Source organism: Natator depressus, chromosome 13 (assembly GCF_965152275.1).
Source record: "Natator depressus isolate rNatDep1 chromosome 13, rNatDep2.hap1, whole genome shotgun sequence".
Lineage (NCBI taxonomy): Eukaryota > Metazoa > Chordata > Testudines > Cheloniidae > Natator > Natator depressus.
In genome coordinates, this window is record NC_134246.1 from 36,238,722 (window position 1) to 36,309,538 (window position 70,817).

Here is a 70,817-nt window from a genome sequence, read left to right on the forward strand (position 1 = left end):
CAGGGGAAACAAATTATGTGCTAAAAAATTTAAAATTCTGCAAAATTTTGCATATTTTATTTGTCAAAATAAAACAATGTAATCACGCCAGTTTAAATTAGTCTGGTCATTCAGAACATCGGTCGGCCAGTAGGTCTGTAACAATACAGACCAAAAAAGAAAAGAGTCAGGGAATATTGTTTTGGACAAATAGATTCCTTACTAGGCATAGTAATGCAGACCTGTTTCCCCTCACCGAACGCACGCTGCCCCCAAAGTGTTGCAGTTCCACCCTTTGACCACCAGAGGCTGCTGTGGTAACAGACCCGCCGCCTGCATTCATGCCGTGGGCTGTTCTGGCACCAAAGTGGCCTCTGGTGGGTGAAAGGAACTGCAGCACTTCTTGGGCAGAAATGTATTTTCTGCGGGGGAAAAAATTCCGTGGGACGCATGAATTCTGCCCGTCCACAGATGCGCAGAATTCCCCCAGGAGTAAATTCCCAATTAGTAGACACATTTTTCTGGTTAAACCCTTGCAGCTGATTTGGCTCAGAATTGTTTTCAGCTTTGTCAAAATGGCCCTCTAAAAGCACGGCACACTCATGTCACTGCTCTGGACTTTGATCTGATTGCACGTTATAAATGTGATCAAGCCGTGGTCATCCGTACCGCAGGTATCACTAATTTCTAGTTCTGCGATCAGTTCCTCTTTATCTGTCAAGTCAAGGCCCAACACAGACTTCCCCCATGGTGAATGCAACAACTTTCGAGTTAGGAAATCACTATCTATAATACTTATTAGTTCTGAGGATGTTTTAGTGCCGGCAGTATGAGCTCTCCAGAAAATGCACTCCGATTGAACAAAGAGTCTGGTGGCATCTGAAGAAGTGGGTTTTTACCCACGGAAGTTTGTGCCCAAATAAATCTGTTCGTCTTTAAGATGCCACCGGACTCCTGGTTGTTTCTGTGGATACTTCTATTGAAGTCGCCTAGGGTGACACAGTTTTTTAATACTCGTTATAGACAAATGCAGAAGCAGCCATTCATCCTCTCCCATGGTGTGATGTGGTTCTCTGTAGCAGACACCAACTAATATGCCCTCTTGTGCTTTATCTTCTAGGACATTGATCCATACGCATTAAGGGTCATTTTCCTCCATGGTACCTATGACTTGGAAACAGGTGGTGCCATTTTTAACATAGAGTGCCCCTCCCACCATCCTTTTGTCTACATGATCCTTCCTGAATAGGTTATAACCATTGATTTTGACCATCCAGTCATGGGAATCATCCCACCAGGTTCCAGTCATACCAACTAGCCCAACCTAATGCTCATAGATGAGCAGTTCCAATTCCTCATGTTTGTTCAACAGGTGTAGAGGCAAGTCAAGAATTTTTTCTCTTCAAGTCCTTGGGTTCCTTGATTAATTTTTTTCTTGATTTTGTGCTGGGAGCTCATTTCTTCCCTCTTTTTACCCTCCCCTTTGGCTATTTAGTTTAACCCCCTCTTGACTCGTTTAGCCAGCCTGTCCCCAGGGAGATTGGTCCCTGTCAAGGTTCCTTCCCCACTCTGAATTCTAGGGTACAGATGTGGGGACCTGCATGAAAACCTCCTAAGCTTACTCTTACCAGTTTAGGTTAAAACTTCCCAAAGGTACAAAATTATTTTACCCTTGGATTTCCACTGCCACCACCAAACTTTATCTGGGTTTACTGGGAAACGCGGTTTGGACACGTCTTTCCCCCCGAAATCCTCCCAACCCTTGCACCCCACATCCTGAAGAAGGTTTGGTAAAAATCCTCACCAATTTGCATAGGTGACCACAGACTCAAACCCTTGGATCTTAGAACAATGAAAAAGCATTTAGTTTTCTTACAAGAAGACTTTTAATAGAAGTAAAAAAGAATCATCTCTGTAAAATCAGGGTGGTAAATACCTTACAGGGTAATTAGATTCAAAACATAGAGAATCCCTCTAGGCAAAACCTTAAGTTACAAAAAGACACAAAAACAGGAATATCCATTCACTCCAGCACAGCTTATTTTCTCAGCCATTTAAACAAATCAGAATCTAACGCATCTCTAGCTATATTACTTACTAAGTTCTAAGACTCCATTCCTGTTCTGTCCCCGGCAAAAACATCATACAGACAGACACAGACCCTTTGTTTTTCTCCCTCCTCCCAGCTTTTGAAAATATCTTGTCTCCTCACTGGTCATTTTGGTCAGGTGCCAGCAAGGTTACCTTTAGCTTCTTAACCCTTTACAGGTGAGAGGATTTTTCCTCTGGCCAGGAGGGATTTTAAAGGGGTTTACCCTTCCCTTTATATTTATGACAGTCCCCCTTCTGTGCGGTGGAAGCCATCCAAACTCTATAGTCCCCTCTCCCCATAGACCTGGGAGACCTGGTCAATGACCTGGAAGACAACATAGAATCATAGAAGTGGAAGGGACCTCAAGAGGTCATCTAGTCCAGTCCCCTGCACTCATGGCAGGACTAAGTGTTGTCTACTCTAGACCATTCCTGACAGGTGATTGTCTAGCCTGCTCTTACAAATCTCCAATGATGGTGTCACGGAGTGTGGGGGAGTCAGGGCCCTGCACCCCCCACTTCCTGCGATTCACTGTGACTCTCAGCCAGCCAGTAAAACAGAAGGTTTATTAGATGACAGGAACACAGTCCAAAACAGAGCTTGTAGGTACAGAAAACAGGATCCCTCAGTCAGGTCCATCTTGGGGGGTAGGGAGCCCAGACCCCGATGCTGGGCCTCCCTCTGTTTCCCCAGCCACTTCCAAACTGAAGCCCTCTCCAGCAGTCTCCCCCCCAGCCACACCTCCCGGCTCCTCCTCCAGCCTTTGTCCAGTTTCCCTGGCAGAAGGTGTCACCAGGCCCCAATCCCCTCCTGTGCTCAGGTTACGTGCTTATGTATCATCCCTCAAGTGAAGTCACACCCTGATATCCCAGCACCATCTAGCACCAAATCAGACAGTAAACCAATAAAACTCCCATGCAACATGACCAGGTCAATACTCCCCACTCCCTACTCCGTCACATCTCTCCCACCTTCAAGACTGAACTGAGCAGGGTCACTCTAACCAGTGACCTGGGGAAGTTCAGGACCCCCTCTCCTGGACAATGCATCAGCTGTCATGCTGGCACTCCCCTTCACATGGACCACCTCCATATCATAATCCTGCAGGAGCAGGCTCCACCTCAGGAGCTTGGCATTGTCTCCTTTCATCTGGTGTAGCCAGGTCAGGGGGGAATGGTTAGTGTACACAGTGAAGTGTTGCCCAAATAGATAGCAGGCTCTAGTTTCTTAAGGGTCCATATCATAGCCAAACATTTTTTCTCTATGGCCACGTAGTTTTGCTCCCAAGGTAACAACTTCTTGCTCAAGTACACGATGGATCTCTCCCCCTTTTCATCAGCCTGCATTAACATCGCACCCAGCCCTGTGTCTATGGCGTCGGTGAACACCATAAAGGGCTTGTCAAAGTCTGGGGTTATCAGAACTGGCCCACTGACCAGAGCCTCCTTCAGCGCACAGAGAGCCTTCTGGCACTGCTTGGTCCAGACCACCTTGTCTGGCTTCCCCTTTTTGCATAGCTCAATGATGGGGCCAGCTATGGAGCTAAAGTGTGACACGAATCTTAGATAATACCCCACCATCCCAATAAAGGCTTGGACTTGCTTTTTGGTTTGGGGAGTGGGCCAGTCTCTGATCACCTCCACCGTAGCTGGTTCCGGTTTTAGGCAGCTGCTCCCCACCCACTGGCCCAGGTAAGATACTTCAGTCATCCCCACCTTGCACTTCTCAGCTTTTATGGTCAGCCCAGCCTCCTGGAGTTGGTCCAGCACTTGTTTAACCTGGGACACATGGTCCTCCCAGGTCTGGTTAAAGACACAGATGTCATCAATGTATGCCAAGGCAAAACTCTCCATCCCCCTCAGTAGCTGATCCACCATGCGCTGGAAGGTAGCCGGCACCCCCTTGAGGCCGAAAGGCAAGGTCAGGAACTCATAGAGCCCCAGAGGGGTGATAAAGGCCGATTTCAGCTGGGCATCTGCATCCAGCGGCACTTGCCAGCAGCCCTTTGTAAGATCCATGGTGGTAAGCTCCTCCCAGCTTGTCTAGGAGCTCGTCAGGCTTGGGCATGAGGTAGGCATCAGACACGGTGATGGCATTGAGCTTCAGACAGTCCATGCAGAACCGGATCGACCTGTCCTTTTTGGGGACCAGCACCACCGGCGAGGCCCAAGGGCTGGCAGATGGCTGGATTTCCCCCAAAGCCAGCATGTCACTGACCTCTCTTTCCAGGTCCTGAGCAGTTTTCCCTGTGACTCAGAAGGGGGACCATCTTATAGATGGGTGCGATCCTGTCTCCACCCAGTGGACAGTCAGATTAGTGAGTCCAGGCTGGTTGGAAAACAGCTGTCAGTACAAATGCGACACCCCTCTGATCTCAGTTTGCTGGGCAGAGGTTAGCTGATCAGAGAGGGGAATTGTTTCCAGGGAGGAGCCAGCTCCTGTTTCAGGGCATAGATCTACTAAAGAGTCATCTCCCTGCTCCTCCCAATGTCCACACACAGCTAACACCACATTCCTCCTGTCATAATATGGCTTCTTCCTAGGCAGTGTGATGGGGCAGAGTGGCCCCACACTGGTACCGCAGGGGTTAACCCTTCCTTCCTGGCAGAGGAAGCCCCGCCCCGGAAACCCTGCTGGGCATGCTCCACTGGAGTCGAGGTATAAAAGCCTGCAGAGCTGCTCAGTCTGGACTGACCGCCGGAGGAGAAGGAGACATGCCGCCAGCTCCTGAGGAGGGACAACCAACGCTCCAGGGGCCAGCCAAGCCAGGACGCACCTGGCTTCCCAGACGGAGGTCTCGACAGGAGGGGGTGGACCAGAGGACTTCCCCCCCGCCCGCCCCCCCGGAGTGGAAAACACGACGTTGAGGATAGGAAGTGACCCAGGGGAACTTTAGAGACAAGCAGCATTAAAGCTGCACTGATGCTCGGTGTGTTGCGGAAGGATCCCCGCAGAGCTAAGCGCGAGGGGGAACTCCGCCAATAGGTGAGCCCTGGGTCGGGACCTGGTGGAGAGGGTGTGCCCGGGTCCCCCTACCACTCCAGCCATTGGGATACACTTCCCTGCCTGAGAGGGGGAAGGCTATGGACTCTGGCCGTTGGGCCATGCTGCCCTGATACTCGGGGTGAGTTATAGGGACTCTGGCCGGTGGGCCATGCTGCCCTGATACTTGGGGCGTGACGCATGTCTTCTGACAGTTAGGACCCGCTACCCTGACCAAGGGGTGAGCATTGGGCCACATTGGGACGCCCTTAAAGGGACAGGTGTGAGAACTTTTAAGAGTGGCGAGGCCCCGACACCCCATCCACCTCTTCCACAAAGGGAGCCATCACAGCAGTCATTTCCCATTTTGTATGTGTGCAACTGATTGTTCTTTCTCAAATGGGGTACTTTACGTTTGTCCTTATTGAATTTCATCCTATTTACTTCAGTCCATTTCTCCAGCTTGTCCAGATCATTTTGAATTTTCATCCTATCCTCCAAAGTACTTGCAACTCCTCCCAGTGTGTTATCGTCCGCAAACTTTATAAGTGTACTCTCTAGGCCATTATCTAAATCACTGATGAAGATATTGAACAGAACCGGACCCAGAAGCGATCCCTGTGGGACCTCACTCGTTATGCCATTCCAGCATGACTGTGAACCACTGATAACTACTCTCTGGGAATGGTTTTACAACCAGTTTTGTGTCCACCTTATAGTAGTTCCATCTAGGTTGCATTTCCCTTGTTTGTTTATGAGAAGGTCATGAGAGACAGTATCCAAAGCTTTACTAAAGTCAAGATATACCATGTCTACTGCTTCCCCCCCCACCCACAAGGTTTGTCAGAGAAAGCTATCAGGTTGGTTTGACATGATTTCTTTTTGACAAATCCATGTCGACTGTTACTTATCACCTTATTACCTTCTAGATATTTGCAAATTGATTGCTTAATTATTTGCTCCATTATATTTCCAGGTACAGAAGTTAAGCTGACTGGTCTGTAATTTCCTGAGTTGTCCTTATTTCCCTTTTTATAGATGGTGTCAAGGTTCCTTCCTCACTCTGAACTCTAGGGTACAGATGTGGGGACCTGCATGAAAACCTCCTAAGCTTACTTTTACCAGCTTAGGTTAAAACTTCCCCAAGGTACAAACTATTTTACCTTTTGCCCTTGGACTTTCGCTGCCACCACCAAACGTCTAACCAGGATATAATTTAGAAAGAGTCCGTTTGGAAACGTCTTTCCCCCCCAAAATCCTCCCAAAACCTTGCACCCCACTTCCTGGGGAAGGTTTGATAAAAATCCTCACCAATTTGCATAGGTGAACACAGACCCAAACCCTTGGATCTTAAGAAAAATGAAAAAGCATTCAGTTTCTTAAAAGAAAAAATTTAATAGAAGAAAAAAAGTAAAAAGAATCACCTCTGTAAAATCAGGATGGTAAATACCTTACAGGGTAATTAGATTCAAAACATAGAGAATCCCTCTAGGCAAAACCTTAAGTTACAAAAAGACACAAAAACAGGAATATCCATTCAGCACAGCTTATTTTCTCAGCCATTTAAAGAAATCAGAATCTAACACATATCTAGCTAGATTACTTACTAAATTCTAAGACTTCATTCCTGTTCTGTCCCCGGCAAAAGCATCACACAGACAGAGAGAGAGGCTTTGTTTCTCCCTCCCCCAAGCTTCTGAAAGTATCTTGTCTCCTCATTGGTCATTGTGGTCAGGTGCCAGCGAGGTTATCCTAGCTTTTTAACCCTTTACAAGTGAAAGGCTTTTTCCTCTGGCCAGGAGGGATTTTAAAGGTGTTCACCCTTCCCTTTATATTTATGACAGATGGGCACTATATTTGCCCTTTTCCAGGCTTCTGGAATCCCTCCCATCTTCCATGACTTTTCAAAGATAATCGCTAATGGCTCAGATATCTCCTCAGTCAGCTCCTTGAGTATTCTAGGATGCATTTCATCAGGCCCTGGTGACTTGAAGACATTTAATTTGTCCAAGTAATTTTTAACTTGTTCGTTCCCTATTTTAGCCTCTTCTGATCCTACCCCATTTTCACTGGCATTCATTATGTTAGATGTCCAATTGCCACCAACCTTCTTGGTGAAAACAGAAACAAAGAAGTCATTAAGCACCTCTGCCATTTCCACATTTTCTGTTAATATTCCCCCCCCCCCGCATTGAGTAACGGTCCTACCCTGTCCTTGGTCTTCCTCTTGCTTCTAATGTATTTGTAGAATGTTTTCTTGTTACCCTTTATGCCTCTAGCTAATTTGATCTTGTTTTGTGCCTTGGCCTTTCTAATTTTGTCCCTACATACTTGTGTTATTTGTTTATATTCTTCCTTTTTAATTTGACCTAGTTTCCACTTTTTATAGGACTCTTTTTTGAGTTTTAGATCATTGAAGATCTCCTGGTTAAGCCAGGGTGGGCTCTTGCCATACTTCCTATCTTTCCTATGCAGTGGGATAGTTTGCTCTTGTGCCCTTAATAATGTCTCTTTGAAAAACTGCCATTGTCTTCTATTGTTTTTTCCCTTAGATTTGCTTCCCATGGGATCCTACCTACCAACTCCTGAGTTTGCTAAAGCCTGCCTTCTTGAAACCCATTATCTTTATTTTGCTGTTCTCCCGCCTACCATTCCTTAGAATCATGAACTCTGTCATTCATGATCACTTTCACCCAAGCTGCCATCCACTTTCAAATTCTCAACCAGTTCCTCTCTACCTGTCAAAATCAAATTTAGAACAGCTTCTCCACTAGTAGCTTTCTCCACCTTCTGAAATAAAAATGGTCTCCAATACATTCCAAGAACTTGTTGGATAATCTGTGCCCTGCTGTGTTATTTTCCCAACAGATGTCTGGGTAGTTGAAGTCCCCCATCACCACCATGTCCTGTGCTTTGTATGATTTTGTTAGAGGTAGATGAGGCTTTCTTTAAACAACTTCTTCCTGGTTAGGTGGTCTGTAGCAGACCCTACCAGGACATCACCCTTGTTTTTTACCCCTTTTATCCTTACCCAGAGACTTTCAACAAGTCTGTCTCCTATTTCCATCTCAACCTCAGTCCAAGTGTATACATTTTTAATATATAAGGCAACACCTCCTCCCTTTTTCCCCTGCCTGTTCTTCCTGAGCAAGCTGTACCCTTCTAGACCAATATTCCAGCCATGCATATTATCCCACCAAGTTTCTGTGATGCCAACTGTGTCATAAGTGTGTTTATTTACTAACATTTTGAGTTCTTCTTGCTTATTCCCCATATTTCTCTCATTAGTATACAGATATCTAAGATACTGATTTGATTCCCCCGCCTCCCCAGTTCTGTCTTGTCTCTCCTTTATCCCTGCTATAACAGCCCATACTCTCCCCAAATTCCAAATCTTCTCCCAGGTCTCCATGTTCTTGATTTACCTGTGGGCTTTGGTCACCTGCCCCCTTTGAAGCTAGTTTAAAGCCCTCCTCACTAGGTTAGGCAGTCTGTATCCAAATATGCTCTTTCCCTTCCTCAATAGGTGGACCCCATCTCTGCAGAGCAGTCCTGCTTCCTAGAACAGCATCCCATGGTCAAGGAAGCTGAAGCCCTTCTGGCAACACCATCTTCACAGCCAGACATTCACCTCCAGGATGCATCTGTCTCTGCCTGGGCCCCTACCCTTGACCAGAAGGATCAAAGAGAACATCACCTGCACCCCCAACTCCCTCACCCTTACTCCCAGAGCCCTGTAGTCACTTCTGATCTGCTGAGGGCCATACCTCACCGTATCATTAGTGCCCACATGAATGAGTGGCATGAGGTAGTAGTCAGAGGGCCGGATGATCCTCGACAATCCCTCCGTAACATCTTGGATACAGCCCCTGGCAGGCAGCATACCTCTCAGGAGGCCATGTCAGGGCGACAGATGGGTGCCTATGTCCCGCTCAGAAGAGTCACTGACCACCACTACCCTACGTTTCCTCCTGGGAGTGGTGGCTGCAATCCTCCCAGCCTTGGAGGTACATGGCTTCTCCTTCTCCTCCTTTGGGGGTGATTCCTCATCACTCGTTGCCAGAGCAGCATATTGGTTTTCCATCACCATGGTGGGTGGGTTGGGAGTAGGGGTGGAGCACTGCCTGCTGCCAGAAGTAACCAGCAGCCAGTGTCCTCCCTGTGACAGAGCCATGGCCTCCTCCCCCAGAGGTGTGACAGCAGTCCTCTGTAGCTGGATAGCTTCCTCAGCCTTGGATGTCTCCATATGAATACACTCAAGGAATTCCTCATGGTCACGGATGCTCCTCAGCCTAGCCACCTCCTCCTGTAGCTCACTCACCTGCTTCCTGAGAGATTCCACCAGCAGGCACCTCTCACACTGGATGCTCCCCCCAGCTTGGCTTTCTGAGAATGGGAAATGCAGGCCACAGTCTCTGCAAGTGCACATCAGGATCTGGGTAGAGGCATCCGTGGCCAGGTTCTCTGTCTGGATACAGGCGCAGGCGGAGACAGGCACAGCATTGGCTCTGGTGATATGGCCTTTCCTACTATAGTGGTTATATTACAACTGCCTCCTACAAACTCCCTGTTTGCGGTCCCCTGGTTGCTAGCTCCCCTTGGTCGTTTAGCCTCTGGCTTTTAAGGCCTTCTCCCCTAGGTCAGCCCTACCCCCTCATTAATCACACATAAAATCCTCTATGATAAAGTTTGCAGATGACACAAAAATTGGGGTAGTTGTAACTAATGAAGAGGACAGGCCACTGACCCAGAGACATCTTGATCCTTTGGTAAACTGGACACAAGCAAATAATGTGTTTAAATATGGCTAAATGTAAATGTATACATGTAGGAATAAAGATTTCAGGTCATTCTTACAGGATGGGGGATTCTATCCTGGGAATCAGTGACTTGGAAAAAGATTTTTGGGTCATGGTGACTATTCAGCTGAACATGAGCTCCCAGTGTGACGCTGTGGCCGAAAGGGCTAGTGCGATCTTGGGATGCATAAACGGGAACCTAGAGTAGGAGCAGCAAGGTTATTTTACCTCTCTGTCTTACTGGTGCAACTGATGCTCAGATACCGTGTCCAGTTCTGGTGCCCACAGGTTAAGTAGAATGTTGAAAAATTGGAGAGGTTTCAGAAAAGAGCCATGAGAATGATTAAATGATTAGAAAACCTGCCTTACAGTGATAGACTCAAGGAGCTCAGTCTAAAGTTTAAGAAAGAGACAAGCCCAGTGGCATTAGCCGTAGGTGTCAGGATAGAGGTATTATCCCTTAACTAGTAGCCGTGGGCACGTCTCACAGCGAGCATGAGGCTTGACAAGTTATCAGCTTTCAGTAGAGCCCTCGCACGCCACCCTTTAGGGGTAAATACCAGGGAAGCAGAGCCTTAGGTATAGTGAGTTTGTCAGGTCTGAGACTGGAGTGGCTTGTAAAGGACAGTGAAGACGTCACTGGTTGGCACTAACTATCCCTGCCTTTGGGAGGGCAGTGGGCTATAGTGGTTAGAGTGGGGGGGTCTGAGAGTCAGGCCTCCTTGGTTCTATCCCTGCCTCTGTGGTGGTGTTTCCCCTCTGCTGCTGCACAGTCATACCTCCCAGCTATATGGTATCCCACAGGCTGCCACATCACCTTCGCGTAGTCACACACTCAGGTCGGGGCTTCTCAGAAACCCTCCCGTCACAGTTGCTGTGATCGGGGCCGATGGCTGCTCTGCCCAGCCCCACCCTGCTCATGACTGGGCCACCCTGAGAAAGATCAAAGGGCTACGTTCCCACCCTCCCCACCGACATCAGTCGCTGTCATCCACAGTCTCCACCACAGAGACACGGGCAGGGAGCTGAACAAGGATGAGGCCAGGTGAGTAAGAGCCCCAGATGTGCACAGCTGTGAGCTGGCATCCAGATCAGTGCTGGATCCTGTGAGACATGTGTCCTCCAAGGTCGTCTCCATCCAGTGGTGCATCATCCATCCAGCTGTGCAGGGACCCAGCCATGCAGTATCCAGCCAGCTGTGTAGGATGTGTGGCTGACACACGGCCTGTCCTTCCCCCCAGCCCATGTGATTGGCTGTGGTTGGAAACTGAGACACCTGAGCCCTGCATTTAGACGAGTGTGTGGGTGACCCTGAGGTTTCCTGTCCTCCTGATCCCCACCCCCCACCCCAAACTGAGTTTATAAAGTCCCCACGTCTGAGGCAGATGTGCCATCCCTGTACTGACTGCAAACATAGAATCATAGAATCATAGAATATCAGGGTTGGAAGGGACCCCAGAAGGTCATCTAGTCCAACCCCCTGCTCGAAGCAGGACCAATTCCCAGTTAAATCATCCCAGCCAGGGCTTTGTCAAGCCTGACCTTAAAAACCTCTAAGGAAGGAGATTCTACCACCTCCCTAGGTAACACATTCCAGTGTTTCACCACCCTCTTAGTGAAAAAGTTTTTCCATGCAGTTACAGATCTTGCTCCTGCTCCCCACGGCCTTTCTCCTGCTCCCCCAGAACTTGGGCTGCTAAGTATGACTGGACTCGGGGACTCTTGGACTTTGAGGTAAAAGGGGGGTCTCAGGAATTGGGTTCAGTGGTTGGTATCTAGGGGCCTGTCACAGTCAGTCCTGTAAAAGGGGTGATCATGGGGTACAATGATTAAGTGGCCACTCTTTATCGGGAAAGGGGATATGGGTGAAAAACGTACATCTTCATCAACGAAGAGCTTGGGGTGCCTGTCTATGGAGTTTCTGTTTCCTCAGCCCCAGCTGGAGACGTTTATTGAAGAAGAGAAAGTACTATCAGAAGGGGGAGAAGCTGCCCCAAATGATCTCTCCCTTTCTCTCTACCCATGGCATTCACAACACCGGAAGTACAAAGGGAGCAGCATTGGACTGGGGGAAAGGATCCTGCCTGAAGGAAATTCAGCCAGTAAGATTGTCAGTGCCCATCTGGGGGCTACCTGGCCTAATCTGGGGTGACTTTGGCCCCCATTGCCATTACCTTAAGGCAGTGCGATTACTGACCCACTCCCGGTGCGTTTGGCACCGATTCTCCACACAGCCAGGTCAGAGTTTCAGATTTACCCTTCGGCCCCATGGGGTGTCCAGTCTGGGGGAGAGCTGAGGAGAGGGCAGAGTTCCAGGCCCAGGGATCCCCCAGGGAGAGCATCAGAGGGGGTGGGTTGAGGCTGTGGGGACTCCCCTTCGGGATGGGGAGCTCGGTCCCTGCTCGGCCCAGGGACACAATGGGGCTCTTTGTATGAAACTTGTCTCCCCCCGACCAGGTGAGATCATCGGGGAAAAGAAATTGAAGCCCCACTGCAGACCCTACATGGCCTATCTGGATATATGAGATGAAGATGAGAGTTACAGCTGCGGAGGGTTTCTGGTGACGGAGAACTTCATGCTGGCGGCCGCCCACTGCAATGGAGAGTAAGCGCCTCCGTGCTGGGAATGTCGGGGCAGGTCGGGTGTTACTGGGTGATGGAGTCGGGAGTCCTGGCACTGTCGTAGGTTGCAGGGTAGGAACAGTTAGTAGGACAGGCTGGGAGAGCAGAGCTCAGGGGTCCAATCTGCTCAGGGGGCATCGCCATGTCTCTAGGGGCCTCTGCAAACCATGGTCCAGCTTCAGCGCTGGGTAAATCAATGGAGCTACAGCCATTGGCACCAGCTGGGGTCTGGCCCATTGCCCAGATCAGGGCAAGGAGGGGCTCACAGCCCCAGGACAGCTCTGCAGGCCTCTGGGCTGCAGGGAGCTGGGCATAGACCCCCTGTGTGGATCTAGCTGGGGTGCAGGGCAGCTGAGATCCAGGGGCTGGGAGGACAATGGGGAGTGAAGGAACTCAGGGAAACAGCAGAAGGGGCTGGGAGAGACACAGGCTGGGACCCCAACACCACTGGGCAGGGACTTTGTGCCTCAAATGGTACCCTCTAGCGGGGAGAGGCCTCATGTGCTATTCCTCCTCCCTCCCTAAGTCAGCCAGTTTCCAGTCCTGGGGCTGGATCTCAGTGGGCAATGTATACGGTGGTCTTTACGTTTTTCCAGGCCAGCAGCTGAGTCTGGGATCATGGCCTAAGAGCCCCATGCTGCCGTGTCCCGTCCATATCACTGTTCATGTGACAGACTCACATGTGCCCATCCCCTGCCTCAAGTTCACTCGTGCCCCTGCTGCCTCATGGATTGTTCTTGGCTTTTACAGTGAGATTATTGTCAAGCTGGGAGCCCATAACATAAGACTAGGGGAATGGAAAAGACAAAAGATCCCCATGTGCCACCAGATACCTCACCCGCAGTACAACGAGGAGACGGATGACGATGACATCATGCTGCTGCAGGTACCGCCCCCATCCCATCACCCCCCCCCCCCACTGAGACCATGGTTATGGGTTTTGCTGGGTATTGGGGTGTGTCTCTGCGTCCTTGAGTGCGACCTTCACATTGATCTTCATAGGTCTTGTGTCTCAGCTGGCAAAGAGAGTGAAGTTGAATAGAGGAGTGAAAACCATTGCCCTGCCCCAAGCCAGCGAAAGAGTAAAGCCTGGGACTGTGTACAGCCTTGCTGGCTAGGACAGGACTAGGTCAAAGAGTGAATCGACTCTGGCCATGCTCCAGGAGGTGGATGTGGTGGTGATGAAGGATGCCGCATGTCCAAAGAAACGTAATGGGACATATGACTATAACGCCTCAACGATCATGTGCGGGGGATCCAAAGACTAACAAAAACTGTGCAAAGGTAAATGTGCTCCTGGCTTCAAGCATCCAATCATTATTATTAATGAGGCTGTTGGTATTGCAGTCGAGCCTACAAGTGGCTATTGGGGATCAGGCCCCACTGCACTAGGAGCTGTACAAATGAATGGGAAAATAACTGTGGCTTGTTTTATTTCACAGGGTGACTCTGGGGGTCCCCTGGTGTGTGGGAAACAGCCCAGGGCATCGTCTCTTGGGGAGCCCCCTGGGGTGTACACAAGTGTCTCCACCTTCATCCTCTGGATACAGGAGACGATGAAGAGGCTGCAGCCCTGAGCCGCTCCAGGAATCGCTGCACTGGCCAGAGCTGCACCGCTTCTGTCCTTTGGAGAGGCCCAGACATAGGGCCTGCTTTGCAGAAGGGCTGCAGCCCCCCAGGCTGAGTCTCCCCCAGCCATCGCTCCGCTCAGGCAGCGCCCATCCCATGAGCATCAATGCAGGGAGCCTAGGGGATTTAGGAACCAGGTTCAAGGCCTGCTCCTGTCAGTTCCCTTGGGAATCCCAACCCTTAGGCTGCCTCTTCACTAGGGAACCAGCTGGTTTATTTCCCCCAGGGTAACGGACACGGGCCAAACCCTGGAGCAGACCCGGCGGTTTGTAGCTCTCACCCATGTCACCCTGTCGAGTGACCGTGTATAGGAGATCCTCGTCATTACCTGACCTGCTAAGTCGTGTTAAAACTGCAGCCTGCCCTGTCCTCACTGGGCCTTTCCCGTGTGTTAGTTCCCCCTGGGGGGCCACTTCCCATTCCAAACACACCTGTTCCCAGTGTGGACAAGGCCAGTGGGAAGGGAACACAGTGAAGGCTACGCTGAACGGATTGCAGATCAATCCCCGGCGCTGATCGCCTCTTTCCCACCTTCCCTGCCCCACCCTGCCATGCGGCCTGCTGCGTTTCATTCAGTGCTACATTGCCAGCAATGAATAAAAAAAGTTTAAAAAAAAAAAAAGTGATTCTGGGAGTGAGCCATCAACATGAGCCTCGATATCCAGAGCAGCTGCTGCAGCTGCCAGGCCCAGGAGGGAATTTACCCCTATAGGGAAAGGTTGGGCTTGTGGTAAATGCACTGGGCTGGGACCTAGGACACTTGGGTTCAGAGATTTCACGCAGCATGTCATACCCCTGGGGGAATTCTGCATACAACATTTCGAAATTCTGGATATTTTCTTTGTCAAAATAACAAAATAGAATCACACCAGTTTCAATTATTTTGGTAATTGATTTCAAAATATGTGGCAGTAAGTATATCTGTAACAATACAGAGACACACAAATTGTCCCCCCGCAGTAGAGAGTTAAAGCAACCCCTACGACAACCCAGTTCCTGTTTCTCTGCCCCCTCCTGCCCAGAGCCCAGAGCGGGGTATCCCCCCAGCCCAGAAAACCGCACCCCCTCCTGCCAAAGCCCAGCTGCGTGGCACCCCCAGGTTCAGACTCCTGCACCCCCTACCCCTGGAGCCCAGCTGTGGGCCCCCCACCCCAAACGAGACCCCTCCTTTTCCCCCCAGAGATCCAGAGGGGGAGACAGCCTGATGCTGGGTACCGGGCTTCTATGGAGTTTCCTGCCTGCTGCTGCCTTCCTCCAGGGCGGGCTGAGAAGGGGAGCTGCCGGGAACCCCCCAGCTCCCTCCCCTCCCCCGGGAAGTGTCTTCTATGTGCAAGCTGAGCTCTGCGGGGTCCAGCGCCTCCTTGTGGAGGCCAGCAGCTGTGCAGCCCATTTCAGGGTGGGGCGGGGGTGGGGAGAAAATTCTGTGCAAATATAAGCGGGGGAATAGTCCCGCTCTTGTGGGGAACTTTCCTGGCTTCTGCACTACCCCGGTGAAATGGGCTAGCGAAAGAATCTGAGTCCTCGCTCCCACTTCCTTTACCCAGTGGCCTCCCTGCCCTTGAGGACTCCCCTTCCACTCTCCTGTCTGGCAGAGTCCTCGTAACCCCAACAAGGCTGGGCCCAGGATTCCTGGGGGGCTCGACCCCCAACCCTGCTGTTGTCACCTAGGAGAGGGGCTAGGGTGTCCCCACTCCGGGGTACTCTCTCTGCACTGGGCACTTCTCTGACCCACTGACCATTACATACAAGTTAAAGCAAATGCAAGATATTTAATCAACAATTAATTTTAAAAAGAATAAGGAAAAATGGTAAAGGTTAAAGGAAAGACATCACCCCACTCTGTGGCAGGGAACTTCACAAACAGTGTCTCTGGAGTGTCAGGGCGGTTCAGTCTGCTCCTTGTAGGTCCCAGGCCTCCTCCTCAGGCCCTGGCTGTGCTGCAGGGATGCTGTGGGTTGGACACTTGCTCTGGTGGTGGCCACACGCTCTCAGGCTCTAAGTGGCAGGACCCTTCTTCCCAGTGTCGCCCCCGCCCTGTCAGGGTTACGATCCAAGCCTGGCCTGCAGAGCCTCTTGGCTGAGGCGTCTCCCTGTGCTGGGCCTGCTGCCCAGGGTCCCCCTCGATCTCCCCAGCTGCTCACCGCACCCAGCTCCGGACTGCTCCAGCCCCGGCTGCACCACTCGGTCTCTGCACGGCTGCTGCTCTGCCTCCAGCTCCCTGGGCTGCTTCTCTGGCCCCTCTGGCTGCCGCAGCTCTGCTCCCAGGACAGGTCTGCTCTCTCTGGGCTGTGCCTCTGGCTTTGGGGCTGCAGCTCTGTCCCCCAGCTCAGCTTGGGCCCCTGCTTTCTCCTCAGCTCAACCCCACTCTGTCTGACCCAGGCAAATCCAGCTCACATGGAGGACGGGATCTCCCTGGCCTCCTGACTCCCTGATTAGCCTGCCCGCCCTGTCAGTCAGGCTGACCTGGAGCATTGGCCTCTCCCCATTGTTCCTGGGGGCTGTCAGTCTCAGGGTCCTGATTCCCCATCGACCCTTCCCCCTTTTTAGAAATGGGAGCTAGCCAACCAAAACACCCCCACTGAATGTTAGTAAGGGGGCAACACAAACACAAACAACATTAATTTCTGTGCAAATTCAGCATTGGATAGTGATACAGAATTCCCACAGGAGTAAGAATGAGGATCTGATGGGTGCCAGGAGGGAATTAACCCACTCAGGGCTGGACGAGACCCCGCCTGCTGGGACAGAGATGCAAAGTGTAAAAGCTGCCTAGGAATCAGCTGTCCTGACGCCAGAGGGTCAACTTCTGGGACAAAAGTGGGACAGGTTTGAAACTATTCTAGTGACAAAAAAATCAAGCTGCCTCTTGCCATCCTCATCCATCTATTATGACAAAGTTCCTCCTCTGCCTTGGTGGGTCCTGCGCTTATTGGGGGATTTGCTCGCCTCAGGGATTCACGGCAGCCCTCAGGTTGGCCACTTTTGCTAGTGGCTCAAACCTGCCGTTCACTCAGCTAACCTCATCACTGGCCAGCATGGGGAAAAGGAAGGAGAACAATCCCCACAGTCTCTGCTGGTCCACCCAGTGGGTTGGGGGATAGGCTAGAGACCTTCCCCTCTGGTGGGACTCACAGTCTAGGTCAACTCCTCCTGTATCCAATAGGGAGTTGAGGATGGGGGGAACCCGAGCCCACCCTCTACTCCGGGCTCCAGCCCAGGGTCCTGTGGATCACAGCTGTCTACAGGGTTTCGTGTAACACCTGTTTGACAGCTACAACTCCCTGGGCTACTTCCCCATGGCCTCCTCCCAACACCTTCTGTATCCTCACAGGACCTTCCTCCTGATGCCAGATAGCATTTGTACTCCTCAGTCCTCCATCAACACGCCCTCTCACTCTCAGCTCCTTGCACACCCCTCACTGACTGAAGTGAAGTCCTTTTTAAACCAGGTGCCCTGATTAGCCTGCCGGTCTTAATTGGTTCCAGCGAGTTCCTGTTTGTTCTGTTTGCCCCTGTTACCTTACCCAGGGAAAAGGAACCGGCTTAACCCGGGACTCCTGTCTCTCCCTTTGATCACTCTCCTGTAGCCGCCGTGGATATCAGTTGGCAACTCCTTCACGGGGCCGTGAGCACGGGCGTTTACTTCGCGCGTTTCACCCCTATCCCGGACACCTGCCCCTTTTGCGGCGTGAGGGAAACCCGGGTACACATATACCTGGAGTGCGCCAGGCTGCAGCCCCTATTCTGGCTCCTCTTAGACAGCTTGTTAAGATTTTGGTTGCACTTTTCCCCTCACCTTCTTATTTATGCACTCCCTATCCGTGGCCCCACAAAGTCACGGGATCTCCTGGTCAGCCTCCTCCTGGCCCTAGCTAAAATGGCCATCTATAAAACCAGAGTGAGGAGGTTGGCCGATGGAGTCTCCTGTGACTGTGGGGCCTATTTCCGATCCTCGGTCCATTCACGTATCTGGGCGGCGTCCACTGACTCCCTTGATGCCTTTGAGGAGCAGTGGGCACTGTCCGGGGTTCTCTGCTCGGTGCCCCTGTCCGGTTCCCTTCGTTTGACCCTTTGACCACACTCCTGTCCCTGTTACTTCATTAGTTGTCCCCCGGATTAATTTGGTGCCCAGGTCCTGTGGATCCCCCTCTTAGGCTGGGGGGGGATCCTTTAGCAGTGGGCGGGCTTTGCCCAGGAGGTGGTGGATAAGGGCCTGGCGGTGGAGGGCGTGTTTGTCCCCCTGGAGCAGCTGGAGGAGCTGGGCATCCGTTTGGTCCTGACCTCCGTCCCTCCCTTCCTCCCTAATGCTGCCCTATTACCCTCTACCCTGGGGAAACCCCTCCTCATCATCAGCCCTCTCCCACTGGGCTGAAAAGACCCCACCCTCCGTCACATCCTCTTGTTCCTACGGCAGGAGTGGTGACCCTGTTCTCCCCTCACCTATGGCCGGAGGTGCTGGGCCGCCTGCTGCACCTCCGGGTCCGCATGGAGTTTGCCCCTTGCTACCTGCCCCATTTGCCCCTTGCAGCCTTTCCCCCCCCTCCCTTTGCCTCAGCCCCTCACTAGCTTCAGTTTGTTTGTCTGCCCCACCCGTTTCCCTCTGCAGCTTTGTTTGCCCCGTCCCAGCTCTGAAGCTAGCCCCTAGGTCTCCCTGTCCTGCCTCCAACCTGGTTGTGTCCCTCCCCCTGTAGTCCACCCTGCCCTGATTAGCCCCTCAATCCATGCGCCCATGCTCCCCCCCCACGCACTTGTGCCCCTCCCATTTTAGTTTACCCCGTTTCACTGTGCCCTCTTAATGCTATTATAAACCCCCTCCCTAGTGCAGCTAGAGGAGCCAGAATCCTACCCTGGGTTGGTGACCAACCCCCCCCCCCACAAGTCTTTGATAGCCCCCCCGTCCCCGCATCCAGCCCTCCCCTTCCGGCGCCCTCCTCCCCTGCCTGCAGCCTAGCGGGGAGGAGTGGTCGACCTATTCCCCTCCCCCCCCCGGTGTTTGTCCTCCCCCCCACCTCATCCCCTGCCATAATAAGGTGGGTGGGACCCCTTGGGCAGACCCCGCTGCCCCTCCTCCACCTGCCCCCCGTGACTCCCTCTAGCCTCTACCTCAACCACCACGGCTGAACCACCTGCTACCGCCCCCACTGGGGCGCCGGCAGCAGCGGGCAACGGGGTGACTTCCGCTGCTGCCACGTCCCTCGCCCCCTCAGATTCTGGGGGAGCCCCCCCAGCTGGTGGGAAGGGCCAGGGCAAAAAGAAGGGGAAGGGCGCTGCCAAAAAGACCAGGCCCTCCATGGCAGGGACTGCCCCCACTGCCGCGGCCCTGCCACTGGCCGTGGCATTCCTACCCGCTGCTCCCTTCACCAGCTCTGCGGGTGTCCCTCCCCCGGCCCCAGGGCATACGCCCAGGGGGCGGTAGCCGTCCGCCTGCCACTACGTCATCTCTCCAGGCCACCATCTCTGTTACCATTCCCAGCGGCCGGGGCCCCTTCCCCACCTTGACCAGGAAGCATGGCATCTGTTGCCTCCTGGTGCCCGCCTCGCCCCACGTGGAGACCTACATGCGGGCATTGGCAAGGGTGGTGGGGCCCACGGCCATCATGGCGGCCTCTAAAATATATCGGAAGGTCGTCTTCTTCCTGGAATCGGAGGCCGCCACCCAGGAGGTGGTGGAGAAGGGCCTGGTGGTGGGTGGGGGTGTTCGTCCCCCTGGAGCCGCGAGAGGACGTGGGCGTCCCAGTTGTCCTGACCTCCGTACCGCCCTTCCTTCCCAATGCCGCCCTACTCCCTTGCCTTTCTACCCTGGGGAAACTGATCTCCATTATCAGCCCTCTCCCGCTGGGCTGCAAAGACCCCAGCCTCCATCACATCCTCTCGTTCTGCCGGCAGGTGCAGCTTCAACTGCCGCCGGTGGCGCGTGATGGAGAGGCGCTCAAGGGGTCCTTCTTGGTCCCTTACCAGGGGGCCCGCTTTCGGGTGCATTATTCTACGGGGGGGGCCCAGTGCTGGTGATGGGGCATGTCCGGAGGGACTGCCCCTTGGCCTGGCACGGAGGAGCGTCCGGGACCCCCGAGCCCCGGCAGGGCTCCGGCCCCATCATCACTGGCACCACAGGCTGCCCAGCACCTGGAGCTGCCCCTCCTCCCTCCCAGTCCACCACTGCTCCCACTCGAACCTCTCCCACTATGCCCAGACGAGTGGGAGAGCCCCACCTCTGCTGCCTGCAATCTGGCGGGGCCCGTGGAGGGGGGTGCAGCGGGGATACCTGAGGGGCAATCTTCCCTCCCTCATGCTGCCCCACCATTTCCTCCCCGAGTCCCGGAGCCATCGCCCCTGCCCCCCGACCCGACCCCTGTTAGCCAGCCCCCAGATGATGCCATGGAGGGCTGGGCCCTAGTACAGGGAAAGCAGGACAAGTGGAAGGCTCGAGCTCTGCTCCTGCCATCGGATACGGAGGTCCCCCAGAAGACCAGGAAGCAGGGCACCGATGCCGAGCCTTCTGCCTTGCCCATGGGTGTACTCCATCCACTGGTGCCAGCTGGGGAAGACGTGGCAGCACCAGAGGGTAGCACTGCCCCTCCACTAGAGCCCCTCCTTGTGGAGGCCCCTGATGGAGCCCCTCCTGCCCCTTTGACTCCCGCGGCCCCTGCAAGCCCCGAGGCGAGCGTCGCTTTGGGCGCTGGCGGGGAGAACCCCAGGGTGGTGGTGGGGTGATCTCCCCTCCATTTTCGAAGAGATCGAAGCCCTGGGTCTGACCCCAGTTACCCAGGGGGAGGACGACCCTCTGCCAGAGGGCCTCGGTCTCGGTGACCTCACTCCGGCCCCGCTTTCCCCATGCTCCCTCCCCCTAACCGTTGCTTCCGCTTCCGCCTCCGAGGGTCCCCTGGACTCTTCCATCCGCCCGGACGCAGGTGGCACCCCGCTGATGGCCGCCGAGCCCACTGAGGTGACGGCCAGTGCCTCACGGCCGGACCCGAGATACCAGGGGCATCCCTCGGTGGTGTGGGGCAACCGACCTCCTTCCCAGGCAGGGGCCGCACCGAAAATCGTTCACCTCCTGATGCCGTGGCTGTCACACCCTCCATAGAGCCTGAGCCCGGCATCATGGAGGGCCCCCTTCCCAGCCCCCACACGTCTGTGCCAGATCGAGAGAGACCACCTCCCAGCAGCCCGGCTACTGGGGCCCAGGATCCTGCCTCTGCCCCCTCCCCAACCCTTTTCCTGACCCTTGCCCTGCCCCTGCCCCTGCTCCTGACACCTGCCCTGCTCCACCTCCCGTGACGCCATTGTCGCTGCTGGGGCTGTCTCCTTCCCTTTCCCAGAGGATGGCTCCCAGGTAGCGGCCTTCATGTTCCCCTGTCCCGACACACTCGGGGCTGCTATCTTCCCTCCACTGCCCCCCATTGAGCCGGGATCTGAGGCGGACCATGTGGCACCAGCCTATCGGACGCCACATTGGGGATCTGCTCCTTGCCTGCCCATCTCAGTGGGCCTTGGGGCTGTGCCGGGAGCCCCTCTGGAGGAAGGCTGGGGGCCAGTGACCCTGGCCCCCCATATGCTGAGAGAAGAGCGGTGGGAGTTTCTTGAAGACATCCGTGGCTCCCGTAACAAGGTGCAGCTTGCTCTCCAGCGATGGGGGGATTTCCATCAAATCCTCTGGGCCGCGAGGGCCCTTATGGGGGAGGGTAAAAGGACCGGGAAGCAGGCTGCCACGGCCTACCAGCGGGTCCGTGGCTTCCGTGACTCCTTACTCACCTACGGGGTAGGTCACGGTTTGCTGTGCAGCCCAATGGGGACCGTGAGCGTCCCTGCCGGCGAGGATACCCTGCAGCCCTCCTCATGGCACCCATCATCTTTGCAACATTGAACACCCGGGGCTGCAGGATGGGTCTCCGCAGGTGCCAGGTGCTCTCCTTCCTTTGGGAGGGGGGATACTCTGTGGTTTTCCTGCAGGAGACCCAAATGGATCTAGCCGCTGAAGACAGCTGGCTGCTGGAATGGGGGGACAGGGTCAACTTCAGCCATCTCACAGTTCGTATGGCTGGAGTGGCAACCCTGTTCCCCCGCACCTACGGCCGGAGGTGCTGGGGGTCGTCGTGGCTGGGCCGGGCAGCCTGCTGCACCTCTGGGTCAGCATGGAGGGGATCGTGGTCAATCTCGTTAACATCTATGCCCCGATCACCCTCCTGTAGCCCTCTGGCCTGGAGGGAGGAAGGAGGGAGAGGGCTGCTCCTCCTGCTGCTGGGGCTGCTGCTAGGCCCTAAGCTCTTGCTGCTGCTGCTGCTTCAACTGCTCCCCTGTCTGGGCCAGAAACCGCCCCCCCTTCTCTGCTACCTGGTTGCTGGCTGGCTGGTGAACCCCTCACCCCAGGTTGCTGCTGCTACTCCTGATGCAGCCCCTTGGGGGGTGCTGCTGGCCCTCTCCCCAGAGGAGAGGAAAGAGGGACCCCTGCTCCATCCCCAGCCGCTGCTGTGGACACCATCACCGCCACAACCACCACCTAAGAGGGGTCCTTTCTGCCTGTCTGGCCACTGGATTGCCACCTGGAATTGCTGGAGTCAACCTTATTAATGTTTATGCCCCGACATTGGGCCCGGAGCGGCTGCATTTCTATCAGCAGGCGTCTGCCTTCCTCAGCTCCTTGTATCCCTGTGAGTGCCTGGTCCTGGGCGGGGACTTTAACACCACCCTCAAGGAGTGGAACTGCTTGGGGACCGAGCAGTGCCCGCCCGCCGCGGACATCCTCCAGGAGATTATCGAACATCACTCCCTGGTGGAAGTCTGGTGCGACCGGACGACATCTTGAGGTTTACTTTTGTCCGGGTGGAGGCCCATCGGTTGTGCCACTCCCAGTTGTACCGCATCTACTTGTCACGCTTCCACCTTTCACCGGCCCACTCCTCCAGCATCCTGCTGGCCCCGTTTTTGGATCACCCTCTAGCCACCGTGATGGCCTCTCTCTGCGCAGAGTGGCAGGGGCCGGCCTATTGGCACTTCAACAACAGCTTGTTGGAGGATGTGGGCTTCATGGTGTCCTTCCGGGAGTTCTGGCTGGCCTGGCGAGGGCAGTGGCACGCCTTTCCCTCAGCATGGTGGTGGTGGGACGTGGGGAAGGTGTGCGCCCGGCTCTTCTGTCGTGACTACACCTGGGGTGCCAGCCAACAGAGGTATGTGGCGATAGAGCAGTTGGAATAGGAGGTCTTAGAGCTGGAGAGGAGTCTGGCCGCCAGCCCCGAGAATCCATCCCTCTGCGGAGCGTGCCGGGAGAAGCGGGAGGAGCTCCGAGCCCTCAAGGACCATCGGGCCCAGAGTGCCTTTGTTCGATCCCGCATCTGCCTCCTTCGGGAGATGGATCGCAGCTCCCGCTTCTTCTACGCCCTGGAGAAAAAGAGGGGGCCAAGAAGCATGTCACCTGCCTCCTAGCAAAGGATAGCACCCCCTTCCCGGATCTGGCAGAGATGTGCTGGAGGGCCAGGGCCTTCTACGCAGATCTTTTCTCCCCAGATCCGACCGATCCTGACACTTGCAAAGTGCTCTGGGACGGACTCCCGCTGGTCAGCGTGGGCGACCGAGACCGTCTAGAGCTGCCTCTCGCTCTGGTCAAGTTCTCGGAAGCCCTCCACCGCATGCCCACCAATACATCTCCGGGCATGGATGGGCTCACTGTGGAGTTCTACCACGTGTTCTGGGACGTCCTCAGCCCAGACCTCGTCACTGTCTGGTCCGAGTCCTTGCAGAGAGAGGTCCTCCCTCTCTCATGCAGGCGAGCCGTGCTCGCCTTATTGCCGAAGAAGCAGGACCTCCGCGACTTATGGTATTGGCATCCCATCTCGCTCCTCAGCACGGACTACAAAGTCATAGCCAAGGCCATCTCGCTGTGGCTGGGGTCCCTGCTGGCGGATGAGGTCCACCCAGACCAGACCTACACTGTCCCGGGCCGTACCATCTTTGATAACATCTATCTGGTCCGGGATCTCCTGGAGCTTGGGTGTAGGGGTGGTCCGTTGTTCGCCCTCCTGTCCTTGGATCAGGAGAAGGCATTTGATAGGGTGGCTCACGGGTATCTCCTGGGCACTCTGCGAGCGTTAGGCTTTGGACCACTGAGTGAGCAGATCTCCTCTTGGAGCCCCTGCTACACAATCCCCAGCTACGTGTGCAGGTGGCGGAGTCCCCTTCGGTGCACCAGAGGTTGGTCCTGGCAGAAGTTACCAGAGTTGGAGACCTCCTGGTCTATGACCGGGGAGACTGGCTGGATCCCCTGACGCTCGCTCTGTGCATGTGGCTCTCCAGACCTCGTACTCCCCAGAGCATACTTCAGGAGGTGAGGGCCGCTTTACTGCCCGCTGCTTGGGCCTACCTCAACTGGGTCCAGCGAGAGGGCACGCCCTGCCCACTTGGTTTCCAGGACCTATGGACGCCCCTCGTAGGCTGGGGGTGGGGAGGGAATCCTTTAGCAGTGGTTCCCAGTAGTATCACTCTCCTGTAGCCATCTGGCCCGACCCTGTCACACTATCTATCCCCATCCATCCACTCCATCCATTGATTAATCCTATCCTGATCTATCTATCTCTCTACCAATCCCCATCTATCTATCTATCTATCTATCTATCTATCTCATCCCAGTTCATCTATATCCCCATCTATCCATCTGTTTCCATCCATATATCTGTCTATCAATCCCCAACCCTATCCATCTGTCCCCATCTATCTATCCATCCCAATTCATCTATCTTTCCAGCCCCTTCCCCATCTATCTATCCCCATCCCCATCTATCTATCTATCTATCTATCTATCTATCTATCAATAACACAGTTTTTCTAATCTGTTAATCATTCTCATGGCTCTTCTTTGAACCCTCTCCAATTTTTCAACATCCTCTTTGATTTGTGGGCCCCAGAACTGGATACAGGATTCCAGCAGCAGTTGCATCAGTGCCACATACAGAGGTAAAATAATTTCTCTGCTCCTGCTCTAGATTCCCCTGTTTATGCATCACAAGATCGCATTAGCCCTTCAGGTCACAGTGTTGCATTGGGAGCTCTTGTTCAGCTGACTATTCACCAAGACCCCAAAAACTTTTTCCAAGTCACTTCTTCCCAGGATAGAGTCCCTCAGCCTATGAGTATCACCTGTAATTTTTCTTCCTACATTAATACATTTACATTTAGCCATATTAAAACACTTATTATTTTCTTGCACCCAGTTTACCAAGAAATCCAGATGGCTCTTTATCAATGACCTGTCCTCTTCATTATTTATCACTCCCCCAATTTTTGTGTCATCTGCAAACTTTATCAGTGAGGATTTTATGTTTTCTTCCAAGTCACTAAAAAAAGTTAAATAGCACAGGGCCAAGAACAGATCCCTGCAGGACCTCACTAGAAACACTCCTTCGATGACGATTCCCATTTTCAATTACATCTAGAGACCTGACAGTGAGCCAGCTTTTTATCCATTTAACTTGTGCCATCCTTATTGTATATCCTTCTAGTTTTCTATCAAAATGCACGGTACTAAGTTAAACACCTTACAGAAGTCTATGTGTATAAATCAACACTATCACCTTTACCAGGGGCTCTTTACATTATCCTCCTTTAGTTCCTTATTAATTGAGTCCCATAACAGCTGCTCTGTCTTCCTTGGGATTGATATCAGACTGACAGGCCTATAACTACCTGGGTCGTCCTGTTCACACTTTTTAAATATTGACTCAGCATTAGCTTTCTTCCGGGCTTCTGGAACTTCCCCAGTGCTCTCTGACTTCTTGAAAATTTGCTGCCCCAAAGAGCATCCAATGCAAACAGACACATTCTTCTCATTGTACACATGGGGAAACTGAGACCAAGGGAGATTGTTTCAAAACCTGCCTAAGGGGTTTGGGTGCCCATCAGTGATCCATGAAAATCCCTGCCTACCGGGATCCTGGGCAGAGCTGGGAAGAGGTCCCAAATTTCTTGGGTCCCAAATGTCTAACCTCCTTGCTGCAGATTAAGCCCATTACTTCTTGATCTGCCTTCAGTGGACATGGAGAACAATTGATCCTCATCCTCTTTATAACAGCCCTTCACATATTTGAAGACTGTAATCAGGTCCCACCACCGCTTGGCACCTCTGAGAGGCCATACTTCTCCACTCGCAAGCACAGAGTCTGAGTGTAGAAAAGAAACTTTTAATGAAAGGAGGGAAGTGACCCGACATTCATTAGGGAAAATGCCACAAGCAGGATTCAGAATCATAAACCTGTGAGCAGGACACCCTAGCCCCGCGTGTGTTGAGGCAGTGTCTCCTGCCTCATGTTCTTGAGTTCTACAACCAGAAGTTCCATTTCTGTGCCCCTCTCTGCTCCTCACCACACTTCACTCACAGGGATTGTCCTTGGTCGGTGAGGACTCAGGGTTCAGAGGTGCATCTGTGTGAGTTCACCTCCCACCCGGGGAAGAAGGCTCCTTGCTTGCTCCACCATCTGAGTGCTGGTTCTGGCTGGCTGCCCTGCCAGCCACTGTTCCGCTCCACTGACCGCTTCACCAGTTACCGCCACCCACCCTCATTGGCCGCTTGCTCGCCGCTCCCGCCAGCCCCCTTCTCGCTGGTCACCTTCTGCTGCCACTTGCCTCTCTGCTGTCACCTCTGCAGCTCAGTCTCTTGAGGTTCCACCCAACTCTTAGTGATTGTCAGCTCTTAATGGGGGAACATGAAGCAAGCTGGGCAGAAACGCTGTCCCACCACAAGTGATTTCAACTCTTGTGAGCACTTAACAAAACAAAAGACTCCTAATGCAGCCTATTTAGCCCTATCTTTGAAGGGTGGGAAGGAACAGGTTAAATCTTACCAGGGACCCTTAGGCAGAAGCCACATCTTCTGGCAGGGACACCTGTCCCCACCCCCTCTGACTTTCACAGGGGTCTGGCATTTGAGCCCCTGGCTTAGTGAGTTCCTTTCAGCTGAGGGTGACCCTCTCAACGGGGCCAGGCTAAGCACAGTTCTGCTCCCTTTCCTCATACAATAAAGATAACAACACTGATAACAACACTTCACTACCCCTGCATTCAGTACTAAAATTATTTGAAACCCAACAGCAGCCAAAGATGATCACTTTGAACAACACAGCTTCTGTCTGCTGGATACCTAGGAAGAGTAGGTGTGTTCATCTACATACAGTTTGCTCCTGAAGTCTCCCCCTGTCCCAGCTAGCTGTCAAGGGTGAGCTCATTCAGACCCTGCTTACACAGGTATCAAAGGTAGGCTGACCCACTTCACTCCAGCAGGTCCCTAGACACCAACCACAGTGCTCCCATCCCAACGGGCTATAATTCCCCGGGTCCTCTTTGTTCCTCTTTTTAAAGATAAGTTCTATGTTCGCTCTTCTCCAGTCCCCTGGGACCTCACCTGTCCACCAGAGGTTCTTGAAGATAATTGCTAACGGTTCTGAGGTTGCTTCAGCTGGTTTCTTAAGTACCCTAGGAGGAATGACATCAGGTGCTGCTAAGTTGAATACATCTAACTTATTTAGATGTTCTTTAACCTGTTCTTACCCTATTTTCGCTTGTGTTCCTTCCCCCTTGCTACTATTAATTGCATAGAGTATTTGGTCTAGTGGTTACAGCAGGGGGCTAGGAGCCAGGACTCCTGGGTTCTATTCCTGGCTCTCCTGTGTCATTGCCCCTCTGCTGCTGTACAGTCATAGCTCCCAGCTGTAGCATGTCACAGAGCCTGCTGCATCCCCTTTGCATGAAACCCGCCTGCTACGGTTGCTGTTAGCGGGGACGATGGCTGGTCTGCCCAGCCCCAGCCTGCTCACGGCTGGGCCCCTGTGAGAAAGATCAAAGGGCCGTGTTCTCACCCACCACTGAGGTCAGTCAGTGTCAGCCACACAGACACAGGCAGGGAGCTGAGCGAGGGTGGGGCCAAGTGAGTAAGAGCCGCAGATGCGCCCAGCTGTGAGCTGGCACTCAGAGAAGCCCTGGATCCTGATAGACCCGTCCCCAAGGGGGTCTTCTCCATCCAGTGGTGCATCATCCAGCTGTGCTGGGACCCAGCTGCCGGGTTGATGCGTGGCCTGTCCTCCCCCCCAGCCCGTGTGGTTGGTGCGGCTGGAAACTGAGATGCGTGAGCCCCACATGCAGATGAGTGTGTGGGCGACCCTGAGGTTTCCTCCCTTTCATCTTTCCCCAGCTGAGTCTATAAAGCCCCCAGGCCTGAGGCCAATGCACCGTCCCTGCACTGACTCTGAACATGCAGCTCCAGATCTTGCTCCTGCTCCCCATGACCTTTTTCCTTTCCCCCGGTGCTCATACTGGTGAGTACGGCTGGGATCGGGGGCCCCTGGGGCTTTGGGATCTTTGGAGGGGTCTAAGGGATGGGGGCACTGTGGTTGGCGTCTAGGGACCTGCTGGAGTGAAGTGGGGGGGTTCTCAACATCTGGATCGATGCAGGGTTGGACAGCAGCTGCTGGGGCTGCATCCAATGGACCTCAGTCCCGATGGATGCCAGGCGAGGGTTGGGCAGCTGGGCACATCTGGGGAGTGGGGTAGCCAGCACTGTGGGTGACAAGGCCGCTTCTGCTGGAGTTTTCCATCTGCGCCTACTCTAATCTCTCCCCTCATCTCTCCCCGGGGTTCCAGGGGAGATCATCGGCGGCCGGAAAGCCAAGCCGCATTCCCGCCCCTACATGGCCTATCTCGAGAGAAAAACCTGCACAGGTGAAGAGATGTGTGGGGGGTTCCTGGTGCGGGAGGATTTTGTGCTGACAGCCGCCCACTGCGGCGATGGGTAAGAACCTGTGTCTGCGCCCCAGTGTCTCCCCGAACCCGGGACCCAGCTGTGCAGAGCCCCAACTGTGCAGGGATCCAACTGCGCAGCACGCTGAGATGTGCAGGGATTTAGTTGTGCAGCATCCATCCAGCTGTGCAGAAGTCCAGCTGTGCAGAAATCCAGCCATGCAGGAATCCAGATGTTCAGCATCCCCAGCTGTAGAGGGATCCAGCTATGCGGGGATCCAGCCATGCAGCACCCCCACTTGTGCAGAGATCCAGCCATGCAGCATCCATTGGGCTGTGCAGGGCTCCTTTTGTGCAGGGATCCAGCGGTGCAGCACCCTCAGCTGTGCAGGGATCCAGCTGTGCAGGGATCCAGTCATGCAGCATCCCCGACTGTGCAGGAATCAAGCTGTGCAGCATCCATCCAGCTGTGCAGCGATCCAGTTGTGCAGCAGCCTCACCCCCCCTTACTTTAATGTTTTTCTGTGTGAAAGGCAAACAGAAGACTAACGCCCTTCAGACCAATAACTGTATCATTCATAGTCTATTGACACATTACAGTTCATTTAATTTGTTCGATATCAGTTAAGTCGTTATTTAATATCTGCATCACGGTGGTATTTGGGGGCAGGTCTCCGGCCTGTGTTCTCCAGGGGACCAGATTAGACAATCGCATGGTCCCTCCTGGCCTTGGAACCTAGGAAACTTGAGGAGCTGACTGAGATCAGGGCCCCCATTGTGCTGGGCACTGCACAGACCCCAACCGAGTTCAGACCCCCCATTGTGCCAGGCACTGCACAGACCCCGAGAGAGATGGGTGACCTAAGAGAAAGAGACAGATTACAATTTTTACAGGGGAGCAACCCCATACTGAGCTCCACCCCACTCCCTGCAGCACGGCACTCCCTACTGAGCCCCCCATCTTACCCACTGCAGCACTGCGCTCCCGAGCACCATGCAGGGGTTAGCACTGCCTCCAAGGACCTCCAGGCCTAGCCCAATCTCTGTCTGGCTTCCAGGGACATCACCGTGCTCCTTGGAGCCCACAACGTCCTTCGGAAAGAGAAGACACAGCAACGAGTCTCTGTGCGGCAGAAGATCCCCCATCCCAGATACAACAAGATGAGCATCGAGAATGACCTGATGCTGCTGCAGGTACCTCCCCCCACAGCCCCCAGCATCCACCCTGGCCTGGCTCCCACCCAGGCAGTGTGCTGACCCCTCTGCCCTCCCCCTATTGCAGCTGGCAGAGCCGGCGGAGCTGGACGATGCCGTATACACCATCCCCCTGCCCCAGGCTGGCCACACTGTGGATCCGGGGTCCGTGTGCAGTGTGGCAGGATGGGGCAAGACCAACCGCGACGCTAAGCTAACCACCAACATCCTCCAAGAGGTGGAGCTGGAGGTGATGTCAAATGAGACCTGCCAGGAGGACAGGCAGCTCCGACGCTACTACAAGCCCTCGAAGATGATGTGTGTGGGGAACCCTGATGAGAACAAGGCCACATTCTCGGTAAACGCCCAGTCCCTGGTGGGCGGCTGCACTGTGAGCTTTCCCAGGAGGCCAAGGGAGTTAGGGGATCAGTTAGGGTGACCTTCAGTGGGCAACACTGAGACTGGGGTCTGTCTATCTGCCTGTCTGTCCATCCCCATAGGCTATCTATCTATCTATCTATCTATCTATCTATTCATGCCCTGACTACAGAGAAGGAAACACCGTGAAGGTGGGAAGGTTTCCATCACGTGGATGCTGAGCTGTTCGTAGAGCAGGAGAGATGACGGCCAGCGGAGACCATCAGACCATCTCCTCTGCCCCCACCCCCACACATTGTGGGCCAGAGCGCCCAGCCCAGGGGATCTGAATGACATTGCCTGGGAATTGGCCATTCAAATCCCTTTAGTGGCTGGTCCAGCATCAGGTTCGGAGACGCTGCTGCCAAGGCCTGGGCTGGATTCTCTATCTGTTTATCTAGCTAGCTAGGTGGGGCAGTGGGGGACTGCAATCCCTGCTATAGAACAGTTCAAAAAGGACAGGTGAATGCTGTGCTTTGAGCTCATATTTACCCTCTACCTGCTTTGATTTCTCAGGGCGACTCCGGAGGCCCCCTGGTGTGTGACGGGACAGCCCAGGGCATCGTCTCCTTTGGCAAAAATGACGGGTCCCCTCCGAGGGTGTTCACTAGGGTCTCCGCGTACGTCCCCTGGATCAAGAAAACAATGAGGGGTCTCAGCAGCCCAGGGTCCCACCCTGAAATCCCTGCATCCCTTCATTGAAGGGGGCAGGGCTGGGTTTGGGGAGTTTTCCGAGTAGGAAGGAGTCCTCCCAACCCAGAATGGTGGTGCCAAGCCCAGCGGGTGCTTGAATAAAAGCCCAGCTTTTTACTCCCCCCACGTAATAAAATCCTACCTGAGAAGAGACTCTTTGGGGAATCATTGTCTCTCTGTACTTTGGCGTCCCCTGAGGGTGAGTGCCCTGCACTGCTGTCCTGGATGCCTGGGTCCCATCCCATCTCCCAGTCTCTACCTCCCAGCATATGCTAACTCAGGGAGCCCCCTAGGGGTGAGTACCCTGCTGTCCCAGACACCTGGGTGCCAGTCTCTGTAGAGCATTTGCCTTGCACCATCTGTAGCACCTCTCCTGCCTGACTCCCTGCCACCAATTTTAAAAGGCAGGAGCCAATTTTATCCCCCTGCCTTTCCACTCCGCTCCCTCCCCCCACCCACACACACATGAAGGTTCACGAAGGGCAGCATTGACTCAGCCCCAGCCACATGCCTCGCAGGACAAGCTGGAGCTGGGTGTGATGAATGTGGGACTAGTCGTCATATTTTTATGATGCCTGGTCATGCCTCAGTTTCCCCTCTGTGTTTTGCATTGCTGGGCATGGAGGTTAAAGGGTTCTTGGAATAGAGCAGAAGACAGGAGGTGCTGGGATATGTCATCATCTGGGGGGTGGCGTGAATGTGTCATTAACAACTAGCTGAACCCAACCCAGATTGTTGGAGGAGCTGGACAGCCAATGGGAGTTCCACACCCTCATGATGGGAAATCCCGGCAGGCCATGCAGGAGGGCTCAGCAGGAGGACAATGGCCCAGATGTGCTGGGGGGCTGGGGAGAGAGGTGGCCTTTGCAGAGACATGGGCGCTCTCCCCTGGGACAGACAAAGAAACAAGGACAGGGAGAGGGAGCAGAACTGGGGTGTGCCCAGCATGGCTGGCTCCGTGCACTAGCGGGGCCAGATGGACTATGCCTAACCCAGGCTAAGCCGAGGACATCCCCAATCTGTGTTCAGTCCAGGGAACCAGTAAACCCGGCTCTCTTTGGAATAGGCGGCTGGGTGTCACTGCCAATCCCGGCTGGGGTGCACAGGTCCCTGGGGAGCGTAGACACCTCCGAGCAGGAGTCTTTCTCAGTTGGCTTCACCAGGCAGAGCTCACGGTGTGAAGCAGGGGGGCTGGAGCCCAGGGGCTCAGTCTTGGAAGCAGTGAGGCCCCGGGGCCCATTCTGAAGGCAATGTGGCACCCCAGGGGGGTCAGCAGAGTGACGGGCCTACACCGAGCAGCGGCTGGAAAGCCAGGGCACAGCAGAGATCCTGTGGAGGCGTGACACCGGGCAGAGGGGAAATGCATCAGCGGGGAGATGCACAGGCCGGCCTGGCCCGGCCCTGGTGGTGGATGAGCCTCACAGGGGGATGTGGAGCCCCCGGGAAGGGGAAGCATGGCAACAAAACTGAGTGCTGGGCTCCAGATGTGCACATCCACCAGGGTGTGCTGGGCCCCAGCTGTGCACAGCCCTAGGAGTCAATGGGCCAGACCCTGAGCGGGTGTGAATGGGCAGTAGCTCCACTGCAGTCAACGGGCCAGACCCCAGATGGGATCAGTGGGCCACAGCTCCACTGGGGGGCAATGGGCCAGATCCCAGCTGGGGTCAGTGGGGCGTAACAGTGCAATAACCTGCAGTGTAACTGCCAGCGGTTAGGGGTCTTCCCTCCCAAGTGCTGGGAGAACCCCACGGTGTTTGTTACACGGCCCAAGACAGACTCTGTTGAACAGGAATTGCCCTGAATACAGAGAAGGAAACACCGTGAAGGTGGGAGGTTTCTATCACGTGGATGCTGAGCTGTTCGTAGAGCCGGAGAGATGACGGCCAGCGAAGACCATCAGACCATCTCCTCTGCCCCCCGCTCCCATACAGTGTGGGCCAGAGCGCCCAGCCCAGGGGATCTGAAGGACATTGCCTGGGAGTTGGACATTCGAATCCCTTTAGTGGCTGGGCCAGCATCAGGTTCGGAGACGCTGCTGCCAAGGCCTGGGCTGGATTCTCCATCCCTGGTGACGTGTAACGCAAGCCGGGACATTTCTCTAACAGCTCTGCTCTAGTTCAAGCCAGGATAGGCTCAGGGCTGTCCCAGGGCCAGGGCTATGCAGGGGTCAGACGGGACCAGCACCGTGATCCCTTCCGGCCTTGGAATGGACGAATCTATCGAAGGAACGTGGCTCTCTTATTGCAGTGGATCGGGGTGGAGGGACCCAGGATATCTGCAGGCAGCTCTGGGAATCTCTGTCATCCCTCTGGCTCAGACAAATCTGGTCTTTATTCAGCCAGGGATCAGCAACACGGCATTGCACGGTACTGGGGAGTACTGGCCAGCAATGCCCCTGTTAACAGGTGGAGATAGAGCCAGACGGAGGGGAGTGTGGAGACACACAGATCAATTCCATCTGTATCTGCTTGTCAGCTACTGGATTTGGGTGTCAGGGTGGGGGTGGGCAGAATTCCAGCCCTTTAGGTGTTACAGCCCCACAACCTGTAACCAGAGACCTACCCTGCCTGAGTGGAGTCAGCGCCTGCCCCGGACGACACGGGTCAGCAGGGAACTCAGTGCTGGAGACCTTGGTATCAGATCTGTACTGATTCCAGAGTATACAAGACAGGAAGTGAAATTTACAAGCAGTGTGGCGGAGGAGTTGGGGAGGCCGCAGGTCCTAGAACCATCGGACTGAGGTGCTGCAAGTTGTGGCGAAGCAGTGTGGCCTAGCCGCCAGACCACAGGCCCGCACCTCAGGATACCTGGGTTCTGTTCCCAGCTCTGCTGCTGGGTGACCTTGGGCAAGTCATGGCCCCTCTCCATGCCTCAGTTTTCCCAGCTGGGGCTAATGAGCCCAACCACCTTTGTAAAGTGCTTGGAGATCTGCTGATGGGAAGAGCTAGGGGCCCAGATCCACAAAGCTATTTAGGCTCCTGGTGATTTCAGTGGGAGTTTTGCACCTAAACACTTCTGTGGATCTGGGCCTAGATGTTCATATTTAGCTCCAATTTTGTTAATTGCTCAACCCAGCTTCCCTGCATCCTGCCCACCACCCCATTATCCTTACCCAACCCTGGTTCACTCCCACACGCAAAGTCCAATCTACAGGCCAGTAATGGAAAAGGCAGCACGAATTGTTCAAACAAGACTGTTTTTATTCAAAAATGGCTTTTTTCCCCTCAAACAACCATCCGTTTTCAATATTTTCCAAATATTTGGAAATACACAATTCTTCATTTTGTCCCAATCTATGCTTTCCAGGTTCCCAGGATTTTGGTTTTACCAACCTCCAGTTAGTATCAGGTAATATATAATAAATAATTAAATATTTGTGGGGCGGGGAGAGGAAAAAGGAAAAGGAAATACTGAAATCAAATATAAGTCAGGTCTGGCTCAAACTGTGCAAAACAAAACATTCGAAATTTCATATGTTTTCATGCAATTGTTTCAATGTTCTATTGTCATGGGCTGTTTAATTTGACTCGCCACGCTTCGTGGTGATAGGTTGCCCACCTAAGCCACATGGCCCCATTCCTGCTCTCTGGTTGGATGAAATAAAGTTTTTAAGCCAGCCAATGACACACTGCAGCTAGGAATTTTGATGGTGGAAAACTCCTGAAGAATGGATTAGGTATAAAAATGATCAGCATTTGTGGAGGGTCTATAAAATTCAATAGAAAAAAATTCTACCCTTGCTCCAGAATCCCGTCGGCTGAAGTAAAACCCTGTACACATGGGGGAATTCTAATGACTCAGGAAAAAGATTTTCACCTAACATTGTTCGGGGGGTAATGGGGCATTCGGATCGGACAGACACAACACAAATGGAGAGACACGGGGACAGAAGCAAGTCAGACGCAAAGTAAAAAGCCAGGCAGAAACAACCTGGAAGCAAAGAAATATGGCCCTGAGAGACAGCTAAGAGAAGAAGGTTTTTGGGCACAGAGATGGAGATGCAGGCTGGAGATGCAGGCTTGGGACAGTGAACAGAGCTGCTGTCTGCTGCTGTTTGATTCCAACTGTGTTCAGGGAAAGAAGATTTGGGATATTCCTTGTAAATAAATAGATCACAGCAAAGGAAATATCAGACTCCATCGTCAATTTCTGCTTCCAACTGGAACACCCGCAGGGTCCCAAACATAGACTAGCCACTTGGGGTGAAAAAAACATAGAATGAAATTTCAAACATCGATGGGGTATTTCTAGCCACAAAAGGATTTCAGGACTGAGCCATTCGTAGCATTTCTCTAACACTAGGAAAAAATACTCTGATCTAAAGCACCGCGGGGTTCCACACAGGCAAATTGCCCAGTATGGCAATATTTGCCCTTTAAAGGGGAGCATCTCCTTTAACTCAGCTTCTGCAGAGTTTCGTTGATCCAGGGGATGAATTTGGAGATTCTTGTGTATATGCTGGGGGGGCGTCCGTCCGGATCTCCATTGGAAACAATGCCCTGGACCACGCCGTTGCACACCAGGGGCCCGCCGGAATCACCCTGCCAATAAGGAGCATAACATCAGTGACTGACATTACCCAGTCCAGCCTGTCCTGCGGAGATCTCAGACTGCATGTGGGACAGGTGTTCTCTGCAGCTGAAGGCCCAGCCCTTTCCACCACACAGAACAGTCCTCTCAATGGGTGGGCAGAGAGAGAAATCTAGAGCTGGACAGAATGATGTAACCGTGGAAAAGGCAGTTCCTACAATACTGAAATTTTCCACAGCAAACAATCAATTTTCAATTTTTGCTTTAGGCAAATTGAAAGGAAATATTTCATTTTGGGTCAGTTCCAACTGAATCAGAATATTTCAGTGTTTTAAAATGAACTCAAACATTTAGTTTGGAATCAGTTCAACAAAATATTAAACTGCTTTTTCCTATCTGTGCATTGCCTTTCCAGGGTAGTAGTTCAGGTCTGCATTCTCTCCTAAGGGGTTGGCTCCCTTGAGGACTACACCTCCCCGCTCCCAACCTGGATTTGCCTCTGATTGAACTGTTCAGGGCATCAAGGGAATCACCTGACTCAGTGCATTGTAGGAGTTGTAGTCCAGACAGGGTCTACATAAGGGAAAACAGAGGCCTGAACTACAGCTCCCAGAAGGCAATGTGCTGATAAGGAACTGGAGTTTAATGTTGAACTCATTTGAAATGAAGCATTTCAGGTCAGGTCAGCAAACCAAAATCCTAGAATTATAGAAATGTCAGCCTGGAAGTGATCTTGAGAGGTCATCTAGTCTACCCCTTTTCACTGAGGCTGGACCAAATAAACCTAGACCATCCCTGACAGGTGTCTTGCCAACCTGGGCTTAAAAACTTCCAATGATGGGGATTCTGCAACCTCCCTAGTTAACCTGTTCCAGACCTTAATGACCCTGAGAGTTAGAAAGTTTTTCCTAATACAGTAACTCCTCACTTAACGTTGTAGTTATGTTCCTGAAAAATGCGATTTTAAGCGAAACGATGTTAAGCAAATCCAATTTCCCCGTAAGAATTAATGTAAATAGGGGGGGTTAGGATCCAGGGAAATTTTTTTTCACCAGACAAAAGACTATATTATATATATACACACATAGTATAAGTTTTAAACAAACAATTTAATACTGGTACACAGTGATGATGATTGTGAAGCTTGGTTGAGGTGGTGAAGTCAGAGGGTGGGATATTTCCCAGGGTTTGCCTTGCTGCTAAATGATGAACCAGCACTCGGCTGAGCCCTCAAGGGTTAACACATTGTTATTAATGTAGCTTCACACTCTACAAGGCAGCACGAATGGAGGGAGGGGAGACAGCATGGCAGACAGAGACAGAGACACACACCCTGTGTGTGTGAGAGAGAGATGTACATTGCCCCTTTAAGTATGCTGACCCTACTCTAAGTACATTGCCTTTTTAAGTAGATCAGCAAGCTGAGACAGCAGCTGCTGCCAGGAAGCTCCCTCCATCCTGAGCCCTGTCGTGTGTCCTGCTCTATGGAAGATGGGGTAAGTGGGGTGCACGAGCAGGGGGAAGGGGGACACCCTGATATTAGCTCCCCTCTTCCCCCCCACCCCGCACAGCAAGCAGGAGGCTCCGGGGAGCAGCTACAAGGCAGAGGGCAGGAGCAGCACATGGCAGTGGGGGGAGGGACAGCTGAACTGCCGGCAATTGATAGCCTGCTGGGCTTCTGCCCCACAGGGAACTTAGGGGAGCGGGGACCTGATGGGGGGCTGCCGGCCCACCCTCATTCCAAGCCCCCACCAGCTCGCTGCAACGGGCTGCTCTTCCTGCAAGCAGTGGACAAAGCAGGCAGCTGCCAAACGACGTTATAAGGGAGCATTGCACAGCTTTAAACGAGCATGTTCCCTAACTGATCAGCAATGAAACAACGTTAACCGGGACGACTTTAAGTGAGGAGTTACCGTACCCAACATTAATCTCCCTTGCTGCAGATTAAGCCCATTACTTCTTGTCCCACCTTCAGTGGACGTGGAGAATGTTTGGTCACTGTCCTCTTTAGAACAGCCCTTAGCATATCATAGAACCATAGAATCATAGAATCTCAGGGTTGGAAGGGACCTCAGGAGGTCATCTAGTCCAACACCCTGCTCAAAGCAGGACCAATCCCCAACTAAATCATATTTGAAGATGGTTATCACATCCCCCCTCCAGCCTCATCTTCCCTAGCCTAAACATGCCCAATTCTTTAGCCTTTCCTCCTAGGTCAGCTGTTCTAAACGTCTGATCATTTTGTTGTTGTTTCTCTCCTCTGGACGCTCTCCAGTTTGTTCACATGGAAGCAGGGGTGAAGTGGGCCGGTACCGGCCAGTACGGTGTACTGGTAAGAAGCCGGTACCGGCCTGTATGGAGCCAACGTTAAAGTGCTGCCACAGCAGTGCTTTAACGTCACTTCCCCTTTTGCCCCCACTCCGGGCTGCTGCCGGGGGGCAGGGCGGGGGGGGGAAAGGGAAGCTGCCCCAGGGCTGGCGATTTAAAAGGGCCCGGGGCTCCCGGCCATTGCCGCTGCTACCACAGCAGCAGCCTGAGCCCCGGGCCCTTTTAAATCACTGCCGGAGCCCCGGACGGCGCAGGCCAGGCAGTGCAGATGGACTGGCTGGGGGAGGCTGACCCCCAGCCCCTCCCCTTCAGCCCGAGGCCCAGCCCCTTCCAGGGGCGCGGAGCTGGTCCCCTGTACCGGTAAGTGTTTCATATTACTTTCACCCCTGCATGGAAGGAAACATTTCAATCTGTTCACATCTCAGCTTTGTTTCATTTCCCTTTCAAATGTTGCAATGAAACATTTTGACTTTTCTGAGTCAAACCAGCTTTTGGAATTTCTGTTCTGCCAAAAATGTTGAAATCTCAACTTTTCCTCAAAAACAAAGATTGAATGTTGCCATTTCCTGTGAGATGGGAACACTGATTCTCCCTCAGTACCAGTGACATCCTGGCCCTATGGATGTCAATAGCAAAGCTCCCATCCACATGTATGGGGCCAGGATTTCACCCAGGGTCCTGTCTGTTGGGTGGCCTCAGGGTTGAGTTCACCAGTAGAGCCTCCAGGGAAGGTGAAGAGTAGAGACATGAGAACATGTGGTGGTGGGGGGTAGGGGGTCCCCATGTTTTATTAACATTTTCCCTGGAACATTTTTTAAAAAATCAAAGCCCAAAAATGTCTAGTCATGAGGCATCATGGGAGTTGTATTTCAGGGGCCTCATGCCATTATGGAAACACAGGATTGGAAGGGGCGTACTGGGTCATGCAGTCCAGTTCCTGCTATCCCAGGCAGCCCTGTCATATCATCCCATTCATAAACTTATCAAGCTCTGTCTGCATCCTTGTTAGGTTGTTCCCCTTGCCCACAACTGCTGCTGTTGGAGGTTGTTCCAGAACCTCCCACCTCTGATGGTTAGAAACCTTCTCCTCATCTCCAGCCTCCATTGATCCCTGCCCCATTTATCCCCATTTGATTTTTCCTGTAGCTTCCACAGCTCGTCTCCCTCCCTGCTGTCCACCCCCCTGCCCGCCCCGATGTATTTGTAGAGCAATCAGACCCTGCTCAGCCTGTGTTTTAGGCTAACCTAGCTCAGTATTTTACTCCCCTCTCATGAGACTGGCTCTCCATTCCCCCGACCGTCCCACCAGACCTTCTTGGCAACTGGTCCAGCTGGAATCCCTCTTTTTGGGACAGGGCTGCCCAGAACTCTGCATCGGATTCCAGCTGAGCTCTGCCCGGTGCCTTCTCTGCTGGCATTAAACCCTCCCTCTCTACTGGAGACACCTGAATTGCTCCATCCCAGGATCGCATGGGCCTTTCTCCTGGTGGCCCATAGTCACCCTGCAATTGACAGACACACCCAGGTCTCCCTTCCGCTCTGTTGCTTCGAGCTCATGAGCCCTCAGCTCAGAGCAGCAATTTTCTTGTTTCTTGTCCCTATGTGCATGAGCCCATGTTAAATTTCAGCCCATTTCCACCAGCACCTTGCACAAGGGCACTAAAACCGGAGATACCTCTCTGAAGACGTCCTAGATACTGGTTTCCCTGGGTGGGCTGTATCTCCCATGACACACTATGGGCTCCCTTTGGGGAAGTGGAGCATGGGAGGGGCATGGCCATACTGGTTTCCACCAGCTCCTTCCCCTGGAGCAGCTTGCTGCACCCCCAGTGGCTCTGGGCGGGGGGATTTTTACCTGGAAGGCTGATTTCTTGGCGTGGGGGCTGCCGGCACACAGCATGGTGGTGGGGTCGTAATGCCGGTACCGCTCTCCGCACAGGCCGTCCGACACCACCTCCTGCTCCGCCTCCTGCAGCCTGTCGGTGGTGGTGTTCACTCCGGTCCGACCCCACCCGGCCACGCTGCACTCGGAGCCTGGGCTGACGTGGTGATTGGCCTCCGGCAGGGGGATGGGCATCACCCACTCGGTCAGCTCCGCGCTGTGCCACAGCTGCCATGGGGAGGAGAGAGAGAGAATGGACCCGGATCAGCGCCGGTACTGGGGCTGGGAAGGGGCAGCACTACCCGGCCAGAGCATGGATGTGAGTCCAGGGAGTGAGTGTGAGGTCACTGGGGGCAGGGTGATGGGACGGGAGTGCTACCTTCAGCAGAGTGAGGTCACTGGGGGAAGGGCGATGGAATGGCACAGTGCCTGCAGCAGTGCGAGGTCACTGGGGGCCGGCTGATGGGATGGGGGTGGTACCCTAGCAGAATGAGGTCACTGGTGGTGGTACCTTCAGCAGCATGATGTCATTATCAAAGTTCTCATTGCTGAAGTCAGGGTGCTGGATCCAGCGACGGGCCCGGATCCGTTGCCAGTTCTGTCCTGGCTTCATGAAGTCTTGGACTCCGAGGTAGACAAAGATATTGCTGGAAACGAGAAGGAGAGAATATGGGGGCGTTAGTGCCCTTTGGACAGTGAGGTCGGGCCATCACAGCCCCTCGAATAGGGACACCAACCCTGCACCTGGCCTGTGCAAATTTCTATCTATAGTTGTGCAACTGAGTAACACAGAGACCCTCTTATGCACCTACATGTGGATGGACTTCCTCCTTCTCCCCTCTTGTTGGCTAAAGAGACCCCAAAAGACTGACCAATGGACTGTTCTCTTATTCAGAGTGACCCATTGTCCAGTTCTTGTGTCCATGATTCAAAAAGGATGTTGATAAATTGGGGAAGGGTCAGAGAAGAGCCACGAGAATGATCAAAAGATTGGAAAACCTGCCTTATACTGAGAAACTCAAGATCAATTGGTTTCCAATTTAGAGGGACTATAAAGGATTCTGTTTGTTTTTCTTTCTCAATTATTGTTTCATGGTATGAATTATTAACAGGGACTGTAACTAACCATTGGGAGAATTTACCAAAGGTCATCGTGGATTCTGATTCACTGACAATTTTTAAACAAGATTGGATATTTTAAAGATCTGCTGTAGATCAAAAGGAATTATTTGGGAGACATTTTCTGGTCTGTGTTATACAGGAGGTCGCACAAGGTGATCACAATGATCTTGTAATCTCTGAATCATTGAACTGCATACGGCAGAAGAAGGAAAATACCCATCAAAAGGTATAAGGACCTTACCTGGGTGTAACTTTGAAATATTAAAAGAAATTTCTTAAAAGGGGGGAATCCCAGATGCCTTGGCTGGGCGGACACAGAAATAAGGTCGCTGAAGTGAATGAAACATACAAATAAGAAAAGGATCAAATAATATTTTATGCACCGTCGCCATCTACTGGGTATGGATGGAAGTAGGAAGAAGCCCAAATCTGCAAATGATCCTGGAGAGAGAGGTCATTATGTGAGATGAAAGAGCTTGCTGAGTCCCTCAGAGAAGATGCTGAAGTCCAGAAGGGTTCCCGGACACTTGGCCCAGCACCTCTGCAGAGCCCCTTCCCTCCTCCAGGGTTAGCAGGACAAGAGAAGTAGTGGTGAGACTTGATGGCAGAGATTGAATCTCTTCATTTTTCTTTAATCTCAGTATCTGGGTGTCCCCTGGTTGACTCTGCTCTCGGCCTAGTGAGTCCTCAAGGAACCATAACTTGGATTTTAACTAAGCCAGGCTCTCTGCCCGTTTCTCCTTCATAAGTCACATCAATGGCCTACGAGAACCTCCAACGATAACTTGAGGTGAGTGTATTGGATTCTTTAAACTAACACCCCCCAACAAAACTAGAACTAGCCGGGACCACATTCATAGAGCGCCATAAGGCAAAGGGCATCTTTAGTGCTCACAGAATTAATGATGTGCAGAGTGAGAAATGTGCTAAGGACACGGAGCCATTGATGGCTGATGATTGTAAGTGAATGTAGTAGGAAATCCTAGGGATTGGATCAGTCTCTGGTGCAACAGCTGAGCCCCAGCGCTGATCTACATCAATTGCTTACAAGGTTGTTGGGTTTGGTAGGGCTCAGATCCCCAAAAGGCAATTATGGGATTTCTTGATTGGTTAAGAAAAACCAAGTGCCTGGGTTTGTGAGGTGATGGACAAGGGAAAAGACCAGAGAAGAAGCCACATTTCAACTGAGTGAAGTGACTCAATCACAGGGATTTGAATACAAAGGTCAGCTGGGATATTCACCATGCTAGTTTGGTGGGTTTGGGCTTTAAAATCTAACAGGCACCCATGGAAATTAATAATTTTCCCATCCCATAAACGTCTAGTCTTTGGGGCAACATATTTCCAGCTCTGATCCTGCCCCAGGGTGGGGGACTGGCTGGCTCGGTGGATGGGGAATGGGACACAGGGCCTTTCCCCTCTAGGGGCACCAGCCCCAATCCAGCCCCAGGGCAGGTGACCAGCTGGCTCAGGGGTGGGGGATGGCATGTTTCTTACCCCAGGTTGCAGTTACAATGAGCCGCCGTCACCACCACGTCCTCCTGGATCAGGAACCCTCCGCAGCTTCCCATTGACCCGATTTGCACGTAGGCCATGTAGGGTCTGGAGCCGAGCGGGGCTTCCTGGCCCCTGATGACCCGATCTGGAGAAAGACAGGGAGGGGTTCAAAAGGGAGTCTGGAGAGTGGGAGAGTGAGCCCAGTGCAACGCAGACCCTAATCCATCAGCCCCACCCCCTGCTGGCCTGGACCAGCCCCTTGCCCACCTCCAGCCCAGCCTCCCCCTGGATCATCCCCCCAGCCTGGTGTCTACCCATACATGTACCCAGTGTAATCCACATATTCCCACGTGGACCTGTCCATCCGTCCATCCATCCATCCATCCCTTATCCCATACCCAGCCATCCATTCATCTGTCTGTGGGGCTGCCCCAGGCCATCTCCCCACTCAGAGAAGTAGGCCAGGGATTCCCTAGCATTCTCCAGCCCCATTGCCCCCTCTCCTGACACCTGCCTGAGCCTGAGGGCTAATCCCAAACCCTGCCCCTGATGTGGGCTGCCCATGAGCCCTGATCTCCCTAATCTCACCACTAGAACTGGGCAAATTTTTCTAAGCAATTGGTAAATTTGCCAAAAAATGCAACTTTGGGGCATCAGAAGAACCTGCGAATTCCGGTGGAATTCTGAGGATTTATTTTGGCTACCAAAAAAGGAAATTTTTGTCTGGAAAAAGGAGGCAACTTTAGTTCTTGGCATTGGGAAACAAAACAGCTCACCTTTTTCTTTTGAAATGTTGATTTGTTTAGAAATGGAGTGAATTATTTTTGAAAACAGCGGGAAAAAACCCCTCTAAAACAACCTGAAATCAAATGAAAAAACACCCCCAAAATGTTGTTGGGATTGAAGTAAGCACATGAAAGCAAATGAAAAAGAAAAAACAATTGGTTCTGGATCAACTTTTTTAGTGAGAAAAACCAAATAAAATCATTTTTGGGTTGAACCCAATTTCCCCCAGATTTTATATTTCAGCCCCTGAACCAAAAACTCAGCGATTCGCTCAGCCCCACTCTGACCATTAGCCCCCCAGGGCTGGGAAATCAACCAGTCACTCAGCTCAACTCACCAGCATGAAGCCTCCAGGGCAGGAGAAAGGCCGCAGCCACTGGGAGAAAGGCCGTGGGGAGCAGGAGCAGCAGCATCCTTGGTACAAATCCAGGGGCTGGGTCTGGTGGGTCTGTCTCAGCCCCAGGGTTTATATAGAGCGGGTGGTGGAGAGGGGACCCTGGGAAGAGGTGATCCGGGAAGTGCAGGGTCATGGACCCAGCTACCAAGAAATGCCCCATCAGCGATGTGTCAGGGGTGGAGATTGCCCAAGAGGAAACGCCCGCATGGGGGGGGGGGGTTTCCTTCCTGCACTGGTGCCCTCCCTGCCATTGGCTGGGGCCATGGATAACGCTGCTTTCTTCCTGCCCCTGACTGGGACAGAGCCAGCGCTGAGGCCTCCCAGCTGCAGATGGCAGAATCCCCCCTGGTCTGTTCTTCCCCTGGATACCTGTGTAAGGGGACTGTTGCCCCCTTGCTAACATTCGGGGGGGTGTTTTAGTTGCTAGCTCTCAGTACTAAAAAGGGGGAAGGGTCGATGGGAAATCAGGACCCTGAGACTGACAGTCCCCAGGTATAATGGGGAGAGGCCAATGCTCCAGGTCAGCCTGACTGACAGGGCGGGCAGGCTAATCAGGGAGTCAGGAGGCCAGGGAGGTCCGGTTCTCTGTGTGAGCTGGAATTGCCTGGGTCAGACAGAGTGGGGCCGAGCTAACGAGAAAGCAGGGCCCTGAGCTGAGCTGGGGAGCAGAGCTGGGCCAGATCCAGAGAGAGCAGACCCTGTCCTGGGAGCAGAGCTGCAGCCCCAAAGCCAGCACAGCCCAGAGAGAGCAGACGTGCCCTGGGAGCAGAGCTGCGGCAGCCAGAGCCAGAGGGTCCAGAAAAGCAGCCCGGGAAGCAGGTCAGTGCTGGGAGCAGAGTCACAGAAGCAGCCTGCAGAGTAGACTTGCCCTGGGAGCAGAGCTGCGGCAGCCAGAGCCAGAGGGGCCAGAGAAGCAGCCCAGGGAGCTGGAGGCAGAGCAGCAGCCGTGCAGAGACCGAGTGGTGGAGCTGGGCCTGGAGCAGTCCGGAGCTGGGTGCGGTGAGCAGCTGGGGAGATCGAGGGGGACCCTGGGCAGCAGGCCCAGCACAGGGAGACGCCTCAGCCAAGAGGCTCTGCAGGCCAGGCTTGGATCGTAACCCCGACAGGGCGGGGGCGACACTGGGAAGAAGGGTCCTGCCACTTAGAGCCTGAGAGCGTGTGGCCACCACCAGAGCAAGTGTCCAACCCACAGCATCCCTGCAGCACAACCAGGGCCTGAGAAGGGGCCTGGGACCTACAAGGAACAGACTGAACCGCCCTGACACTCCAGAGACACTGTTTGTGATGTTCCCTGCCACAGAGCGGGGTGATGTGTTTCCTTTCACCTTTCCCATTTTTCCTGATTCTTTTTAAAATTAATTGTTGATTAAATAACTTGCATTTGCTTTAACTTGTATGTAATGGTCAGTGGGTCAGAGAAGTGCCCAGTGCAGAGAGAGTACCCCGGAGTGGGGACACCCTAGCCCCTTTCCTAGGTGATCACAGCAGGGTTGGGGGTCGAGCCCCCCAGGAATCCTGGGCCCAGCCTTGTTGGGGTTATGAGGACTCTGCCAGACAGGAGAGTGGAAGGGGAGTCCTCAAGGGCAGGGAGGCCACTGGGTAAAGGAAGTGGGAGCGAGGACTCAGATTCTTTCGCTAGCCCACTTAACCGGGGTAGTGCAGAAGCCAGGAAAGTTCCCCACAATAGCGGGACTATTCCCCCGCTTACACCTGGATCCATAGATGTTCGTGCCCTCCTGAGTGACCCCAGCTGGAGAAGGTCACCGAGCTCCCCTGGACTGAGCCCGGTCACTGGTGTTTGACGAACGCCTCTTCCAGCAAGGCAGCAAAGCTGGGTCTGCTGCCACCTGGAGATGGAGGAACCCCCCTGCTCTGGGGAGCTGGTTACCCTGGTGAGTCCCTCTCCCTGTCACATACTGGGGCCTCCTTTCCCATTGGATTTGATCAGGCTCCAACTTCCCGTGTTAGATCTTGCTCTGCCTTTCCCTTCTGGATTGAAGAGCCCCCCAGCACCCGGGTTTGTCTCCCCGCGAAGGTCCTTGTGCCTGAGCGCTGGCACCTCGCCACTGACTTGTGGAGAGGCCAAACAGAGCGAGTGCTTTCAGTCTCTTCCTGCCAGGTGTTTTCTCCAGCCCTCCAATCATTTGCCTGGCGCCATCCTGCCCCATCTCCAGTTTGGTGCCAGCCCTTTTAAAGTGTGCAGCCCTGAACTGGGCGCAGGATCCCTGGATCCCCCGGGAAACACCCTCCCTGTTCCTGCTCACCATGGCCCTGTTGGGGTCTCAGCAGCAGTGCAAGTCCAGAATCTATCTATCTATCTATCTATCTATCTATCTATCTATCTATCTATCTATCTATCTATCTAAAGAGATCTCTGAGCCGTTAGTGATTATCTTAGAGAACTTGGACAAAGGGAGAGATCTCAGAGGACTGGAAAAGAGCAAAGATAGTACCTGTCTATAAAAAAGGGGAATAAGGGTAACCCAGGGAATTATAGACCAGTCATCTATATTTTGGTACCTGGAAAGAGAATGGAGCAAATAATCCAACACTCAGATCTCCATCCTTAGAGGCTTTTAAGGTCCAGCTTGACCAAGCCCTGGCTGGTATGATTTACTTGGGTTTGGTCCTGCTTTGAGCAGGGGGTTGGACTAGCTGACCTCCTGAGGTCTCTTCCAACCCTAATCTATGGATCTATGATTCTATAATTTTAAGCATCTAAAAGAAAAGAAGGTAATAAGTAAGAGTTAACATGGGTTTGTCAAGAACAAATCATGTCTAACCAACCTAGTATCTTTTGACAGGGTAACAAGCCTAGTTGATAGGTGGGGAGCAGTACATGTGGTTTATCTCAAGTTTAGTAAAGCTTTTGTTATGTCTCACATGACCTTCTCATAAACAAACTAGGGAAATATAGCCTAGAAGAACCTACTGTAAGGTGGACGCATAACTGGTTGGAAAACTGTTCCCAGAGAGTTATCAGTGGTTCACAGCCAAGCAGGAGCAGCATATCGAGTGGAGTCCTGCAGGGATCTATCCTGGGTCAGGTTCTATTTAATAACTGCATAAATTATTTAGATAACGGCATAGAGAGTACACTTATAAAGTATGCAGATGATACCAGTCTGGGAGGGGTTGTGCGTGGTTTGGAGGACAGGATTAGAATTCAAAATGATCTTGACAAACTGCAGAGATGGTGTGAAATAAATAGGACACAATTCAATAACGACAAATGCAAATCACTGTACTTAGGAAGGAACAATCTGTTTCACACATATGAAATGGGAAATGACTGCCTGGGAAGGAGCAGATCAAAAATTGAATATGAGCCAACAGTGTAATCCTGTTGCAAAACAAGTGAATGTCATTCTGAGATCTATTAGCAGAAGTCTTATAAGCAAGACACAAGAAGCAATTCTTCTGCTCTACTCAGCAGTGATTAGTCCTCAACTGGAATATTGCATCCAGCTGAGGGTCCCGCATTTCAGGAAAGATGTGGAGAAATTGGAGAAATTCCAGAGGAGAGCAACAAAAATGATTATAGGACTAGAAAACATGATCTCTGAGGAAAGATTGAAAAGATTGGGTTTGTTTAGTCTGGAGAAGAGAAGGCTGAGGAGGACATGATAACAGTCTTCAAATATCTAAAAGATTGTTATGAATAGGAGGGTGATAAATTGTTCTCCTTAATCACTGAGGACAGGACAGGAAGCAATGGGCTTAAACTGCAACAAGGGAGATTTAGGTTGGACATTAGAAAAAACTTCCTGGCTGTCAGGGTGGTTAAGCACTAGAACAGATTGCCCAGGGAGGTTGTGGAATTGCCTTCTTTGGAGATTTCTAAGAGCAGGTTAGACAAACATCTGTTAGGGATGGTCTAGATAATACTTAGACCTACCTCAGTGCAGGGGATTGGATGAGATGACATATCGCGGTCCCTTCTAGTTCTTTCTTTCTTTCTTTCTTTCTTTCTTTCTTTCTTTCTTTCTTTCTTTCTTTCTTTCTTTTCTTTCGATTTTTGAGTTGTTCAGAGCTTATTTGTTTAGTTACATTTGTTTGTTGATGTTGATTTAATTCTGGGTAATTGTTTGCGGTTAGGTTGGGCTTACTAAGGCAGGAGGGTTCGTCAATGTTGCAAGTGTCACCCTTATGGTGGAAAAGACCATCCCTCCATCCATCCATCCATCCATCTCTCTACCCGTCCATCTGTCCATCCGACCATCCATCCATTCATCCTTCCGTTCCTCCATCTGTCTATCCATGTATCCATCCCTGCCTATCCATCCATCCCTTTATCCATTCCTGCACTATCCATTCACCCATCCATCCATCCCCATACACATCCATCCGTCCATCCATCCCCACACCTAAATTCATAGATTCCAAGGCCTGCAGGGACCATGGTGATCATCTGGTCTGAACTCCTGTGTAACTCTGCCCAGAGAACTGCCCCACCATTATACCTAGAGTGAATTGTTTAGAAAAAAAATCCAGTCTTCATTTTAAAATGGTCAGTTATTAAGAATTGACCATGACTCTTTATTAAATCTTTGTTCCCTGTGTAGGTACTTATAGACTGTGATCATGTCACCCAATAGCTTTCTCTTTGTTAAACTAAACAGATTGAGCTCTTTGAGTCTATCACTGTCAGGCATGTTTTCTAATCCTTTGATCATTCTCATGGCTCTTCTCTGACCCCTCCCCAATATATCAAAATACTTCTTTAATTGTGGGCCCCAGATTTGGACACAGGATTCCAGCAGCACTTGCACCAGTGTCAAATCCAGAGGTAAAATAACCTCTATACTCCTACTCGACATTCCACTGTTTATGAACCCCAGGATTGCATTAGCGATTTTGGCCACAGCGTCACACTGGGAGCTCATGTTCAGCTGCTTATCCACCATGACCCCCAAATATTTTGCAGAATCTCTGCTTCCCAGGATAGCGTCCCCCATCCTGTAAATATGGCCGACATTTTTTTTCTTGGATGTATACACTGACATTTAGCCATGTTAAAATGCATAATGTTTGCTTGCACCCAGTTTACCAAACAATCTAGATCACTCTGTATCGGTGCCCTGTCATCTTCATTATTGAACACTCCCCCAATTTTTGAGTCATCTACAAACGTTATTAGTGATGATTTCATGTTTTCTTCCAGGGCATTGATAAAAATGGTAAATGGCATAGGACAAGAACCGATACCTGACCCCACAAGAAACACACCCATTTGATGATGATTCCCCATTTACAATTACATTTTGAGACCTCTAATTTAGCCATCTTTTAATCCATTTCTTGTATGCCATGGTAATCTGATATCATTCTCGTTTTTAATCAGCATGTGCAGTACCAAGTCAAATGCCTTCCAGAATTATAAGTATATAACATTATCACCAAAGTTGTAATCTGATCAAAAGGAGACAAGGTCTGTGAGGGGATATCTTTTATTGGACCAACTTTTATTGGTGAGAAAGACACACTTTTGAGCCTACACAAAGCTCTTCTTCAGGTCTGGGAAAGGATATCGGGGTGTCACAGCTAAGTACAAGTGGAACAGGTTGTTTAGCATAAGTACTTAGTACATATTTCTCTCCAAACTCATCAGAAGCAAGCTCCACGAAGATCAGGACCAGGACCCACCAACTCAAAGTAGCATCAGACCCTGGCAGAACAAAAGATGCAAAACATGCAGAAATATCTCCACTGCTACAATGATCAACACCCCCTCCCACAATGCACCTTTCAAGATCAGTGGGTCCTACGCACGCCCATCACAACATGTGGTTTTCCTCATCCAGTTCACTAAATGCCCCAATGAGAACAAGGTGGGTGAAATGAGACAACCACCTTCAAATGAACTCACACAGAAAAATGATGGAAGACAAAAACATGTTACCATCCAGGGACAAACACTTTTCACAAAATGATCACTCCATGTCTGACCTCTCAGTCCTCATCCTCAAAGGAAATCTGCACAACACTTGCAAAAGATGAGCCTGGGAGCTTAAATTCATAACTTTACTAGTTGCTCTTTCCCTGTAACCTACGATGGCGCTAGATCTCCCACCTCCCCCATCACTCGCTAACGCCCGACCTGCCCCGACAGAAGAGCCAGTCTGAGAAGAGAAGTGTGAAAAAGCTGGGCTGGATTAGCCTAAAATGCAGGCTGAGATGGGGTCTGATTAATCTCGATATTAGTGGTGAGGAGGGTGGAAAGTTTTTGGAACATCAGTCAACCTTGTATGGGGAGAGGGGGCTGTAGAGTTTGGATGGCCTCCTCCTCAGGAGACAGGGGACAGGGGGATGGGATGGGAGTGGAACCTGCAGCAGTGTGAGGTCACCGGGGGCGGGGGGATGGGATGGGGCGGTACCTGCAGCAGTGTGAGGTCACCGGGGGCGGGGGGATGGGGTGGGGCGGTACCTGCAGCAGTGTGAGGTCACCGGGGGCGGGGGGATGGGATGGGGAGGTACCTGCAGCAGTGTGAGGTCACCGGGGGCGGGGGGATGGGATGGGGCGGTACCTGCAGCATTGTGAGGTCACTGGGGCGGGGCGATGGGGTGGGGAGGTACCTGCAGCATTGTGAGGTCACTGGGGGCGGGGCGATGGGGTGGGGCGGTACCTGCAGCAGTGTGAGGTCACCGGGGCGGGGGGATGGGATGGGAGCGGTACCTGCAGCAGTGTGAGGTCACCGGGGCGGGGGGATGGGATGGGGCGGTACCTGCAGCAGTGTGAGGTCACTGGGGGCGGGGCGATGGGATGGGGCGGTACCTGCAGCAGTGTGAGGTCACCGGGGTGGGGGGATGGGATGGGGCGGTACCTGCAGCAGTGTGAGGTCACCGGGGGCGGGGCGATGGGATGGGGAGGTACCTGCAGCAGTGTGAGGTCACTGGGGTGGGGGGATGGGATGGGGAGGTACCTGCAGCAGTGTGAGGTCACCGGGGTGGGGGGATGGGGTGGGGCGGTACCTGCAGCAGTGTGAGGTCACTGGGGGCGGGGCGATGGGATGGGGAGGTACCTGCAGCAGTGTGAGGTCACCGGGGTGGGGGGATGGGATGGGGCGGTACCTGCAGCAGTGTGAGGTCACCGGGGGCGGGGCGATGGGATGGGGAGGTACCTGCAGCAGTGTGAGGTCACTGGGGGCGGGGCGATGGGATGGGGAGGTACCTGCAGCAGTGTGAGGTCACCGGGGCGGGGGGATGGGATGGGATGGGGCGGTACCTGCAGCAGTGTGAGGTCACTGGGGGCGGGGGGATGGGGTGGGGCGGTACCTGCAGCAGTGTGAGGTCACCGGGGGCGGGGGGATGGGGTGGGGCGGTACCTGCAGCACTGTGAGGTCACCAGGGGCGGGGGGATGGGATGGGGTGGTACCTGCAGCAGTGTGAGGTCACCGGGGTGGGGCGATGGGGTGGGGCGGTACCTGCAGCAGTGTGAGGTCACTGGGGGCGGGGGGATGGGGTGGGGCGGTACCTGCAGCACTGTGAGGTCACCAGGGGCGGGGCGATGGGATGGGGAGGTACCTGCAGCAGTGTGAGGTCACCGGGGCGGGGGGATGGGATGGGGCGGTACCTGCAGCAGTGTGAGGTCACCGGGGTGGGGGGATGGGATGGGGCGGTACCTGCAGCAGTGTGAGGTCACTGGGGGCGGGGGGATGGGGTGGGGCGGTACCTGCAGCAGTGTGAGGTCACTGTGGGTAGGGGGATGGGATGGGGCGGTACCTGCAGCATTGTGAGGTCACTGGGGGCGGGGCGATGGGATGGGGCGGTACCTGCAGCAGTGTGAGGTCACTGGGGGCGGGGCGATGGGATGGGGCGGTACCTGCAGCAGTGTGAGGTCACTGGGGGCGGGGGGATGGGGTGGGGAGGTACCTGCAGCATTGTGAGGTCACCGGGGCGGGGGGATGGGATGGGGCGGTACCTGCAGCAGTGTGAGGTCACTGGGGGCGGGGCGATGGGATGGGGAGGTACCTGCAGCACTGTGAGGTCACTGGGGTGGGGGGATGGGATGGGGAGGTACCTGCAGCAGTGTGAGGTCACCGGGGTGGGGGGATGGGATGGGGCGGTACCTGCAGCAGTGTGAGGTCACCGGGGGCGGGGCGATGGGATGGGGAGGTACCTGCAGCACTGTGAGGTCACTGGGGTGGGGGGATGGGATGGGGAGGTACCTGCAGCAGTGTGAGGTCACCGGGGTGGGGGGATGGGGTGGGGCGGTACCTGCAGCAGTGTGAGGTCACCGGGGGCGGGGCGATGGGATGGGGAGGTACCTGCAGCAGTGTGAGGTCACTGGGGGCGGGGCGATGGGATGGGGCGGTACCTGCAGCAGTGTGAGGTCACTGGGGGCGGGGGGATGGGATGGGGCGGTACCTGCAGCAGTGTGAGGTCACTGGGGGCGGGGGGATGGGGTGGGGAGGTACCTGCAGCATTGTGAGGTCACCGGGGCGGGGGGATGGGATGGGGCGGTACCTGCAGCAGTGTGAGGTCACTGGGGGCGGGGCGATGGGATGGGGAGGTACCTGCAGCACTGTGAGGTCACTGGGGGCGGGGGGATGGGGTGGGGAGGTACCTGCAGCATTGTGAGGTCACCGGGGCGGGGGGATGGGATGGGGCGGTACCTGCAGCAGTGTGAGGTCACTGGGGGCGGGGGGATGGGGTGGGGAGGTACCTGCAGCATTGTGAGGTCACCGGGGCGGGGGGATGGGATGGGGCGGTACCTGCAGCAGTGTGAGGTCACCGGGGTGGGGGGATGGGATGGGGCGGTACCTGCAGCAGTGTGAGGTCACCGGGGGCGGGGCGATGGGATGGGGAGGTACCTGCAGCACTGTGAGGTCACTGGGGTGGGGGGATGGGATGGGGAGGTACCTGCAGCAGTGTGAGGTCACCGGGGTGGGGGGATGGGGTGGGGCGGTACCTGCAGCAGTGTGAGGTCACCGGGGGCGGGGCGATGGGATGGGGAGGTACCTGCAGCAGTGTGAGGTCACCGGGGCGGGGGGATGGGATGGGGCGGTACCTGCAGCAGTGTGAGGTCACCGGGGTGGGGGGATGGGATGGGGCGGTACCTGCAGCAGTGTGAGGTCACTGGGGGCGGGGGGATGGGGTGGGGCGGTACCTGCAGCAGTGTGAGGTCACTGGGGGCGGGGCGATGGGATGGGGCAGTACCTGCAGCAGTGTGAGGTCACCGGGGTGGGGGGATGGGATGGGGCGGTACCTGCAGCAGTGTGAGGTCACCGGGGTGGGGGGATGGGGTGGGGCGGTACCTGCAGCAGTGTGAGGTCACTGTGGGTAGGGGGATGGGATGGGTACAATACGGTGCCAGTAGGTGGGACACAATACTACACCCACAAGGAGTGTGGGTTACACCGGCAGCAACGTGATGTCATTATTACGGGTCTCTCTGTTGTATTGCGGATGGGGGATCCGGAGGCGCACAGAGAATTTCTGTTGGCTCGGTTCCCCTTGTTTAATGTCATGGGCTCCCAGGCACACAGTGATCTTGCTGTAAAAGCCAAGAGCAATCCATGGGCATTTGGGGCAGGAGTGTACTGAGGTGGGGGGTGGGCACACGTTGGTCTGACATAAGTACTGATCTTGTGGGGACAGGGCAGCATGGGACACTCAGGCAGTGATCTCAGACGCCTTCATTCCCCTTGTTCCCTGGGTCTCAGCTCCCCTCCAGACAGGGGACCCCTCCCAGCTAGATCCAGACAGGGGTCTATGCCCAGCTCCCGCCACCCCAGAGCCCTGCAGAGCTGTCCTTGGGTTGTGAGCCCCTCCCTGCCCCGATCTGGGCAATGGGCCGGACCCCAGCTGGTGTCAACAGGACACAGCTCCATTGGTGTCAATGGGGCCAGATCCCAGCTAGTGCCAATGGCTGTAGCTCCATTGACTTACCCAGTGTTGGAGCTGGACCATGGTTTGCAGACGTCCCTAGAGACAGGCTGATGCCCCCTGAGCAGCTCAGACCCCTGGGCTCTGCTCTCCCAGCCTGTCACACTAACTGCTCCTTCCCTGCAACCTACGACGGTGCCAGAGCTCCCGGCTCCCCCATCACCCGCTAACCCCGACCTGCCCCGACATCCCCAACACAGAGGCACTTACTCTCCATTGCAGTGAGCGGCCGTCAGCACGAAGTTCTCTGCCACCAGGAACCCTCCACAGTGAGACCTCTTGTCTCTGCGACGTATATCCAGACAGGCCATGTATGGCCTGGAGTGGGGCTGGGCTTCCCAGCCTCCGATGATCTCACCTGAGGGGGTGGGGGAACAGATTCATATAAAGAGCCCCATTGTTCCCCTGGCCCAGGCTGGGATCAATCTCCCCATCCCAGGTGCGTGGATGTATTTAACAAATGGCTGTTATTTGCATGAGGGTTGCACCTAGACTGAGATCCAGGATGCCATTGTCCCAGGTGCTGCGCAGAAGCTAACCGAGATCAGGGACCCCATTGTTTCAGGCCTTTCACTGATCGACAGACACAGCCCCAGAGAGCATCCAGTTCAAACAGACACAGGCAGAATCATTCTTCACATTATACTGATGGGGAAACTGAGGCCCAGGGAGCTCGTTCCTGGACCTGCCTATGGGATTTGGGTGCCCATCAGCAATCCATGCAAATTCCTGTCCACAGAAATGCTGGGCAGAGTGGGGAACTGGTCCCAGATTTCTTGGGTCCCAGCCCTGTGCCTTAGCCCCACGGCTGGCCTCCCGGTGTGGGGCACAGAATGGCAGTGGTGTCGCAAAGGAGCCTGTGAGCACTGGGTCACCCAACCCCTTGGGCTGCTCTGAGAGCCCCAGCTGCACTCAAGAGAGGCTGCAGGGTTTGCTACAGCCCCTTGGCCCCAGCAGGATCAGGGGGAGACCCTCACAGCTGCCCACAGCTCCCCCTGCTGGGTGAGGCCCCACTCCCCATGGGCCCTGATCCCACCCCAACTTACCAGCCTCAGCCCCAGAGGGCAGGAGAAAGGCCATGGGGAGCAGGACCAGGATCAAGAGCTGCATCATCAGAGCCATCCAGGGATGGGCACGGAGCCTCTGCCTCAGCCCCGAGGGTTATGTGGACCAGGCAAAGGGAGGGAAGGGCAGTGACTGGCAACCACAGGGACGTGTACCCTGCTGCCCAGAAACCCCCACCCCGGATGGTCCAGGGGTGGAGACGCCGATAGGAGAAGCCTGCAGCCACAGCTGTGCCCACATCAGGGTGGGGGGCTTCCTCCCTGATCTGGTGCCAGCCCGGCCTGGCTGTGGATGTGGTTAATCCTGCCCCCTCCCTGCTGCAGGTGAAGAAACACTCCTGGGCTTCTCTGCACCGAGATACCCAGACCCATAGATTTCAGGGCCAGAAGGGACCATTGTGACCTTCCAACCTGACCCCCTGGGCACCCATAGCCAGAATCCACCCAGCGACTCCTGCCTCCACCATGGGTCCAGGACTGTTGTTCCAATGGCTCCGTGTTCCATGTCTGTATATTAGTCTCAGCCAGACCTTTTCCGACTCCAGCTCAGAAATGATAGCGTGATCACTGAACATCGTCTGCTCTACATGAACCCATGTTGACTGGCATTAACTTTGTTTCCATCCTTTAGTATCTGCCTATTGGTAGATCCAATCTCAGCCATTCCATTATTTGGCTCTGGATTCCCCTGTTGGAATTGGCATGTCTGATTAATGAGGGGTGGGACCTGTCCATCCAGATATCAGCAGATCTGTGTGTTACCGTGTAGAACCATTCCAGATCTGCTCTGTATTCATTCAAGATCAATACAGATGCATGAATACCCAACCAACTCCATTTAAATTCAAGCTAGATTCATTTCAGTTGATGTTGTTCTAAATCTATCCATACCCAAATAGCTACCTCTCGATACCTTCTAGATCAATGCACACCCCTGTACATCCATTCTAGAGCCATCTAGATTTCCATACATCCATTCTAGACCCATCTCCCCACCCTACCATTGATGGACCCACCCGCTATCTGGACCCTGCTGGTAGCTACAGGAGGGGTCACTGACCTGACTCGGGGCCAGCAGGGGGATTGGCTGGGAGCATCCATGTCTGGTCCCTGGGGAGGTGGGATGCAGGAATGACAGGATCAGTGATGCTCCTGGCTCTTTGTGTGTGAATCCCCATAAGGGGACAGCACCTCCCCTGACAGGCCAAGGACCCCTTGGGCGGGGATGGGGCTGAGCCCCCTTGGGGGTTGAAAAACTCAGTGAGGCAGCAGAAGCAGGGGAGTTGTCTGTCTCTGACAATGTGGTGTGGGGGGCGGGGGTCAGAGACACTTTGGATGTTACGTACACAATGTCTGGGGTGGGGCACTGGTATCAGGGTGATCACAGCCACCCACCTCTATCTCACACACAGGGGGACAGGGGTGTGTTTTCTCACTCAGCACCAACACCGATCAGTGTTACCCACAGCCCATGTAAACAGGCGAGCTGGGGAAGGGCAGAACTTGATGCTTGGAACAGTGACAGCAGCACAGAGATGTCCTAGAGGGGAAAGGCCCCACATCTCATTCTGCACCCCCTGAACCAGCCAGTCCCCTGCCATGGGGCTGGATCAGAGCTGCCCCCTCATAGGGGAAAGGCCCCATGTCCATTCCCCACCCCCCAGAGGCAGCCTATCCCCTGCCCTGGGCCCAGTATCAGTCTCACCAATGCTGCATAGAGAGGCAAAATCACTTTCCTGCTCCTATGCCCGTTTTTACAGCCCAGGCTCTGGGCAGTTTTGCCCCCGCGGTGCATGGGGAGCTCATGGCACTGCTTGTTCACTGTATGCCCTCCTAGATCCTTTGCAGAGCCCCAGTTCTCCAGGAGAGAGTCCCAGCTCTGGGGAGGTGACCAAGTCCCTTGGGAGAATGTTTCATTGGCTGGATTCACACCCCTGGTGTGTGACTGGGCCCAACTCACCAAGTGCCCCAGCTCGACCCCTGTACCTTCCCCCGCCTTGTCAGCATTTACCGCACTGCCCAGCGCTGTGACAGTGGCAGATCTGATGGCAGCTTGAGCTGGGACACTGGGTGTGTTCAGTTTCAGGTGTGGCCAGAATACCAGCCCCCTGTTGTGCTGGGTGCTGTACATTAATTATTAGGTGTATTACAGTAGCACCTATGTGCCCCAACCATGGCACAGGACCCCATCATGCCAGGTGCTGAACAAACATAGATCACAGTGATGGCCCCTGGACTAGGTTTATGATGCACCTTTGTTGCAGGGGAGCTGTTGCAAACGGCAAAGAAGTTTGCCCCCTGCCTGAATAGCCCCTGGCTAGAGTTAGATGGGGAGAGAGTCATAGGGGCTTTCTGGGATCAGATCTTGACATCTGGGCTGAGATGTCTGATGGAGGGGGCTAGCCTGCCTGCTGTTTGTGACCCCTCTGTCCCAGAATACATGCACAGAGTGGAAGAGGAATGATGTACAAGGGAAACGAAGAATACCCTGGTACTAATTTCTCCTTCAGTGGGCCTAAAGTGCACTCCTGTTGGCAGCGAGCTGGTCCAGGTGTCAGCAGTGGGATACCAGAGTCAGAAGAACTAACAATAAATGCAGTGATTCACTTTTTCACTCATGATTTTCCTTGTCTTTCTAGGAGACCCAGAATGAACTATTCCTACCCTAGGGGATTCATTCCCCACGGGGCTGAAACCAGACCATGGTTACACCTGCAAGGTAAAACAATTGGATGTGCGTCCGAGGCTGGGGGCATTCGTTCAATTCCCAGAAAGGTAACACTTCATTGTTTTGCAACTTCATTTTTATTCATTGCTGGCAAAGAGGCAGCGAGCAAAATGAGCAGGCCACATGGAAGGGCAGGGCAGGGGAGGTTAGAAGGAGGCTCTCAGAGCTGTCATTTCATCTGAAATCAGTTCAGGACATTTGCTAATTTCCTTTCCCATGAACAAACTCCCTCTGGCCTTGCCTGTCCTGGGAACATGTTGTTTGGAATGGGAAGTGGCCAGTGCAAGGTAACTAACACACGGGAAAGGCCCAGTGAGGACAGGCAGGCTGCAGTTTTAACACAACTTAGTAAATCAGGTAACAATGTGGGCCTCCCCTAAATTGTCACTCGATCAGTTGAAATGGGGAAGACCTACAAAATTCCGAGTCCTCCCCAGGAATTGGCTCATGTCCGTTACTCCAGGGGCAAATAAATCAGCTGTTTCCGAAGCGAAGAGGCAGCCTATGAGATGGGATTTCCAAGGGAGCCAACGAGATTTGGCCTTGAACCTGGCTTCTAACTCCCCTAGGCTCCCTGCCTTGATGCTCATGGGTTGGGCACTGCCTGAGCAGAGCGATAGCTGTGGGACTCAGCCTTGGGGGAGCTCAGCCCCTCTGTGAAGCAGCCCTGAGATCTGGGCCTCTGCAAAGGAAAGACGTGGCGTTGCTCCAGCCCCTGCAGCGATTCCCAGCATGGCTCAGGGCTTCAGCCTCCTCCTCATCGCCCAGATCCAGGGGATAAAGGTGGAGACTCTAATACACACTGCTGGGGTGGGGGGGGGGTCCCATCCTCGGATCCCCAAGAGACGATGCCCTGGGTTGTTCCCTGGCACACCAGGGGCCCCCAGAGTCACCCTGTGAAATGAAACAAGAGACAGTTAATTAACAGGTCTCAGCAGCATCCCTTGCAAGCCCAGCCAGTCTCAGCATCACATCCTCCCATCCCTGGCAGCCACCTGGTCTCCGCCTCCTCTGGAAGAAGACCAGCTATTTTCCCGTTCATTTGTACAGCACCAAGTGCAGCGGGGACTGACTTCTGATCTTCTCTCTGCAGCCCGACTGCAACACCACCAGGCTCATAAATAATAACAATTTGTCAAGGGAGCTTGAAGGCAGGAGGAGATTTATTTGGAACGAACTTTTGCCCTTCTCTGGGTCCCCCCCCGACATAATGATGGAGGCGTGATAGTCACGGTAGAGCCCATCAGGATTCCTCAGACGCGCAGCATCCTGCATCACCACCATGTCCACCTCCCATAGCGTGGCTGAGGTCAGCTCATTCTGTGCACTAGTCCAGCCCCAGCCGGCGAAGCTGCACGCAGTCCCTGGAGACAATCGATGGTCATAGAATCATAGAATAGAATATCAGGGTTGGAAGGGACCTCAGGAGGTCATCTAGTCCAACCCCCTGCTCAAAGCAGGACCGATCCCCAATTAAATCATCTCAGCCAGGGCTTTGTCAAGCCTGACCTTAAAAACTTCTAAGGAAGGAGATTCCACCACCTCCCTAGGTAACGCATTCCAGTGTTTCACCACCCTCCTAGTGAAAAAGTTTTTCCTAATATCCAACCTAAATCTCCCCCACCGCAACTTGAGACCATTACTCCTTGTTCTGTCATCTGCTACCACTGAGAACAGTCTAGATCCATCCTCTTTGGAACCCCCTTTCAGGTAGTTGAAAGCAGCTATCAAATCCCCCCTCATTCTTCTCTTCCGCAGACTAAACATCCCCAGTTCCCTCAGCCTCTCCTCATAACTCATGTGGATGATGGGCCGGGGCAGAAGAATGAGCCCGACATGTTCACTGAGCCGTGCTTTGTGCCCCAGCTACAAACAAGAGAGGACACAGGGACCAGGGTCAATACAATGGTTAGAGACGATGATGGGCAGAGACATCCTGATCCAAGAAGAGAGAAATTAGAGCCAATGCAAAGCCAGAGAGTCACTGGCAGTGAGGAGATGGGATTGGGGCAGTACCTGCAGCAGCATGAGGTCACGGGTGTGGGGTGGTGGGATGGGGGCGGTACCTGCAGCAGTGTGAGGTCACAGGGGGAGGGGTAATGGGATGGGGGCGGTACCTGCAGCAGCGTGGGATCACAGGGGGTGGGGTGATGGGATGGGGGCAGTACCTGCCGCAGTGGGAGATCACTGGGGATGGGTTGATGGGATGGGGGGGGGTACCTGCAGTAGTGTGAACTTCTTGGGGCAGGGTTATACAAATAGGGTGATACCTGGAGCAGCATGATGTCATTTTCATGCATTTCATCATTGTATTCTTTGTGGGGGATTCAGTGACGTACTCCAATCTCCTGCCTCCCTGCTTCATCTATTTCAACATTGTGGGCCCCCAGCAGCACAGTGATGGTGCTGTGAAATACAAGGGGATGCAGGTACTGCAGACAGGCCAGTACAATGGATTCAGTCATGGGCCGTTAACCTCCTTAAAGTGGGTGGGTCTCAGAGTCGTCTTGGTCTCAGGATCAATGTACAGAAGCCATTATAAGCTTATTTAGGTAACAAGGAAGCTGAATCACTAGAATCATCACCCATCACACAGGCCTGGCCTACACTTAAAACTTAGCTATGTAGGTTAGGGCTGGGAAAACCTCACATCCCTGCCCAAAGTAGCTATGCTGGTAACCCCCCAGTGTCAAGGTAGCTCTGTTGATGGAAGAGGGCCTCTGTCAATGTAGCTAACATCGTCTGGGGAGATGGTGTTCTTACACCAGCAGAAAAACCCTGTTTGTCTGAGTATACCGCATCAGCTCTAGAGCGCTGGACTGATACAGGCTGTGTCATGTAGACATAGCCACAAGCATGTCAGAGGAGTAGAAGCTGAAGTGTTTGACCCAAGGGGTTTCCCTGGGGATCAATCTAGCAAACACAGGGGCTGGGGCATTGATCGGTGGAGCTGTGTGTGTCTGTGAGAAGCAGCAGAAAGACCAGAGAATCTGCCAGAGAAGGCATCAGTCACATCCAAAGAAGCATGGGTAGCGTGACCCTGCTCTGAGCCCGGGGAGAGAGATTTTGGGCAGAGTGCTGGCTGAAGGAGGCTTGGGTCTGGGAGTAAAGAAACAGTCACTTGTTTCATTCCAACTGCGTTCAGAGAAACAGGACTTTGGACATGCTTTGCAAATAAACAGGAAGTAATAGACCTAATGCCACAATCGATTTTTCCTCCTAAGGAAACATCCTGCAACACCCCACTTGCTGCTCAGGCCAAGGGGGGTAACCATTCCTGGAGCAGCAGATCAGGCTATCTGTTGCCGACACCTTCTGTACCCCAGCCCAATATTAGTGGCCCAAAATGACAAGAGGCAAGCCCCAGGACAGGGGCTGGCTGGCTCATGGGGCAGGGAATGGCACACGGCACCTTTCCCCTCTAGGGGAACTTGTTCAGATATGCCCCAGGACAGGGATCGGCTGGCTCAGGGATGGCAGATGGTGCATTTCTTACCCCAGGTTGCAGTTACAATGAGCCGCTGTCACCACCACGTTCTCCTGGATCCAGTGTAGTAGTAGGATTTTATGTTTGTATAATTTAGAATGAAGGATAAAGAATAATAATGTAGCGTGTATTAAATGTATTGATGTATGATTTGACCATATCCTGCCAGCCACCCTTTTTGAATAGCGGAAAGGAATGGCCTAATGAACCATTGATAGAGATGCATCAGCCAGAATCTGTGTTTGGACTGATTTCAAGGCAGTAACAGACCTTTTAGGGTCACCACTTTGTTTTAGGTTTAGCATTTTAAAATAAGTAAAAGAATGCAATGATTGTTTTTCTTTTGCTTTGCAACTTGAAGTTCCCGTTCAAAATGTTCTGTGTAAATCAGTTCTGGTTTGTATGTGATGTGTTAAGAGATAAGAGTGAAGGTCATCACCGAACCAGATGTTCTAGGGAGGAACTGAAGATAGATGCAAGGGCGCCAGGAGGCTGCAACACGCCCCTGTTGAAATGTCAGAGGAGGGCAGATTGACGACTCTAAAGATGAGACAGACACCTATCAATGGGGACAAGATAGCGGTGATCACACTAGCATGGGGTAACTCCCTGAGAGACTTGATGAAAGAACAAGATAAAGGATGAGAAAACAATTTAAGAAAACAAGCATTCATCAAACCACAACTGATTACAGCATAACGGTGCAAAACTCATTGGTCCCAATGAAGGAAAATCACTATATAAACGGGGCCTTGCCATGAAACTTTGGGTTCGTCCTGTCAAGACTTCCCCGGACCATCGTGTCATGACTGACAGAACCTGGCTCCTACCTATCTGTGATCAACCTAGCTGGCCACTAGATTGATCCAGACTCTGGACTGGTAACTATAACATTGACTGGTGGGCACTGTGTGTGTGTGTGTGTGTGTGTGTGTGTGTGTGCGCGAATGCATATAGTAATTGTTGTATCTTCAATAAACGTGGTGTATTGCCTTTTCCCCTGAAAAAGATCCCATGTGCTTCTTATAAGCATAACACAGGAATCTTCCACAGCCTCCTTCGCCATCTCCTCTTGTCTCTATATTCACAAAGGCCATGTGGGGTCTGGAGTGACGCCCAGCTTCCCATCCCCTGATGATCTCCCCTGGCAGAGAGAGGGGAGGGGTAAAACTCCCCTGCTTTGGGACAACATGAGGCTGGACAGTTTAACCAAGGATCCCAGTTCCACCCCCACCATCATCCTCAACCTCTGCTGCCCCAGATTGGCACCTCAACCAGCCAGCCCAGTTTCCCTGCCCCCTTCTCCTGGATCAACCCCTTGACTCAGCTAATGTGGAAATCACTGACAATCCCCTCCCACCCCACTGAGTTCACTGGAGAATCCCATTGAGGCCAGTGGTTGTGGAGCTCTCTTGAAACTCTGCCCCACGTCTCAGATCAGCTGTGCCCCTCCCCTCCATCACTGGGGTTTTGGTCTTTCCAGACCCACCCTGCCCTTGCAACACCCGCCCCATAAATCAGCTGTAAGCACAATGCCTCTGGCAGGCCCCCCAGCAGCCTAGAACTTGGAGGAGCAGATCTATGCCAGGCCATGGAGGTGCCTGGCTCTGACCAGCTACCAGAATGGCCCCTTGGGGCACAGACAGGTTCGGGCAGCCCCGAGGTCACTGCCCTGCACAGATGGCCAGCGGAGTCAGCTGCGTTTGGAGCACTGCTGCCCTGGCTACTGGTGCAGGAAGAGTCTGTCTCCAACCAGGGTTGGAAATTGGGGTGGGTTCCCAATCGTGCTGATGCAATAGCCTCCCACCTCTGTGGTTGACCCCAGCCCTGGGGCACAGTCCTTGAGCTAAAGGGGCAAGGCTGTTAGCTGGCAGCAGTAGGAGGTTATTACTTTGCATGTGGCCCCCAGGGGATGTCACACGCCCACGGTCTGTGGCTGATGTTCTTTGGTGGAAAGCTTCCCTAGTGCAGACAGGAACCCCATGGATCTATGGAAACAGCTTCCCCCCCTCTGCTCCCCATTCCACCAGCCCACAGATGCCCACCCCACCCCAAGATGTGTGTGAGGAGAACCTGCCTCCTTTCAGAGCTCCCCAGGATTGCTGTATTGGGGTAGCAGCCACAAGTCCTTTCACCAAGCCATGTGCCGGCTATGCTCCCTGTGCCCCCCCCCAATACTCAGCAGCTCAAGCCTTGGGGGGCAGAGGAATGGCCATGGGGAGCAGGAGTAGCAGCAGCATCCTCTTCACCAGAGCAGGGAAGGAGAAGGTGCTTCACACACAGCCCCAGGGGTTTTATAGACATCGCTGGGGCGGAACACGAAACCTCAGCATCAAACTCTCTGCTGTGTGGCTCTCTGAACACCTCCTAGCGTGGGCGGGGAGGAGGGTCAGGCGCTGCTGAGTTTGTACAGCTGGGCATCTTCTGGGGATGCTCAGCAACTGGAGCCTGGCACAGCTGGGGCTGGCCCATGCCCCACTGTGCACAGCTGGAGCCCTGCAGCCTCTGTCTCCATGCACATTTGGTGCTGAGCTGGGGGACGGGAGTTTGCTGCTAACATTAGAGACACTAGAGTCTCTCCCCGCCTATTGTAGTGGGGGCTGTGGTTAACCTGAACTCATCTCAGCTCTGGATGGGAACCTGGCCTTTTGATCCTTCTCACATCTCCCCACACCATGAGAGAGACAGGGGGAAGTGCTGAGGTCAGAGAGACCAAACACTGCATGTCAAGGTGTTGGTGATAGCAGGGCCTCTGACGCGTACCATGCTGAGGCCGGGAAAATACAAAGCACTGAGCCAGCCAGTTCTCTTCCCTGGGACCATATGGGAGCGGCGGCTCCTAGACGGAAAAGGCCCCAGGTTCAATTTGCCACCACCCCTGAGCCAGCCAGTCCCCCGCTCTGTGGCCAGATCAGAGATAGCGCTGCCTGGACAGGAAAAGCCCCATGTCCCATTCCCTGCCCCCTCACCAAGGTAGTGGCTCACATCCCCAATTGGTGTCAATGGGACATAGCTCCATTGGGGTCAATGGGCCAGTTCCCAGCTGGGGTCAGTGGGGCGTAGCCAGTGGTGAGCTGGAGCCGGTTCGCACCAGTTCACTGGAACCGGTTGTTAAATTTAGAAGCCCTTTTAGAACTGGTTGTTCCGTGAGGGAGAACCGGTTCTAAAAGGGCTTCGAAATTTAACCAGCCAAAAGTGGTGCCTTAGGCGCTGACTCCACGGGTGCTCCAGCGCTGGAGCACCCAAGGGGAAAATTTGGTGGGTGCAGAGCACCCACCGGCAGCTCCCCACCCGGCCCCAGCTCACCTCCGCTCCACCTCCACCTCCACCCCTGAATGCGCCGCCCCACCCGCTTCTCCGCCCCCCGCCCCTCCAGGCTTCCCACAAATCAGCTGTTCGCGCGGGAAGCCGGGGCAGGCTGAGAAGCAGGCGGCAGCTTCCTGCTCAGGCCCAGGGAGGCAGAGGTGAGCTGGTGCGGGGGGGCGTGAGGAGGGCCACCCGCACCGCAGCAGGTAACCCGGCTGGGGGGGGGCGCAGGGGAACCGCTCCCTGCCCCAGCTCACCTCCGCCACCCTCGGCCTGAGCGGGAAGCCGCCCCCTGCTTCTCAGCCTTCCCCGGCTTCCTGCCGAACAGCTGATTCGCGGGAAGCCGGCGGGGGGTGCGGGGGGCGGAGAAGCAGAGCGGGGCGGTGCGTTCAGGGGAGGAGGCAGAGGCGGAGCGGAGGTGAGCTGGGGCTGGGCACGGGGCAGGGCAGGGAGCTGCCGGTGGGGACTCTGCACCCACCAAATTTCCCCCGTGGGGGCTCCAGCCCCGGAGCACCCAGGGAGTCAGCGCCTAAGGCGCCACTTTTGATGTGATCGGTGGGGGGAGCGGCCGCTCCCCCTGCTCCCACCCTAGCTACGCTCCCCCACCCCTAGGAGCCAGAGGGACCTGCCAGATGCTTCCTGGGAGCTGCCCCAGGTAAGCACCGCCGGGACTCCCCACCTCGTCCCCCGGCAGGTCCCTCTGGCTCTTAAGGGCAGGGTGGACACCCACTACAGTGGCCCATGAGACCCTCCTGCCCAGTTCTTGGGGAAGTCAGGGGACAGGGGAGGGGGGTAGATGGGGCAGGGGTCCTGGGGGGGGCGTCAAGGAACGTGGGGGGTTGGATGGGGCAGGAGTCCCCAGGGGCCGGGGGTGGGCAACGACCTCCTCGTGGGATGAGGAGGGAACCCGTTGTTAAGATTTTGGCAGCTCATCACTGGGCGTAGCAGTGCAATAACCCGCAGTGTAACTCTCAGCCGTTAGGGGTCTCCCCTCCCAAGCGGTGGGAGAAGCCCGCGGTGTTTGTTACACGGCCCAAGACAGACTCTGTTGAACAGGAATTGCCCTAAATACAGAGAAGGAAACACCGTGAAGGTGGGAAGGTTTCTGTCACATCGATGCTGAGCTATTCGTAGAGCTGGAGAGGTGACAGCCAGCGGGGACCATCAGACCATCTCCTCTGCCCCCACCCCCATACAGTGCGGGCCAGAGCGTCCAGCCCAGGGGATCTGAATGATGTTGTCTGGGAATTTCTCATTCAAATCTCTTCGGTGGTTGGGCCCGGATCAGGCTCGGAGACGCTGCTGCCAAGGCCTGCGCTGGATTCTTCATCCCTGGTGATGTGTAACTCAAGACAGGATGTTTCTCTAACAGCTCTGCTCTAGTTCAAGCCGGGATTAGCTCAGGGCCGTCCCAGGGCCAGGGCTATGCAGGGGTCAGATGGAAGGAGCACCGTGGTCTCCTCTTCTGGCCTTTTAATGGCTAATCTATCAAAGGAATGTGGCTTTCCTGTTGCAGCAGGTTGGGGTGGAGGGATGCAGGGCAACTGAGGTCAGCTCTGGGAATCTCTCTCATGCCTCTGGCTCAGACAAATCTGGCCTTTAGCCAGACACGGATCAGCATTACGGCATCGCCCGGTACCGGGGAGTGCTGCCGAGCACTGCACTTGTTGCCAGACGGAGAGAGCCAGACAAAGGGGAGTGTGGAGACACACAGATCAATTTTGTCTGCATCTGCTCTACAGCCACTGGGTTTGGAGGTGGGGATGGGGTGAATGTAATTCCAGACCTATAGGTGTTACAGCCCCACACCCTCTAACCAGAGACCTGCCCTGGACCCAGCGCCTGCCCCAGATGTCTCGGGTCAGGAGGGAATTGATTGCTGGAGACATTTGTATCAGATATGTACTGATTGCAGAGCACTAAAAATGGGAAGTGAAATTAACAAGAAGTGTGGTGGAGGGGCTGCGGAGGGGGGGTGCTGCAGGGCCTGGAACTGCCTGACTGAGGTGCTGTGAGTTGGGGGGCAGCAGTGTGGCCTAGCAGACACAGTTCCCAGTTCTGAGGCTGGGTGACTTTGGACAAGTCATGGCCCCTCTCTGTGCCTCAGTTTCCCCATCTGGGAATAATGATCCCAACCACCTTTGAAAAGTGCTTTGAGATCTGCTGAAAGAAAGGTATGGCTCAGATCCTTAAACATACTTAGGGACCTGGTGATTTCAATGGAAGTTAGAATACTCAACACCTCTGAGGATGTGGGCCTAGATGTTCTTATTTAGCACTAATTTGTTTATGGCTCATCCCAGCTTCCTTTCATCCCACCCACTGCCCCCTTATCCTCCCCCAATCCTGGATCATTCGCACACAGAGAGCCCAATCTACAGGCCAGTGGTAGAAAAGGAAGTGTGAATTGTTCAAAGAAAATGTTTTTTTATTCAAAAACAGCTTTTTTCCCTCAAGTGCCATTTGTTTTTCAAATAAAGGTTCGTTTTCAATATTTTCCAAATATTTGGAATATTCTTTATTTTGTCCCAATATAGCTCAGCAATGCTTTCCAGGTTCCCGTGATCTGGGTTTTTCCTACCTCCAGTCAGTATCACAATAATAAATCGTTTCAATGTGCTATTGTCATGGGCTGTTTAATTCGGCTAGCCACGCTTTGTGGTATTATATTGGCCATCTAAAACACATGGCCTTGTTCCTATTCCCTGATTCGGTGAAAGTTTTAAAGCCAGTCAATGACACGCTGCAGCTAGGAATTTTGATAAGAACATAAGAACGGCCATACTGGGTCAGACCAAAGGTCCATCAAGATGAGTATCTTGTTCTCTGACAGTGGCCAATGGCAGGTGCCCCGAAGGGAATGAACAGACAGGTTATCATCAAGTGATCCATGCCCTGTCACCCAATCCCAGCTTCTAGCAAACAGAGGCTAGGAACACCATTCCTGCCCATCCTGGCTAATAGCCATTGATGGACCTAACCTCCATGAATCTATCTAGCTCCCTTTTGAACCCCATTATAGTATTGGCCTTCACAACACCCTCTGGCAAGGAGTTCCAGAGGTTGACAGTGTGTTGCATGAAAAAATACTTTCTTGTGTTTGTTTTAAACCTGCTACCTGTTAATTTCATTTGGTGGCAACTTGTTCTTGTATTATGAGAAGGAGTAAATGACACTTCCTTATTTACTTTCTCTATTCCACTCATGATTTTATAGACCTCTATCATATCCTCCCTTACTCACCTCTTTTCCAAGATGAAAAGTCCCAGTCTTATTCATCTCTCCTCATTCTATACCCCTAATCATTTTTGTTGCCCTTTTCTGAACCTTTTCCAATTCTAATAGATCTTTTTTTGAGATGGGGCGACCACATCGGCAAGCAGTATTCAAGGTGTGGGCGTACCATGGATTTAGATAGAGGCAATATGATATTTTCTGTCTTATTATCTATCCTTTTCTTGATGATTCCCAACATTCTGTTCACTTTTTTGACTGTGGCTGCACATTGAGTGGATGATTTCAGAGAACTATCCACAATGACTCCAAGCTCTCTTTCTTGAGTGGTAACAGCTAATTTAGACCCCATCATTGTATATATATATATAGTAAGGATTATGTTTTCCAATGTGCATTACTTTGCATTTATCAACATTAAATTTCATCTGCCGTTTTGTTGCCCAGTCACCCAGTTTGCGAGATCCTTTTGTAGCTCTTCGCAGTCTGCCTGGGACTTAACTATCTTGAGAAGTTTTGTATCATCTGCAAATTTTGCTACCTCACTGTTTACCCCTTTTTCCAAATCATTTATGAATATGTTAAATAGGTCTGGGCCCAGTACAGATCCCTGGGGGACACCACTATTTACCTCTCTCCATTCTGAAAACTGACCATTTATTCCTACCCTTGGTTTCCTATCTTTTAACCAGTTACCAATCCATGAGAGAACTTTCCATCTTATCCCATGACAGCTTATTTTGCTCAAGAGCCTTTGGTGAGGGACCTTGTCAAAGACTTTCTGAAAATCTAAATACACTATATCCACTGGATCTCCTTTGTCCGCATGCTTGTTGCCCCCTCAAAGAATTCTAGTAAATTGGCGAGGCATGATTTCCCTTTACAAAAACCATGTTGATTCTTCCCCAACAAATTGTGTTCATCTATGTATCTGACAATTTTGTTCTTTACTATAGTTTCAACCAGTTTGCCCAGTACTGAAGTCAGATGTACCGGCTTGTTATTGCCAGGATCACCTCTGGAGCCCTTTTTAAAAATTGGCATCACATTAGCTATCCTCCAGTCATTTGGTACAGAAGCTGATTTAAATGATAGGTTACAGACTACAGTGAGTAGTCAAGTGGAGTGCCCCAGGGGTCGGTCCTGGGGCTGGTTTTGTTCAATATCTTCATAAATGATCTGGAGGATGGTGTGGATTGCACTCTCAGCAAATTTGCGGATGATACTAAACTGGGAGGAGTGGTAGATACGTTGGAGGGCAGAGATAGGATACAGAGGGACCTAGACAAATTGGAGGATTGGGCCAAAAGAAACCTGATGAGGTTCAATAAGGATAAGTGCAGGGTCCTGCACTTAGGACGGAAGAACCCAATGCACAGCTACAGACTAGGGACCGAATGGCTAGGCAGCAGTTCTGCGGAAAAGGACCTAGGGGTTACAGTGGACGAGAAGCTGGATATGAGTCAGCAGTGTGCCCTTGTTGCCAAGAAGGCCAATGGCATTTTGGGATGTATAAGTAGGGGCATAGCGAGCAGATCGAGGGATGTGATCGTTCCCCTCTATTCGACATTGGTGAGACCTCATCTGGAGTACTGTGTCCAGTTTTGGGCCCCACACTACAAGAAGGATGTGGATAAATTGGAGAGAGTCCAGCGAAGGGCAACAAAAATGATTAGGGGTCTGGAACACATGACTTATGAGGAGAGGCTGAGGGAACTGGGATTGTTTAGTCTGTGGAAGAGAAGAATGAGGGGGGATTTGATAGCTGCTTTCAACTACCTGAGAGGTGGTTCCAAAGAGGATGGTTCTAGACTATTCTCAGTGGTAGAAGATGACAGGACAAGGAGTAATGGTCTCAAGTTGCAGTGGGGGAGGTTTAGGTTGGATATTAGGAAAAACTTTTTCACTAGGAGGGTGGTGAAACACTGGAATGCGTTACCTAGGGAGGTGGTAGAATCTCCTTCCTTAGAAGTTTTTAAGGTCAGGCTTGACAAAGCCCTGGCTGGGATGATTTAATTGGGGATTGGTCCTGCTTTGAGCAGGGGGTTGGACTAGATGACCTCCTGAGGTCCCTTCCAACCCTGATATTCTATGATTCTATGATTCTAGTCCTGCAATTTCACATTTGAATTCCTTCAGAACTCTTGGGTGAATACCATCAGGTCCTGGAGACATATTACTGTTTAGTTTATCAATTTGTTCCAAAATCTCGTCTAATGACACCTCAATTTGGGACAGTTCCTCAGATCTGTCACCCAAAAAGAATGGCTCAGGTTTGGGAATCTCCCTCACATCCTCAACAGTAAAGACCGATGCAAATAATTCATTTAGTTTCTCTGCAATGGCCTTATCGTCTTTGAGTGCTCCTTTCGCACCTTGATTGTCCAGTGGCCCCACCGGTTGTTTAGCAGGCTTTCTGCTTCTGATGTATTTAAAAAAAAATTGCTCTTACTTTTGAAGTCTTTGGCTAGCTGTTCTTCAAATTCTTTTTTGGTCTTTCTAATTATATTTTTACACTTCATTTGCCAGAGTTTATCCTCTTTTATATTTTCCTCATTAGGATTGATCTTCCACTTTTTAAAGGATGCCTTTTTTCCTCTCACTGCTTCTTTTACTTTGTTGTTTAACCACGGAGGCTCTTTTTTGGTTCTCTTAATATGTTTTTTAAATTGGAGTACACATTTAAGTTGAACCTCTATTATGGTGTCTTTAAAAAGTTTCCACACAGCTTGCATGGATTTTACTTTCGGCACTGGACCTTTTCATTTCTGTTTCACTAACCTCCTCATTTTCATGTAGTTCCCCTTTCTGAAATTAAATGCTACAGTATTGGGCAGCTGTGGAGTTTTCCCCGCCACAGGGATGTCAATTTTAATTATATTATGGCCATTATTACCAAGGGATCTAGCTATATTCACCTCTTGGACCTGATCCTGAGCTCCGCTTAGGACTAAATCAAGAATTGCCTCTACTCTTGTGGATTCCAGGACTAGCTGCTCCAAGAAGCAGTCATTTAAGGTGTCAAGAAACTGTATCTCAGCATCCCTCCCTGAGGTGACATGTACCCAGTCAATATGGGGATAGTTGAAATCCCCCATTATTATTATTGAGTTTTTTATTTTAATAGCCTCTCTAATCTCCCATGGCATTTCAGAGTCACTAACACCATCCTGGTCAGGTGGTCTGTAATGTAGCCCTACTGCTATATTTTTATTTTTCAAGCATGAAATTACTATCCATAGAGATTATATAGTACAATTTAGTTTATTTAAGATTTTTACTTCGTTTCTGTGCTTTCTTTCGCAAATAGTGCCACTCCCCCACCAGCACGACCTGTTCTGTCCTTCCGATATATTTTGTATCCTGGTAATACTGGGTACTGGAAGAAAACCAGTTCAGTATTTGTAGAGGGCTTATGGAATTCAACAGAGAAAATTCTAACTTTG

The 70,817-nt window shown here is 53.0% G+C and overlaps 2 protein-coding genes and 1 pseudogene across 2 annotated transcripts; 2 read left to right on the forward strand and 1 right to left on the reverse strand.

Annotated features, from left to right (window-relative positions):
- Positions 1 to 11,483: 11,483 nt before the first annotated feature.
- Positions 11,484 to 14,051, forward strand: LOC141997094 (granzyme B-like; annotated as a pseudogene).
- A 14,276-nt stretch (positions 14,052 to 28,327) lies between these two features.
- On the forward strand, positions 28,328 to 31,131 carry LOC141996964 (duodenase-1-like). The gene is given in 5 exon segments (XM_074969258.1): positions 28,328 to 28,397; positions 28,723 to 28,870; positions 29,877 to 30,045; positions 30,047 to 30,370; positions 30,946 to 31,131. Coding segments are annotated over 5 exon segments (891 nt in total). The 5' UTR covers positions 28,328 to 28,333.
- Positions 31,132 to 34,430: 3,299 nt separating this feature from the next.
- LOC141997534 (duodenase-1-like) lies at positions 34,431 to 42,602 on the reverse strand. The gene is made up of 4 exons (XM_074969910.1): positions 42,482 to 42,602; positions 40,374 to 40,509; positions 39,836 to 40,090; positions 34,431 to 35,663 (listed from the first exon to the last, which is right to left on the reverse strand). The coding sequence occupies exons 1-4, from the start codon at positions 42,577 to 42,579 to the stop codon at positions 35,517 to 35,519; spliced, it is 636 nt and encodes a 211-aa protein (XP_074826011.1). The 5' UTR covers positions 42,580 to 42,602; the 3' UTR covers positions 34,431 to 35,516.
- Between the last annotated feature and the right edge of the window lie 28,215 nt (positions 42,603 to 70,817).

Coding starts and splice junctions, on each gene's coding strand:
- LOC141997534 (XM_074969910.1), bottom strand. CDS start 42,579: ATGGCCTACGTGCAAATCGGGTCAATGGGAAGCTGCGGAGGGTTCCTG. Junction 40,510..42,481: donor CATTGTAACTGCAACCTGGG/GTAAGAAACATG, acceptor TCTCGTTTCCAG/CAATATCTTTGTCTACCTCG. Junction 35,664..39,835: donor CCAAGAAATCAGCCTTCCAG/GTAAAAATCCCC, acceptor CCTTATTGGCAG/GGTGATTCCGGCGGGCCCCT.